Here is a 72,089-nt window from a genome sequence, read left to right on the forward strand (position 1 = left end):
TTTGAAGGTACGAGCATAATTTAGGGTTACCATACAGTATATTTATCCCTCGTTGACATTTTGAACCCTCAGATTCACATACTTTCTATGTTTGTCAACTTTAGTCCTTGTTTAGCATGTATTACCACGTGTAGACCTATGACACGTGTCAAAACATTATTGGACGCAAAATTTCGAGGTGTTACAATTAATTAAAAGTTTGAAACCATACATAAGGTATGAAGAATAGGAATGAATAGGCCTGTAAACGAACCGAACGTTCATGGACTGTTCATGAACTTGTTCGGCGGGAAGTTCGTTTATGTTCGTTTATTTAATAAGCGAACGGACACGAACAAAAAAATTTGTTACATGAACACATCTTGTGTTCGTTCATTTATGTTCATGAACGTTCGTTTATGTTCGTTCATTATGTTCATGAACATTCGTTCAAATTTTAGTAAATACATAAATACTTAGATTTATATAAATAGTAGGTTTTCTAACTACTTATATTAATATAGTATATTTATGAACTCTAATTTAGATGTGTTTTCAAATAAATTGTAATGTACTATAATATATTAGACTTGTTTGTTCAGTCATGTTAATTTATGTTTATTCGTTTAGTTAATTTTTTTTGTTTATGTTCGTTTGTGTTCATTAATGTTCGTGAACTGTTCGTTTAGTCTTTAAATGAACGAACATGAACGAACACGAACATGCCCGATTTCTTAATGAACGAACACGAACAAAAAAATGTGTTCGATTATATATTCGTGTTCGTGTTCGTATTAGGTTAAAGTTAAATAAACGAACACGAACATGCCTATGTTCGTGTTCGTTCGATTCGTTTACATGCCTAAGAATGAATGTTATAATTATAAATGTACCATGGGATGTCTTTCATTATCCAATCGTATGTATGTTCACTAAAGCATTTTATGTTTTTGCAACAGGAGCTCAAGATAGCTAGTGAAGATAGTTAACCCCTCATAGCTGTAAATGCATTCATAATGTTCCAATCATATTTTTTATTTTCGCCAAAATGGTGAATACAATACCTCATCAATTGCCATCCCAGCCACAACCATACTTGAAAATCCCAACCGAATGAATTGGTGAAGACGGTGTCACCGGATGACGTGGGGGCAGAAGGATGGCAATGGGTCGGGTTTGGGACGGGTTTAGGTAATCCCAAACCCAAACCCGATTAGATAAACCTATCCCAAATCTCCCAAAACCCGTCGGGTTTCTATCGGGTATCTGGTATACCCACGGGTTTCGGGTAAACCCATTAATCTAAAAAATTACCCGTTTGGTATACACGACCCAAACCCGTCAGGTAACTACTAAAGCATTATCATTATGAAAATATATCAATTAATGGCGAAGTATATAAAATAAAATACCTCAATGTACACAAAAAAAATTCAAATTCATAGATGACAAAAATAGTGCGATGTTTCACGATTGTCAATACAAGAGGACAATGTTGATATTTCAAAAAAGTTGCACCAAATGATTACAAAAAAGAAAGTGTATGTCATTCGCCCATTCGTGAATACCATGTAGACGTGTAGTGATGTTTACACCCCCATTCCTTCAAATTGTTTTCCTATAGTTAAACAAATAAAAGAATACACCATCAAATAAATCATAACTAAAATAACATAATAAACACAATAAATTTGGAACATAAAATGTATACTTACCTCGTCACTATCGTCATAGTCATGCTCAATTGAGTTTCCATAATTACTAAAAAAGAATATGTATATTTATATAGAGGAAGGTTAACGTACATTACGACTTAACGTACGTCACGTACGACAGGTAATTACGCACGTTCATTTTAAATCACGCACGTAATAACTCAAAAATCCAAAATCACGCATGTTGAAACACAATAATCACGCATATTGAAAACATTAATCACGCATGTTATAGAACAAATCACGCACGTTGTTGTATGTGAAGTACGTTAAGCCGTAATGTACGATATACTTTTTCTATTTATATATATAAATATAGAAAGAATATGGGGTAAACGGGTATATTTATCGGGTAAATAGGTAAACTTTATTTGGTAATCGGGTCGGGTTAACAGGTATATCATCAAATCCCAAACTCGTCCCAAATCCGCGAAAAAAAAACTAATCTCATACCCGGTCCCAAACCCGATTACTAGACCTAAACCCGTCCGAAATGATTCGGGTTTCGGGTTACCCATCAGGTTCGGGTCCAATTGCCACTAAATGAATAACTAAGGATAAAATTTTACTAATTTAGCATAATAAGAATTACAAAGAAAAAAAAAACTTCAATAAAATTACAATAACTTTAAAATAAAAATAACATACAACATTTTATTATGATAACATAATTAAAGCTAGTGGTTTGATTGGTACAAATGCTTCAAGTGCTAATCAGGATCTAATCGAAGGCTATTGTGCCATTCCAGCTATAGCTGGGTGATAGAGGCTCTTGCCTCTTAGAGAAAAGACCAGGGTTCAAATCCTGGCATGGGGTGTAGTTTAGTATTTATTGGTGTAGTTTAGAAGTAGGAGTAATGTAACCTTTGTCACTCAAAAAAAATCAAAGGCTATCGTGGACTATCCATGATCGTAAATGTGTAAGAAACGTGCTCAACTGGTTTGTCACTTGGAGGATCCTTTACGTGTTCATAAGACATCGCCACACCATCCTTCTTCAAAACCATATTATGTAGGATTATACACACGTATATCATTTTTTAGAGGTTGTAGTTGCTTTGTGGGTTGATTTACTGATCGATGTCATAAGGTCGGTCAAAAAAATATAATTAAAGTGTCCTATTCACCTTTTACTAGTAAAGGGCAAGTAGGGTGTCGAATCCACGGGGAATCAGTGGAAAGTATAAAAGTTCGTTGTTTCAATTATCATCTACTTCTAACTAATTGCTTTTTGCAGTTGAGGATGATTGCGAAAACAAATGGAAATTAGAGTTGTAAACAATTATGAGAAAAGAGACCAATCTCTGGGTTTTCAGGTTATGTAGAAAATCAGGTTACTTAGTTACTACTAGTTGGAAATCACATAGACATGATTTGAAAACTTGTTTTGATAAATAATTAACGGATAATATATTTGATTGCAATGATCCACGATCGAAACCGAAAGATTGATGCAAATGAATAGTAACCCAATTATTACAAATTTTAGATTTCATAAACATAATCCAATTCAATGATTAAAGGTTTAAAACAATGACATCCTAGAGTTTAACCCCGGTTGTTGATGACAAACCAAATAATTGTTGAACAAGAATGAGTACGATAATCAAATATTGTTTAATCGAAACAAATAACAATAAGATAGACTAACCGAATGATTAGTTAAATCTCAATCCAAAAAGTTGTAAACATAAGCAAACCCAAAGTTCTAACACAAACCCTAGCCCCGGAGATGATCACGGGACGACTAGCCGCTCATGACGCTCGTACAATCCTCGATAACTTGAAAGAAAGATGAAACCATAAGTGATTCGGCGGTTGGGGGAAGGATCTTGATGTTCGAGGTGATGATTGAGAGCCTAAAAGAAAGTCTCGTGCTGCTAAAATTCGTAATGCCCCCTCTTAATCTTTCACGGTTGCCCCATATTTTCGTGATACTGGGCCCATGAATTAGGTTTCCTAAAAACCCTTTAATCATTTGCATAAGACAAGTCACGTGCACCCCTTGTAAACCGTAAGCTCCAACTCCACAACGTAAACCACATTTGCATGTCCCTTTCACCGTAGGCCCCATGTAGAACCCGTAAGCCATGAATACATGTTTCTGTTTATTTTTTATTTTCATTCACAAAGTCGGCGCATGTGAAGTATGTATGGTATGATATATCAAAAGTCCAAATCCCATGTGAATATGGCTGCCAACCGTATGCAAATGTATATGTTGATTATTATATTTAGAGATGATGTAACAAAACAAATCACCTCCAAAGTCACGTGAAAGAATCTGCCACAAACTATGATGATGTTTGATAAATTAGTATTCCCCATGAAAGTTGTTGCTTCCTTTCACCTCTAAAATCACATGATGATAATTTGATGTTGTCTGACTTTGTTTGGTGCCTCTCTTATGTCGCTGCACGTTTCGCTTTCTCTTTAACTTTAGTAATTTCATCAAATTACGCGTTTAACCTGAAAAAACACAAACACTCGCAATAAACATATTCCAATCATATAATCACATAAAACAAGCTAAACCACACAAAATCAACACATAAACATCCATGTTTCACACTCTACATCATTTACCCAAAAACTCGTTCAACATTCTTTTGTGCCCCTTTCTTGAAGCGTTGTCATTTTAAGCTATTTCTCGGTAGGTATAAAGCGAGTTGTTGATGTCATTGTTTGATCGGGATGCTAGAGTAAAAAAAAAAAAAAAAAAACAGGTCAAAGCCACAAATTCCTTAAACAAACACCACTTCAAGCATTATCGTTGGCTACTTATCCCCCCTTGTGTATCGACCTTGCCATTCACGTGGTCAATTCTTTCAATGCCAGTGCGTACAATCTATGCTTCCCAACATCCTCGGAAAACCATGTCGTTGCTCATGTGAACCATATATAAGCCGAACGCCATTTTAAGCTGGTATGGGAAGATTTCTTTTGAATACAAACTGATAACACTATCACGGAAGTATCGTAAGCTTTCACGTGATGTTCTCTCAAACATGTAAACATATTCATAAAGCGAGTCAGGAACATCTCGTATTTTAACTAACGTGCACTTTTGTAGTAACGTAAAAACTCTGATAGTCCCTTGCATCAAAATTAGTTTAAAAGTACTCAAAGTTTCTCTCCAAATCACCGACAATTAGTAATAATAGATATTTATCTGTTTGAAACCTTCTTTGAAACATCTCGGGGGTGAAGGTTCGATTTTCATCAGCGAAGTATTGTGCCATTAGTCCTTTATGTGACTCTTCACAACCGTCTCTATACAAAAACCTAATTAATATAATGGCACAATACTTGTCTCTATACAAAAACCTAAGTAATATAGTAAAAGTAAAAAAAAATACAATGACTTAAAAATAAAATAAAATACAACATTTTAATAAAATAAAAAAATAAAGACCTTGTTGACGATGAAGCGGAGTCTTGAACTTCGCCTAACGATAAAGAGACCACAATAGTAAATAAATCAAAGTTATGCCTACTTGTAAGTTGTCTCAATATTTTCTTCATCAAAACTTGACGACTCGTATGAAAATGGTGGAAGTTGAAATTGACATATAACTAGTAGGATTCTCCCGCGCCACGCGACGGGAATTCGATCGGTATCGGTTCCGTGTGTTACAGTATCGGCACTCGCTATAGCAATCAAAAGAGAAAACATATAATAAAAAGTAAAGTCGTGGCGTGTCCATAGAGGCTTTGAAATATGTTTTACGTCGATCGAACACAACGAAAAAGAATAGCGTACCGATGTTGTTCGGTCGGAATCATTTTAGTTCGTTACGACATTGAAACATAACCAGTAAAAAAATTACCATTCGTCATTGGTTTTGGTTTGGTTTGGTATGACAGCAAGACATTATCCATTTTCAATCAAATTTATATCGTACTTTTGAAAAAAATAAGCCCAACTCTGGAGTTAGATTTGTTTATTATGTTAACGTACACAAGTTAAAACAGTTCATTACGACATCAATATGTCACCGGTTAAAACTAATAAATTACCATTCATCATTGGTTTCGGTCCAATAATGTATTGACACGTGTCATAAGTTTGCACGTGGTAATAAATACTAAATAAGGACTAAAGTTGACAAACATTGAAAGTATGTGAATCCGAGGGTTCAAAATGTCAACAAGGGATAAATATACTGTACAGTAACCCTAAATGATGCTCGTACCTTCAAACGAATAAATCATGGATCGTACGGAACGAAATGTGGAAGAAAGCGAGAGATTACAAAATACAGGGGTTAAATGTGTCAACATGTTTAAGTTATACCTCTGAGTGACCCTTTAACGAACCCGATACTTTGTAACAGTAAATTACGCTCACTAGAATGTACGATATAAATTTCGCGAAGTCCCGTTTTAAAACGAGAAAGTTTTGATCAAATTTGTATGCGAGGGGCTAAAAGCGTCAACATTGAAAATTAGGACTTTTCGGGTAGTAATAAACTAACCGAGGACTTAACGGCGCGGGTAAAAGTCACGAGGCCCTTATACGTAAATAAAAGAGGCCCAAAGTGCAAAGTTACCCCTTCGAATCGCCAAAGGCCAACAATAATAATTGAAAAGATTTGAAAATCTTGAAAACAGGTCTCAGGCGGGCCGCGTAAAAGTAGCAAAGGACTTTACGCGGGCCGCGCTGACAGGAAAGATATGGGCTCTGACATTAGGATCCAGGCGGGCCGCGTAAAAGTAGAGTGATCTTGGACGCGGGCCGCGTCAATGCCCCAGATGCAGAAAGCGTGGACAGAAGCACTGTTTGGTGTTTTAACCGACATATGAGCCATTATGAGCAGCATGGGCACCCCCTAAACGTCCCCTATCACTCAGGGACACTTGGTGATCATCCAAGAACACTTGTAGGCATTGTTGTCAATAATCTAAGGTGTGTAGTTCACTATAAAAGGCCATGATGTTGCAACAATGTTCTTCACACCTTCTTCAACATTTCTGATCACTACTGGAGCTCAAGAACTCTCTCTTAGCATCTCTGGTCGTGTACTTAACTTTTGTAAGTGTGCTTAACCCTTTATAGTTTAGTTTTTGCTTAGATATAGCTTAAAAGTCAATCCGTCGTAATTAACGATTGACTTAACGATTAATCACAAATGGTCCAGTGATTAATCGAAACAAAGGTAGTTACATGTTGGTAATCATGTGGGCATTAAACCCTTAATAGGGCACCCTCTAATTCCCACTCTAACTAGTCCAAATGTCGGATCAAAGTTTCTTAGAAAAAGTCAACAGAATGCTAACTTTCGATTTTATGCATAATCAGTAATGTAAATGGTGTGTAACCTGTTTTGACACTCATATAACATAATAATAAGTATTATAACTAGTCTAATCTTGTTTGATCCGACCATTTACTGTTTTGACCCGGTTCGGAACCGAAAGTCGCAAAAGTTTGACTTTTGCTTTGACTTCAATTCTGACCCGTTATGGTATGTTTTAGATATGCCTTAGGACTCTCTTAGGACCAGGTTACATGATGGTATGACCCTCTGTGACCGGTTCGTTGTTTGTCCTAGTCGTTTGCACAATTCCGTTATATGCTTAAATGTTGACCATAACGTCCTTTTAACTTTAAAACGATAATTTTGGACATGTGAAAGGACAATAACCTTAGTTACTGATTTCTAAACATGTCCCTAAAATTTCATGTCAATCCGAGGTCTAGAATAGGAGTTATGCTAAATAGCGCAATTACAGAAACTTTAGTAATTAAACGACGCAATTAGCATAAAACCTATCTAAACCCAAATTTCGATACCAAATGTCACGGCCCCCGACCCACCCTGGACGGAATCGGGTGCCGTGAGCAGTCCCGTGGTACCGGTGGTTATTTTTGAAAAACATTGCAGCGGAAATTTCATCAGGACCGTGAGTTAGGAAAAATATCAGAGTTTAGAAAACACCGGATTTTATTTAAATAGATGGAATAAATTCCATGTTTTACAAAGGTAGCTTTTAATAAAAACAATATTTCTTAAGTTGATTTAATTAATAGAATAAGCCACTTCTTGATGCCTTCGGTGCCGGATCCAACCCTTACTCCAACATACTCTGATTACCTGAAACGCGTTTTAAAAAGGTTTTGTCAGCGGGAAATACTGAGTGAGTTCATTCAGGTTTTATAAAACGATCCTTAGTTATAAATTACAGCATAAGAGCGATTACTATGGCAGTATCTTATTTAATATCTGGTCTTGCCACCCGTGTGATGATGGTCATACCACTATTGGGTCCAGTCACCCAATTAGTGACGTTTTGTCACTGTTAGGTCTTATTAGCCTAACCCATGTTAGGGCTTATTGCCTAACCGTGAGAAATTAGTAATGTGCACAATACCCCACTAACCAGCGATCAAGATAACCACGACTTAATCCCTGTAATTATAACACTTTGAAAATAATTTGGAGTATTGTAAAACAGTTTGATAAAAAGAAGAATGACTCACATTATAATCATGCAGTTTCATACGGCCAAAGTTTAGTCTACAGATAAGCCTTGATATATTGCAGATTTATACAGGCAGAGCTTAGCCTATTGATTTATCCTTGTAACCTAGTGCACACAACTAGGTAGGTAACTTAATAGCAGTTACGTCAATTCACGAGATTAAACCTTCACAGCGATTAATCAGTGCAATACTCGATAATTCAATCGGATTCACAACGAATAACAGAGCATAGTCCGAATTCGAACAGCACTCTAATATTCAAGTCGAAATCACGACGAATAATCAAAGTACAAGCTCAATTGAGCAGCACCTGGACTATCGTTGGATAGTTATAATCGATCGGACGTTGAATCGTAATAGCGATCGAGTTATTATCCTGATTGCGGCAGCGTTTCGATAATTGTGTGTGTGTGTGTTGGACTGTTTCTGTGATAACTTGATCTACGTAACTCGGATTTACGTCGTTCCAAAGACAGAATTCAAGTCCCAACCCCCTCTATTTATACCCGAAATTTGACACCGTCGCGTAGCGCGAGGGGTACCCCCTATAGGTGTCGCGCTACGCGAGTGGTAACCTATGTTCATAGGGTAGCTACGTGTGTAACTAGGCTTGCTGTGTCGACAGTTTTTCAATTTTCGAATTTTACAAATAGTTATGAGGATAATCGTTGGCTAGGGTTTATCCCCCCCTGAGTTTTAGGGGCCCTGATCCTGATTCTGATTGTTCTGGAAATTTTAGGGTTAGTGCAGATTTACTTGGGTTTCTTAATTAGGGTTTCCTTAATAGCTAATTACCATCCTAATTATGGATTTTGGTGTCAGTTGTTACACCAAACCTTTTACACACTGATGTAATATAATATTTTGGGATTTTTAAAGATTTTTAATTATTTTTAACCTGCTCATAACCTGCGGTTATGGCATTGATTCGGTAAATACCGAATATACCCTTTTCGGACGTAAAACGAGTTCTACATGGTATTTTGACCCGAATCCAGTTGCTACTGATTTAAAATAATAAATAAAGTATTTTGAACTTTATAACCTGTTCAGAAAACTCAGATTTCCTGTAGAACTCGGAAACCTCTTTTAATAATCTTTAAAAAGACCGAAATACCCCTACGGGGCGTATATTGGGATTAAACTCGTCATGGGCATAATGGAAGGTATCCTACTGATACCACAACCTCTTTAAAGCATATTAACTTAGGAAACCTGTGTAGGATTCTTACGGTTACCCGTTACGCCATTTGCGCGCACGGTTCGGTTTATGTAATTAGTTTACATAAACTAGCCGAAACGGGTCAAACCTTATCGTTTTTACCTCAAACCCAGAATGTGGTTATATCACCCACATAAAAACAAGTCTTCAAACTTGTTGGGTCCAAACCACATTCCATTCCCGGTTTTCGCCTTTCAGGCGATTAAACCGTATTTATCCTTTGAAACTGACCGGTCTAAGCTAAGGCTAAATTAAAGACCCGTTAGGATTCTAATAGGTTGTTATAAACCTTCGTTCCAGAATAGGAGACCAGTAAAAGATACTTGCATTTGTTTATTGAGGATATTACTTGCTCAGGTAAATACTTTTAACTTATTTTCCGTTATACGGGCTTGGGTTACGGTATATAAAATACCGCTTGGTCGGGCAATTGACCCTAACTCATTAGTAGTTGGGTATTATCAATGTGACCCGTTTAAAAATTGGTTTGTTGGCTTTACGCCTTTGGGAGCTTAATGACCATGTCCCGGATATCCTTGGCAGCATTTTATGAAATGGCCACGACCTTGACACGCGGGTGTAGGCGTACACCCGACAATGTGTCTATATTTATAAAGGCATAACCGTTGGTTTTCCCGCCACGGCTTTATGCTATGTGGCGTGTCTATTAACCTTAAACCCGGCAGGACCCGGGCGACTGAACGCATAGTGAACATGTAATTATTTTACAAGATTTGATCGATAAATTATCCCAAGTTATAAAGAGTTTGTGCCTTGTGCATTCAAATCAATTTTATTAAACCTTTTACAAAAGTGTCGGTTGAATGTATTTACCAGTGTAAACTGACGTATTTTCCCCAAAAAGATTAAATGCAGGTTCTACACGAAATAGGCTGGCCACTCCTTAGCATCGTTAGAGTCTCGCAAGCTTGGGATGCCACTATCTGTTGAACATTATATTTCCTATTTTATTTTGATCCCCTGTGGATTATTTCGACTACTTGTGATACTTGGATATTACATTTGATGGTTGAAATATATATATCTTTATGCTTCCGCTGTGCATTTAAATATTGTGTGGTTTGACTATATTGTTGCCAACTACGTCACGGTAATCCCCCACCGGGCCAACTGGTGAAACGTGTGGAAATCGGGGTGTGACAGGTTGGTATCAGAGCTAACGTTGAGTGAATTAAACACTATCCTTATTTGTTTAATCTCAATGACACAATTGCACATACTCGAGTCTAGACAAGAACATAGGACAAATTCGAATTGTGGTTCTAGTTTGTCTTTTATCGTTTGTTTTTGATTTAAAATTGTTTAAGCAGGGAATATGCCACCAACAATTAGAAGAGGAGGAAGAGGCAAAGGGCCGATCACTACCCACAATGATCACGAGGCCGGACCTTCCAACATGCGAGCTCCTTCCAGCACAAGGAGTGAAGAACCCCAGAGGCGTAGAAGGAACCTCTTTGAGCCCGCTAGACGGTCTACCTCACACAGTTCGACGCCTTCATACCGTCACTCTTTTGGGCCGAACTCAGAAAACGAGCCCAGTAACCCTCGACCTTCGTTCATACCTCTCCAGCGTTCTGTTTCGCACCGTTGTTATGGCGATCCCACTCCTTTCTTCCAAGGCCAGTTCAACCCAGCAGACTATGTCCAAGAACCAGTAGGTTTTAACTCGCTAGGACTAGAGGACCATTTTTTCGAGGACAATGCGATGGTTATGGATGAGGACACGGATCCCATCGAACCTGCAAGAGGTACTCTCAACCATCCTATTGAGATCTCTGATGGGTCATCCTTCCACGGAACACCCTATCAGGGTCCAGACAGTTACCAGGCGAGGTTTAACCAGTGCGAGTGGTACTTTACACCCTCTCACCATTCATCACCTCACCAGCAGCAGCAGCAGGATCCTTCTGAGGATTCGCGTTTCGTGGCAGTTACGCCACCACCGCCTCCACCGCCACCAGTTCATCAAGCACCTCTAGATCCGCCAAGGTGTAGGAGATCAGGCGCGCGGATGTCCACACGAGGAGGGGAATTTCACTTTAGCACCCCTCGCCACTCGAGTGCAAGTCATTTTCCGCCATTGCCTGAAGACCCACAAATGGGTGAACCTTCGAGTCACCCTGCAGAGGTGAATTCTGCACCAGTTGCACCACCTCCGCCACCATTCGGCTATGATAACCCGATACCTGCGTACGCCGGTTCCACCGCGTACAACCCATTTGAGTTGCCGACTCACACTCACTATAATTATGCTGACGCCGACCCATACTTGGTAGCGGCCAATTACAACGCCCTCCATCCCGAAGGACCTTATGGAAATCCTTGGGGATTAGGATACGCAGCTCATGGGTATCCAGCACCTGCTAGGCCTCCGGTTCAGCAACCGTCGCAGCAGCCACGTTTTTCCCCACTAGAGCAGGAAGAAATCCTCCACCGTTTAAATAGGGTAGAACGAGACTTTGAGCAAGAACGTAAGAACAATCGTGGATTCCTTAAAGGCCTAGCAAACTTGTTAAAAGGGAAGAAGAAGCGAGATCATTAGTCTCTAGATGTACTATTGTAATTCCTATTTTAATCAAGTCCCTGTGTGGACATTTATTTGTTTTAGTCCCTGCGTGGACTTATCTTTTTGTCCCTGTGCGGACATCTATCCTTGTATTTGGTCCCTGCGTGGACTTGTTTTCTGTAAACCTCTGCGTAGGTATTTGTCTATGAAAGTCCCGTTTAGGGCAGTGCGTAATCATTATTATGATTAATGGAATGTTAAGTTTATAAATTTCATTTTTGCCATTTTAATACATTATTATATGAATAAATTAAAAATCATTCCTTTTAAATAAGTCAGCCTAAATAAAGAATCTTAAATAGTGAGACCTAGCCTGGTGTCATTATAAGACCCGGCCAAGATGGTGAGACCTGAGTAAAAGATTCAGATTCCTGTTAACCTCTGTAAACATGTTAACATTCTTGGTAGATGTGATTCGATAAAAATCACACGCGTCATTCTTATATAAGAATCCTTCAGAGGATTCTAAGACCCAAATTAATGATTTATAAATCATGGATTTAAATCATCAATTAAGATGATCACTTACCAAACAGCCATTAGTGATGTAGTGCCTACGGGCCATACTTATTGTCATATAAGACAAAAGACAGTTGTAGCCTATAACTCCCTGTCAGAAAAGGTAAAAGAACTATGGTTCAAACCTTCATGCCTTGATTCTCTGAAATCCCGACTGATAACATATAAAACGTCCATGTGACTAGGCTTTTGTGCCACTAAGAATATGGTTTGTAATTAGGATAAGTTATATTCAAATCCTAAATAAAAGTGAGTAACAAATTAACCAAATATGGTCTATGTTTACCATGGTTAATGAATTGCCATAAAAGACAATTCCATATTAAACTCCTAAATAAAAATTCTGTCGTATTCCTTGTAGCAGATCAAGATCTCAATGGCTGACCCAAATGGAGTTAATAGTCAATCAAAGGAGGATGACAATGATAACGCCCAAATTAATATAACGGGCGCTGAATTGAAAGCTTTAGTAGACGACGCTGTTAAGACGGCCTTAGATCGACAATATGAAGAGTATAGCGAGTCTCGAAGCAGGACCCGATCTGCACCACACTCTAAACCAAGAACCCATTCTAAACATCACAGCAAACCACCCTCGACCCAGTCTAAGCCTAAGAAGGACGACGATCGGCACTCATCAAACAAGAATAGTGTTCGTCCTAAGAATAAAGTGTTCGATGATGCACCTCGCGCCAAGGGTTGCACGTATAAGTATTTTGTTTCCTGCAAGCCCCGAGATTTTACTTAGGAGAAAGGCGCGGTGGATTGCATGACCTGGCTGGACGAAATGGACACAGTTTTGGACATTAGTGGTTGTGCTGAGAGGGATGTGGTGAAGTTTGTATCCCAGTCATTCAAGGGTGAAGCCCTAGCGTGGTGGAGATCATTGGTTCAAGCCTCTGGGAAGGTTGCTTTGTATAGCATGTCATGGGAGGAATTTATTGCTCTCATCAAAGAAAACTACTGCCCTCAGCACGAGGTTGAGAAGATAGAGTCTGATTTCCTACTAAAATTGCCTGTTAAAGCCTTGAATATGAATTTTGAGGTAGAGTTAGCTGATGGGACTATGGAAACAGTCTCAACTGTATTAGATGGATGTGTCATATCCATTAGGAACCACTCATTTCCTTTATCCCTGTTACCCTTTAAACTAACTCGCTGGTTTCGACGTAGTATTGGGTATGGATTGGTTATCGCATAACCAAGCCCAAATTGTGTGCAACAAGAAACAAGTGGTAATCAAGACCCCGTCTGGAGAACCACTTACCATTCAAGGAGATACTCGGCATGGATTGCCTGCGCAAGTGTCCATGCTAAAGGCATCCAGATGTTTGAAGAAGGGATGTGTCATTTATATGGCACATGTGACTATTAGTGAGGAGAAACCCAAGATCGAAGACATCCTAATCATCTCTGACTATCCTGAAGTTTTCCCGGAAGAACTGCCTGGTTTGCCACCAGATAGGCAAGTGGAATTCAGTATCGACGTCATTCTAGGAGGCAGGAGCAGTGCCTATTGCAAGAGCACCTTATAGATTGGCACCCACGGAAATGAAAGAATTGAGGACGCAGCTAGATGATCTGCTAGCCAAAGGTTTTGTTAGACCAAGTTCATATCCTTGGGGAGCACCAATCCTGTTCGTCAAGAAGAAAGATGGTTCGATGCGTCTATGCATCGATTACCATGAGCTGAATAAAGTTACAATCAAGAATAGGTATCCTTTGCCCAGGATCGACGATCTGTTCGATCAGTTGCAAGGAGCAAACTATTTTTCCAAGATTGATCTAAGGTCAGGCTACCATCAATTGAAGGTCAAGGACGAAGATGTGCACAAGACTGCATTTAGGACTCGTTATGGTCATTTCGAGTTCCTAGTGATGCCTTTTGGGCTCACTAATGCACCTGCCGCATTCATGGATCTCATGAATCGCGTCTACAAGCCGTATTTGGATAAATTTGTCATTGTCTTCATCGATGACATCCTCATATACTCAAAAAAGTCAAGCTGACCACGAGAAGCATCTTCGATGTATCCTTAAACTGCTTCATCAAGAAAAGCTGTACGCCAAATTCTCTAAATGTGAATTTTGGCTACGAGAAGTTCAATTCCTTGGACACGTAGTCAGTGAGCGTGGTATCCAAGTGGATCCCGCCAAAGTTGAAGCCGTCATGAATTGGCAGGAGCCGAAGACGCCTACGGAGATTCGCAGTTTCCTAGGTTTAGCAGGATACTACAGACGCTTTATCGAAAAATTCTCAAGGATTGCTGCACCCCTAACTTCTTTAACTAGAAAGAATATAAAGTTTAATTGGGGCCCTAAGCAGCAAGAAGCTTTTGATATCCTTAAACAGAAGCTAAGCAATGCTCCTGTGTTGACATTACCAGAAGGAATGGAAGAATTTGTAGTGTATTGTGACGCATCGCACACCGGGATGGGTTGTGTGCTTATGCAGAAGGGCAAGGTGATTGCCTATGCTTCACGACAATTAAAGCTGCACGAAAAGAATTACACCACCCATGACTTGGAGTTGGTGCCGTTGTATTTGTACTAAAACTATGGAGGCATTACTTGTATGGCATTAAATTTGTGATCTATTCTGATCATAAAAGCCTTCAGCATCTGTTCAATCAGAAAGATTTGAATATGAGGCAGTGACGTTGGATGGAAACTCTGAACGATTATGACTGTGAAATAAGATACCATCCAGGCAAGGCCAACATAGTCGCAGATGCCTTGAGCAGAAAAGAAAGAGTGAAACCAATAAGGATCAATGCCAAGAGCATTGAAATCAAGAACAGTCTGAATGAGAGATTGTTAGCTGCACAGAAAGAAGCTGTGTCAGAAGCTAACTATCCTAACGAAAAGCTAGGAGTAACTGAAGAGCATTTATCCTATGGCAAAGACGGAATTCTGAGATTAAATGGAAGGATATGGGTTCCTGTTTATGGAGGTCTTCGTGACGTTATCCTTCAGGAAGCCCACAGTTCCCGATATTCCGTTCATCCTGGAGCTGATAAAATGTACCAGGACTTGAATGCAAACTTTTGGTGGATAGGCTTGAAGAAGTCTATAGCCACCTATGTAGCAAAGTGTTTGACTTGTGCGCAAGTAAAAGCTGAACATCAAAAGCCGTCAAGCTTGCTACAACAACCCGAACTTCCCGAGTGGAAGTGGGAAATGGTGACGATGGATTTCATCACCAAGTTGCCAAAGACAAAGAAGGGAAACGATACAATATGGGTAATAGTTGATAGACTGACCAAGTCAGCACATTTCCTACCCAGTTGTTTGTAGATAAGATTGTAGCCCTTCATGGCGTGCCTGTGTCTATTATCTCTGACAGAGATACTAGATACACGTCACACTTTTGGAAAAGTTTCCAACAATCTTTGGGCACACGTTTGAACTTCAGTACGGCTTACCACCCTCAGACGGATGGACAGAGTGAGCGTACGATCCAAATGTTGGAAGACATGCTTCGTGCATGTGCGATCGACTTAGGCGGTAGTTGGGATAACCACCTACCATTGGTCGAGTTCTCCTATAACAACAGCTACCATACGAGCATTAAGGCTGCACCTTTTGAAGCCCTATATGGTAGAAAGTGTAGAACGGCCGTTTGTTGGGCAGAAGTTGGAGATGTCCAGATGACAGGACCTGATATAATATTCGAAACAACGGACAAGATTGTCCAAATTCGCGATCAGTTGAAAGCTGCCCGAGATAGGCAGAAAGCTACGCAGATTTGAAGTGTAAGCCTTTCAATTTCGAAGTAGGCGACAAAGTATTGCTTAAGGTATCGCCCTGGAAGGGGGTGATGCGATTCGGTAAGAAAGGCAAGTTAAGCCCGAGATATATTGGACCCTTCGAGGTAATCGAACGTGTCGAATCGGTTGCCTACAAATTAAACTTACCAGGAGAGCTCAGTGGTATCCACAATGTGTTCCACATCTGTAATCTGAAAAAGTGTTTTGCTGATGAATCACTGGTTATACCGCATACAGATGTACACATCGATGAGAGCTTAAAGTTCGTTGAAAAACCTGTGTCGATCGAGGATCGACAGGTTAAGAAGCTTCGGAGGAAGTATATACCGATTGTGAAGGTAAAGTGGGATGCCCGTAGAGGTCCCGAGTACACGTGGGAAGTAGAATCCACGATGAAAGAAAAGTATCCTCATTTATTTCAATAAATCTCGAGGTAGAGATTTCTTTTAAGGGGGTGAGGATGTAACACCTCGAAATTTTGCGTCCAATAATGTATTGACACGTGTCATAAGTTTGCACGTGGTAATAAATACTAAATAAGGACTAAAGTTGACAAACATTGAAAGTATGTGAATCCGAGGGTTCAAAATGTCAACAAGGGATAAATATACTGTACAGTAACCCTAAATGATGCTCGTACCTTCAAACGAATAAATCATGGATCGTACGGAACGAAATGTGGAAGAAAGCGAGAGATTACAAAATACAGGGGTTAAATGTGTCAACATGTTTAAGTTATACCTCTGAGTGACCCTTTAACGAACCCGATACTTTGTAACAGTAAATTACGCTCACTAGAATGTACGATATAAATTTCGCGAAGTTCCGTTTTAAAACGAGAAAGTTTTGATCAAATTTGTATGCGAGGGGCTAAAAGCGTCAACATTGAAAGTTAGGACTTTTCGGGTAGTAATAAACTAACCGAGGACTTAACGGCGCGGGTAAAAGTCACGAGGCCCTTATACGTAAATAAAAGAGGCCCAAAGTGCAAAGTTACCCCTTCGAATCGCCAAAGGCCAACAATAATAATTGAAAAGATTTGAAAATCTTGAAAACAGGTCTCAGGCGGGCCGCGTAAAAGTAGCAAAGGACTTTACGCGGGCCGCGCTGACAGGAAAGATATGGGCTCTGACATTAGGATCCAGGCGGGCCGCGTAAAAGTAGAGTGATCTTGGACGCGGGCCGCGTCAATGCCCCATATGCAGAAAGCGTGGACAGAAGCACTGTTTGGTGTTTTAACTGACATATAAGCCATTATGAGCAGCATGGGCGCCCCCTAAACGTCCCCTAGCACTCAGGGACACTTGGTGATCATCCAAGAACACTTGTAGGCATTGTTGTCAATAATCTAAGGTGTGTAGTTCACTATAAAAGGCCATGATGTTGCAACAATGTTCTTCACACCTTCTTCAACATTTCTGATCACTTCTATAGCTCAAGAACTCTCTCTTAGCATCTCTGGTCGTGTACTTAACTTCTGTAAGCGTGCTTAACCCTTTATAGTTTAGTTTTTGCTTAGATATAGCTTAAAAGTCAATCCGTCGTAATTAACGATTGACTTAACGATTAATCACAAATGGTCCAGTGATTAATTGAAACAAAGGTAGTTATATGTTGGTAATCATGTGGGCATTAAACCGTTAATAGGGCACCCTCTGATTCCCACTCTAACTAGTCCAAATGTCGGGTCAAAGTTGCTTAGAAAAAGTCAACAGAATGCTAACTTTCGATTTTATGCATAATCAGTAATGTAAATGGCGTGTAACCTGTTTTGACACTCATATAACATAATAATAAGTATTATAACTAGTCTAAGCTTGTTTGATCCGACCATTTACTGTTTTGACCCGGTTCGGAACCGAAAGTCGCAAAACTTTGACTTTTGCTTTGACTTCAGTTATGACCCGTTATGGTATGTTTTAGATATGCCTTAGGACTCTCTTAGGACTAGGTTACATGATGGTATGACCCTCTGTGACCGGTTCGTTGTTTGTCCGAGTCGTTTGCACAATTCCGTTATATGCTTAAATGTTGACCATAACGCCCTTTTAACTTTAAAACGAGAATTTTGGACATGTGAAAGGACAATAACCTTAGTTACTGATTTCTAAACATGTCCCTAAAATTTCATGTCAATCCGAGGTCTAGAATAGGAGTTATGCTAAATAGCGCAATTACGGAAACTTTAGTAATTAAACGGCGCAATTAGCATAAAACCTATCTAAACCCAAATTTCGATACCAAACCTTTTACACACTGATGTAATATAATATTTTGGGATTTTTAAAGATTTTTAATTATTTTTAACCTGCTCATAACCTGCGGTTATGGCATTGATTCGGTAAATACCGAATATACCCTTTTCGGACGTAAAACGAGTTCTACATGGTATTTTGACCCGAATCCAGTTGCTACTGATTTCAAATAATAAATAAAGTATTTTGAACTTTATAACCTATTCGGAAAACTCAGATTTCTTGTAGAACTCGGAAACCTCTTTTATAATCTTTAAAAAGACCGAAATACCCCTACGGGGCGTATATTGAGATTAAACTCGTCATGGGCATAATGGAAGGTATCCTACTGATACCACAACCTCTTTAAAGCATATTAACTTAGGAAACCTGTGTAGGATTCTTACGGTTACCCGTTACGCCATTTGCGCGCACGGTTCGGTTTATGTAATTAGTTTACATAAACTAGCCGAAACGGGTCAAACCTTATCGTTTTTACCTCAAACCCAGAATGTGGTTATATCACCCACATAAAAACAAGTCTTCAAACTTGTTGGGTCTAAACCACATTCCATTCCCGGTTTTCGCCTTTCACGCGATTAAGCCGTATTTATCCTTTGAAACTGACCGGTCTAAGCTAAGGCTGAATTAAAGACCCGTTAGGATTCTAATAGGTTGTTATAAACCTTCGTTCCAGAATAGGAGACCAGTAAAAGATACTTGCATTTGTTTATTGAGGATATTACTTGCTCAGGTAAATACTTTTAACTTATTTTCCGTTATATGGGCTTGGGTTACGGTATATAAAATACCGCTTGGTCGGGCAATTGAACCTAACTCATTAGTAGTTGGGTATTATCAACGTTACCCGTTTAAAAATTGGTTTGTTGGCTTTACGCCTTTGGGAGCTTAATAACCATGTCCCGGATATCCTTGGCAGCATTTTACGAAATGGCCACGACCTTGACACGCGGGTGTAGGCGTACACCCGACAATGTGTCTATATTTATAAAGGCATAACCGTTGGTTTTCCCGCCACGACTTTATGCTATGTGGCGTGTCTATTAACCTTAAACCCGGCACGACCCGGGCGACTGAACGCATAGTGAACATGTAATTCTTTTACAAGATTTGATCGATAAATTATCCCAAGTTATAAATAGTTTGTGCCTTGTGCATTCAAATCAATTTTATTAAACCTTTTACAAAAGTGTCGGTTGAATGTATTTACCAGTGTAAACTGATGTATTTTCCCCAGAAAGATTAAATGCAGATTCTACACGAAATAGGCTGGCCACTCCTTAGCATCGTTAGAGTCTCGCAAGCTTGGGATGCCACTATTTGTTGAACATTATATTTCCTATTTTATTTTGATCCCCTGTGGATTATTTCGACTACTTGTGATACTTGGATATTACATTTGATGGTTGAAATATATCTATCTTTATGCTTCCGTTGTGCATTTAAATATTGTGTGGTTTGACTATATTGTTGCCAACTACGTCACGGTAATCCCCCACCGGACCCACCGGTGAAACGTGTGGAAATCGGGGTGTGACAAAAACTATCAAACTAAAACAGTAAAGCGAACACCTAAAGTATTATTATCCTAAAAAATTATAATCACCGTTCAAATTAAATATTATATAATAAATATTTTTTTGTTAAAAAACCTAAATCAAATACCTAAGAAACGTTGTCAGTGTTCATCAGGAGTTTAAAATCATACGTATAATATAATATAATAGGTGAGAAAATTAATTTTTTGGATGAAAATGATTGAAATACATAGTTAGTTTCTTAGTGAGTTTTTTTTAAATGGTCAAAAACTATTTTTAATGGTCACATGACCATTGTGAGCTTTGGTGGTAAAAGGGAAATACTCCTCGATTGTGAATTGGAAAAAAGTCCTGAAATAGGGGATGGTGTTACCGGTTGCGGAATTTTTTCACGGGTTCATGGTGTTTTTCCCCCACACTCCACTTCGTGCCCTCTTAACACATCTTTACATGCTATAACTACTTTTAAATTACACCATTTATTCATGATGAGACTTGAATCCTTATCACTTTGGGAGAGATAAACCATTTTAACATATTAGAATAATTGGGCTACATGCCCTTTGCTAATGGGACTTGAACTCTTATCCCTTTAGGAAAGATACACCATTTTAACACATTAGAATAAATGGGCTACACGCCTTTTGCTACTCTACATGGTAAAATCAGATGCATCAAACTTGGTGGTGAACATTTTAACTAGAGCACCTAAAGTTTTAGAAATGGTAGTATCAACCGGAGTAATGCGACAAACAATAAGATGGTGTATAGACGTCCCATCACACAATGTCTTAAACGGTGATTTGAAACCATAGCATGTTGTAAAGAATCTAACACCTCTTCGATGACGTTTTTGCTTTTTCAACCTCATCTGCAAGGCAAAGAGGATCCCAATGTTTACTATGGTGCATATCACGACCAGTGTTGTAAAAACCAGATTAAACATTGATTAAAATTCACCAGTTTGTGCAGGAAGATGAAGCGGCAAACATGGATATGGAGGAAGAAGAGTGTATAAAGATCAAGCGAGAGAGATCAACGATTGGTGGAATTAAAATCGAATACAAAAAGAGACGAACCTACTGGAGAGATCAGAGAATAATGGAATTGAAATTGATATGGAAAAGGAGACGAAAATCTGCCAATTCCACTTCAAACTTCCTTCTTGCCCCAACCCCGATCGTCAATCTACATTCAACCTCTTCAAACCCTAAAACAAGGGGTGGGTGGCAGTTGAATTGGTAGTTTATCCTCCTACTGCATATGCGAGGGAACAAGTTTACGACTTCGCGTGAATAAGTTTTTTTAACCGCCCAAATATATAAAATTGCAATTTAAAGAGGATATGTGGAGAACATGGTGGAAAATGTGGAGCTAACCATCAACTAAGGAAACCAATTAGAACCGCCTTGAATTGCCACCACAACGGTTAATTTTGTGAGTTTAAGTTGTTGGGATTTAATCTCAGCTGCATTCAACGGTGAGGGTTGATTTGTAAAGCAATTAGACTATGTAGGATGATAAAAATATATGTAATGTGTTCGTCTTTCACACTCGCCGCGAAGTGTATGAATAAAGATACAAAATAGAGTTACATGTCATTTTAGTTCCCGTGGTTTGGGTCATTTTGTCAGTTTAGTCCAAATGTTTGAAACGGTGCCATTTTAGTCCAAATAATTTTAAACGTTGCCATTTTAGTCCACTAAGTTGACTCCATCCCTTCATTTTGTTAACTAGAATGACATTTCGGTTATTCTAAATGTAATTATGTTAATCAGAAGGGCAATTCGATCATATAAAATGATCGAATTACCCTTCCAGCTAACAACAAAAATGGACGAAGTTAACCCAGTGGACTAAAATGACAACACTTGAAACTATTTGGACTAAAATGACAACGTTTCAAACATTTGGACTAAACTAGCAAAATAACCCAAATCACAGGACTAAAATCAAATTTAACTCATACAAAATAAATAAACAATAAGATTGCTTTTAACCTATTTTAGGTGACAAATTGACTTATAACCTGATTAATAGCACTGTTATCATTCACGCCGAGACAAGCTAAAAAAACATAAATGAGTAAACTTCCCTTTTGCTTCCTGTGGTTTGGTCACTTTAACGGTTTTGCCCCAAACCTTTAAAAAAAGCCATTTTCCTCTAATAGTTTGCTATGGTTTTTCCATTTTGCTCCTCGCCTCTAACTCCATCCAAATTGTCTATTTTTTCATTTTGCTGCGGGGAGCAAAATGGAAAAACCATAGCAAACTATTGGAGAAAAATGACTATTTTTAAAGGTTTGGGATAAAACCGTTAAAATGACCAAACCACAGGGAGCAAAACGGAAGTTTACTCAACATAAATTAATGTAACCCAAAACCCGGTTTAACCAGCAAACCCGGTTCAGTAACCATCACATAGCCTGAGCGAGCGGTCGTAGGGCTTGTAATCAATCAGTCGAACAAAACCCTTTGTATCACTCTTCTTCCGTACGCTCTCTGCATATTCATTCGTTCGTTCGTGTGTTCCAATATGAGCAGCAGTTGGAGAACCCTAATTCTAAGAATCGGCGAGAAATCCCCTGAATACGGTGGAGTTATCGATTTCAAAGACCACATTGTAACTCATCCCCCATTCAATTTCTAAAACCCTAGTCATTTTCCCCCTTTTTCCATAAACCCTAATTTTCTTCTTTGTTTCAGGATGCCTGCTTCGGTGCTGTTCGTCGTGAATTAGATCATTCTCATGACGATATCTTAACTGTAATTCACTATTTCATACTCATTATTTCATGATTTTTGTTTTTTTTAATTATATTTCAATTTGACCTAATTTATTACATGTGTTTTGACAGTTTCTTCTACAATGTTCAGAGCAACTGCCTCACAAGATTCCTTTGTATGGAACATTGGTAGGTTATGTTTATTATTCTTTACTCTTTTTTTTTTAAACTTTTTTGGTTATAACTTATAAGGTGTTGATGTGTTTTTTTATATGTGTTTAGATTGGGCTGTTGAATTTGGAGGACGAGGATTTTGTTAAGAAAGTGTTGGAGAGTACTCAAAATAGTTTGCAGGTGAGTAAGAACTTTTGTGTTTTTTAGATTGTTGCACTGAAGTTGTTGTGCAGTAGGTGAGCTTGTTGTGATGATTTGTTTTTGACTTTTTGCAGGATGCATTGGACTCCGGGGATTGCAACAAGATTCGTGTAACAATGCGGTTTTTAACTGTTTTGGTATGTTATTCTTTTAGAGAATTCGGCATTCACATCCCATTATTCGTTTGTCGACCCGGACTTATAACTTGAGGAAATATTTTAGGTTTTTAATAAATAGGGATGAAATTTAGGGGTGCAAGAAAGAGACAAAGTAATTAAAAAAGTATTTTTTAGTTGGATAGAGATAGAAATGGGGAATGGTATGCGGGGGGGGGGGGTTAAATTAGGTTAACAAATTTTTAGAGAGAAAGATGAATTTTAGCTAAATTATAGAGATGAGGATGAGGAATCCAATGTCAGTGCTAACATGCTATGTTGAGACTTTAGAGGAAAAACTGTATCAGTATCAGCTGAAGTTAACGTCTTTGAGTTGTAATTGGAAATACAATTTGGCTTACGTCACTCTTTCAATTTGCATATTAGTGGTGCAACATGTACAATATCACCCTAGCATCACATCTTTCTTATTTGCCGATATGTATTGTGATATTTTTTTGTGCACGTATGTTATGTAGATGTGTAGCAAAGTGATCCAACCTAGCTCACTAGTGGTGATATTCGAAACATTATTATCATCCGCTGCAACCATTGTGGACGATGAAAAAGGGAACCCTTCATGGCAAGCGCGTGCTGATTTCTACATTACCTGTATTCTTTCCTGCCTTCCTTGGGGTGGTGCTGAACTTGTTGAGGTGCATTTTCTACATTCGTTTCTTTTAAGTTTTAGCAAACACAAGTTTTTTGGTCACTCTGTTTGATGATGGAACACTTGATCTTTGCAGCAAATTCCCGAAGAAGTTGAAAGAGTTATGGTTGGGATAGAAGCCTATTTAAGTATCAGAAGACGTGTTTCTGATGTCGGTCTATCTGTGTTTGAGGATATCAACAAAAGCAACAAACTTCTTGTTGAACAGGTATTTTTTATGTTTGTTTAATTATGTTCGTTTAAGCTTGTTTGTTTATGTTCGTTTACGTTCGTGAACTGCTCGTTTAGGTTTTAAACGAACACGATCAGGCTCATTTTCTTAATGAACACGAACAAAAAAATTGTTTGATTATATGTTCGTGTTCGGTTAAAGTTAAATGAACGAACACGAACATGCCTTTGTTCGTGTTCGTTTACAAGCCTAATAATAACTTCACCTGCTTTCGTCTTCTACTTACACATAACCTATGTTCTTTAGGATTTTGTGGAAGACTTATGGAGTCGAATTCAAGATCTCGCCAAGAACAGCTGGAAACTCGAGAGTGGTAATTTTGATAGACCCATTAAATTCACCGTTTTCGAGTTTTCTTTATAATTGATTTTTTTTTTTCTAACCGTCTGTTTACAGTTCCAAGGCCACATCTTCTCTATGAAGCACAACTAGTAGCAGGGAAATCTCATGATTTTGGACCAATCGTTTGTCAGGAGCAACCTGATAACCCTGTGGAACTTTCTAGAATCAATTTCGGTAGACAAAGACACGAGGCAGAATTGAAATATCCTCAGAGAATACGTAGGCTCAATATATTTTCCGCTAGCAAAATTGAGGTAATAAAACAAATAGAAGTTTCTTACACTTTTATTAGGTCATTTAACAGATAACGGTGTTGATTTCTCTTTTAAACTTTTTGTGTCAGGATTTACAACCTATAGACCGTTTTGTTGTGGAAGAGTATTTATTGGATGTGCTCTTTTATCTAAACGGATGGTTTGTACTTTGTAACTTATTTTAGTAGTTTTTGTTTAACAAGATTTATTTTTGTTTTCGCTTATTCTTATATTTGTTTGTTTGTGCAAAGCTAGTCGAAAGGAATGTGCTGCATGCATGGTTGGTCTACCTGTCCCTTTCAGATATGAATATCTCATGGCCGAAACCATTTTTTCTCAGGTAAAAAGCCAGTGATTCAAATAGTTTTGATGCATTAAAAAGATGCAACTTCTTTTAATTCTTGAATAACGTTGAATGTTTTTTGTCAGCTTCTTCTATTGCCTCAGCCACCGTTTAAGCCCATATATTACACGCTTGTCATAATAGACCTTTGTAAGGTATAATAGCCATCTTTTACTTATTACCTTTTTTGGGAGTTTGATAAATTTTAGAGTAAAATGCCATTTTCGTCCCCGAGGTTTGGCCAGTTTTCGACTTTCGTCCAAAGGTTTGTTTTTTCGCATATGGATCCAAAAGGTTTGAAATCTTGCCGTTTTCATCTGGCTTGTCAACTCCATCCATTTTTCTTCGTCAAGTCAGGGGTATTTCTGTCTTTTTTATTAACTTAAAGGGCAGTTCGGTCTTTTTCACTTTAATGTAAAAAGACAGGATACCCCTGAAAAAGACTAAATTGCCCTTTAAGTTAACAAAAAAGATGGAAATACCCCTGTCTTAACGGAGAAAAATGGATGGAGTTAACGAACTGGATAGAAATAGCAAGATTTCAAACCTTTTGGATCCAGATGAGGAAAACCAAACCTCAGGGACAAAAATGGCATTTTACTCTAAATTTTTTATAGAAAATTATCGTTTTTTTTGTAGTCTCTTCCAGGTGCTTTTCCTGCAGTTGTAGCTGGGGCTGTGCGGGCCCTATTTGATAGGATAAGTGAGTTAGACATGGATTGTAGGACCCGTCTCATTCTTTGGTTCTCACATCACTTGTAAGTTTTTTTACTTATTTATTTAACATTGATTTCTTTTCTAATAACTTTTTTGTAACTTATACATGCATAATGACGTTGCAGATCAAACTTTCAATTCATCTGGCCATGGGAAGAATGGGCTTATGTCTTGGATCTTCCAAAATGGGCCCCACAACGTGTGTTTGTTCAGGAGGTTCTTGATAGGGAAGTCCGTTTATCATACTGGGACAAAGTGAAGCAGGTAATTTAGAAGCATTTATGACATCATTTCTGATTGTTTTTTTTTTCTTTTTTTCATTTATCGTATCTTTTAGCCATTGGGAAAAAGCGTTTTTTTTCCTAGATGTGGTAGAATACTAAAATGTGCTGTTAGAGTAACGGGTCAAAATGGGCAATTTTAGTAAATGTTTTGTTAGATTGACACTTGACCGAAATTTTATTTGTTGAAAACTATTGAGCTTTCTACAAAAGTTGTATCATTTCAGACTTTCAGTAGTATTCTCACTCTTTTTGAACAAAAAGACAATAGGCTTTATACACGTGGTTGAAAAAATCTCGCCTAGCCTCTGATTAGTTGCCGATTAATCATCGCTAGTCGGAGGTTAACTGGTAATTTTCATCTAATCGGCCAATTAATCGCTAGGCGGTCAACGTTGGTCAAATACGGTCCTCATCGGCCAAAACTCGGTGGCAGTCTAAGGATTCCGCCTAAATTCCGGCCAGTTTCCGGCAGTTAATCCTTTTTTACTTCAAAATATGGGTCGAAGGTGTTAAAACATGTCCACTTAAAAAAATTACATATAAAAATGTGTGTGTATACATATAAAACTGAAAATTACATATAAAAACCCAATCCAATTTATCCTGATTAAAATCGCTAGCCGGTAGTGTTCTTACAACACTGCTTATACATATACATAAGCTTCAAGAAATTTCTACTTATCTTACCTGTTCAAGGCAATTTATAATTTACTCGTTTAACCTGTAATGGATAATAAGAACATAACCACAGTTAACCCATTCCTAAGTAAATAGGTCAAAGATGCAAACTCTTATTTTTTTTTATTTTTGATTTTTGTTTATATATATATATATATTTGTGCAGAGCATTGAAAGTACTCCGGCTTTAGAGGAGTTACTTCCTCCGAAAGGTGGTCCCGACTTCCGATACATCTCAGACGATGGTGATAAAACCGAATACACACTTTCAAAAGAACTCAACAGTATGGTAAAAGGAAGAAAAACCGCACGCGAAATTATTATTTGGCTCGAAGAAACCGTAATCCCAGTCAACGGACTAGATGTTTGTCTAAGAGTCGTTGTGCAAACCCTTTTGGATATTGGATCAAAAAGCTTTACTCATTTGATTACTGTGTTAGAGAGATACGGACAAGTTATCGCCAAAATTTGTCCAAACGAAGAAACACAAATTATGCTAATATCCGAAGTCAGTTCGTTTTGGAAAAACGGTGCTCAAACAACCGCCATAACCATCGACAGAATGATGGGTTATCGGTTAATTTCTAATTTAGCTATTGTGAAATGGGTTTTTTCTCCGTCAAATATTGACCTATTTCACACCACCGATCGTTTGTGGGAGGTATTGCTAATAAGTAATAACATTGTTAATCATTTTATTTTGAGTAAAGTGCCATTTTCGTCCCTAAGGTTTGGCCAGTTTTGTGACTTTCCTCCAAAGGTTTGTTTTTCTGCATCTGGATCCAAAAGGTTTGAAATCTTGCCATTTCCATCTGGCTCGTTAAGTCCATCCATTTTCTTTGTTAAGTCAGGGGTATTTCCGTCTTTGCTGTTAACCTAAAGGGCAATTTCAGTTTATGTTAAAAAACCGAATACCATTGAAAAGGACCGAATTGCCCTTTAAGTTAACAAAAAACATGGAAATACCTTTGACTTAACGGAGAAAAATGGATGGAGTAAACGAGCTGGATGAAATAGCAAGATTTCAAACCTTTTGGATCCAGATGCGGAAAAACAAACCTTTCGATGAAAGTCGCAAAACTGGCCAAACCTCAGGGACGAATATGACATTTTACACTTTTATCTATATGAACATATAGTATTCTGTTTTTGTTGCTTACTTGCTCATTGTTTAAACAGATTCTCAGAAATGCTCTGAATAAGACGTATAATCGTATTTCTGATTTAAGAAAAGAGATGGCTAATTTGAAAAAGAGTGTTGTAAAAGCCGAGAAAATTGCAGCCATGGCTAAAGCTGAGCTGGATGGTGCTGAAAGTAAGCTTATGCTTGTGGATAATGAGCCTGTTGTTGGTGAACATCCAGCTAAGATGAAACGTTTGATTTCAAATGCTGAAAAGACAAAAGCGGATGAGGTGTCTGCTCGTGAATCTTTAGAGTCAAAGGAGGCTCTTTTTGCACGAGCTCTTGAAGAAAATGAGGTATTAGTTATATATTGACGTTACATTTAGTATGAATTTTTTTGTTTGTAAAGAATTCTTTTACATGCCTAACACGTCAGTCGAGATGGCAAAATGGACGGACTGAGAAAACTGGCATTTTTGTTACGGGTTGGTTCAAAATGATTTGAAAACATTTTTTTTTGTTCAGATTTGTTTTATTTTTTTATGTAATTAGTGTCGCACATGATTGCAGAAAATAAATTATTTCAGTAATAAATTATTTCACATGATTGTTAAAACGATCTAGTAGGTTTTATGCATATACAATATGTGTTTGACCACCCTTTCAAGTTATTTTTGCAAAAAAATATATATAACAAGACAAAACATAAATTAAAACGACCCATTCGATTTTATGTTGCATTTGGCACTTTTTGTCTATTTTTTCTTATATAAATAGCTAGTGTTAGATCATTTCAATAGTAATTTGTTTTTAAATAAGACGATTTAGAAGGTTCTATGCATTAGAAATACATATGGGACGACTTTTGACTTGCTCGACCTATAATCCATACGCGTTTGGTATAAAAACATAACTTAAGCTGACCCACACAAAAGCGAATGTGTCGTATAGCCGCCATAAATCAGACATTAACTATATGCTGTCTATGCAGGCCTTGTTTCTGTCGTTATACAAAAATTTCTCGACTGTTTTGATGGAACGTCTTCATGAAACATTTGGAGAGAAAACCTTGGACCACAAGGATGGTGATTCAGAAGCAATGGCCGTTGATGAAGATGACACTTCTGCAATGGAGACGGATAAAGAAAATGGAAATTCCAAGAGGTATTTAACTATCATAACTTCCACTAATTAGCGTGTGTCAAGATTTTGTAAATAATTGTTTTTTTTCATTGTAAATTGTGTAGAAACTCCGGATATATCATTGGGGAGAAAGAACAATGGTGTTTGTCAACTCTGGGCTATGTCAAGGCTTTTTCAAGGCAATATGCTTCTGAGGTGTGTTCCATGGTTTTTATTTTGATTAAAATGCCATTTTCGTCCCTGAGGTTTGGTCAGTTTTGCGACTTTTGTCCAAAGGTTTGTTTTTCCGCATCTGTATCCAAAAGGTTTAAAATCTTGCCACTTTCATCTGGCTCGTTAACTGCATCTATTTTTCTCCGTTAAGTCAAGCGTATTTCAGTCTTTTTTGATAATTTAAAGGGCAATTCGGTCCTTTTTAGGGGTATTAGGTCTTTTTTACATAAAGTGAGAAGGACCGAATTGCCCTCTAAGCTAGCAAAAAAGACGATAATACCCCTGACTTAATTGAGAAAATTGGATAGAGTTAACAAGCCGGATAAAAATGGCAAGGTTTTAAACTTTTTTGATCCAGATACGAAAAAACAAACCTTTGGACGAAAGTCACAAAATTGCCCAAACCTCAGGGACGAAAATGACATTTTACTCTTTTGTTTTCGTTTTCTTTAACGATCTCAGTTTTGCATCTTAAAGTCTAATTGCAAGCTGAGATTCATATCTGTAATTTAGAAAGGGGTTTTCTTTTAGTGGTTAAACTCTTATTATTCAAAAATATGTATTTTGGGCAACAATTAAAATCAAATTAGAAAGCACAAAATGATAATATTTCTAAACTAAATATTTAAAATGTTATTCAAGTAATGGAAGTATTGTTGTGTTGAACAGATATGGCCACACATGGATAAGTTAGAGGAGGAAGTAGTAACCGAAAGCGTTCATCCTCTGTTCAGAAAAGCAGTTTATTCTGGCTTGCGCCTGCAAGTCGATCAATGATTCAAAGTATTTTTTTTTTGTTGTTTTTGCATAAAGTTATTAAATTGTGGACATGAGTTGCAAATTCTGTAGTGAGGTTGGTTGGTTGGTTGTACCAAATGTATGAGTAGGGTGCAATTTATTTTACATGTGGAATGGTTGCTGCAACAACTGTGTTGGTAGGGTACAAGTGCATGGATATTGTCAAGTTTTTAAGGAACCTTTGATATGATAGATGATGCTATTTTCTGACTTTATTATACGCACAGATTTTTTAATACAATTTAGAATAAACCCTATGTTTTTTTAGGCATATACTATGTATCTAAAAATCTGGTTATAACCAGTGGTATTTTTGGCATAACTGTTGTGTAGTGATAACCAGTGGTAGTTTACAACATAATTTATAACCTCATAATAATTTAATGCCAAAAATACCCCTGATTATAACTTGGTTTTTAGACTAAGTTAGGTAATTTGATCAAAATGGCAAGAAAAAGAAAAAGTCAAGAATCCAGAGGAGAAAAAAAGGACTAAAATGGCAATTTAGACAAAAACTTAGGGACTAAAATGACAATTTATTCTTACCATATTTGTATTGGGGTTTCCATTTCCATCTCTATAATTTAGCTAAAAGTTAGATTATTTTAAATTTTTTCATGTTTTGAACCAGACTTAACTGACCAAACTTAGTTAAATTGGTCGATTTGGCTTGGGTTAGAAGCAATGTGATTCGATTTATGGTTTGAAAAACCGTATCATGTTTTGGTTTATGGTTTAGAACTGGCAAGTAAACCGAACTGTCCAAGATATTTTAACAAAAAGTAAAAGAAATCTGAGTATGTCTAATTTTAATAAAAAGTAAAAAAGTAAAACAAGTTTATTTCATGTATATCAATATCACAATTATAATATACAGATAAGTATTTTATTAAAATAAGTTTATATGTTAATCTAATCAATTTTGTTTTCTTAAGTTTTTCTCCGGTGTTTTCGTAAACATTTGATACTTAAAAGGTAAAATGTCTGGTCTCTTCATTTAAACATACCATTTGCTGAATTTTGTAGGATCATGAAAAACAATGAAATTGTACGTCTAAATTGTCAAACCATCAAAACCGAACCCTTTTGACCGGTTTAGTCTACACACCCGGTTATGTTAAGTTATCTAAAGGCCACACATTTGCTAACCCACTCACAAAATGGGAAGCGAATATAGAGATCAAATAGCGAATCTCTAAAAATGAGAAATGAGTGGTAAGTCCTAAAATTTCATCCATATTTTAGATAATAATATGTAGTGTCAAATTATGAGCATGTGACAGGGAATGAGATGTGAATGGTGCAAGTATATTATTTTGAATGGGTTTCATAGGTCATATTTGATAAAGAAAAATACATTGCATTTTTAATCGGTCAACTCACGTATCGTTAATCCTACTTTTAAATCTACACTTTTGTTCTATCCTAGGATTATAGTACATACACACCTTGATGCCTGTAGGCTACAATGCATTATTCTTATAGTTTGGATAATTTTCTAAAGTCTTATCAATTTTTATAAAAAAATCTAATTATGTCCCTCAACTTTTTTTTTTAAATTTTTTTTTTTTTGTGATTATTCAGTTTTTCAAGGTGATAAATATACCATTGCATTATCACAACTTTAAATAAATAATAATAAAAAATCGTACAATAATTTGCACATAACAATAACAAGATTTAACAGGCCATAGAAAAATATACCATTGCATTATCACCTTTTATGTATCATAAAAAAACAATAAATATAAATATTTATAAATAAAAAAATAAAAAAGAGGTATCTTTTCCAAATATACCATTATTTTTGTGCGATAAATCCAATACACTTCATTGTTGGTGTACCAGCTGAGCTGATGGTGCTGGAAACTCTAGAGGTGTTGGCATAGCACCATTGTTGCTGTAACCAATAACCATAAACCCTACAATTAGAAAAATGTTTATTATTATTATTTATTGATTTGTTTTTTAGAGTAAGCATTGGCCACCTAATAGTTATAGTGTCTCATTGTTTGTTGGCCGACCCACCAAATGATATGACTTTATTACAAACACCACAAGTCTCTTTCAAAGACACATTTAGGGTATCTTCCATACCTCTTTTTTATTGGCCATTAGAGTGTGCATATTCTAGGATATCTGAACCCAACACGAAGGTTGAGTTTTTCTAAAATAAATTTAGATAAGTTTTGGGTAGAACCAAAAAATACATTTACTGAAACTGCTTGTTTTGCGGGTCTATATGACATGTTCACGAGTTGACTTGTTTATGTTCAAAATTATTTGCGTAATTTATGGTAATTAAAAAAAGTAAAAAAAAAAATTAAGCATCAGCTTCTACAGTTTAGACGTGACTAATATACCTACAAAAAATTATTACACCTACAATTAGTGTTGTAGTAGTAAGATTTTAATGGGATGGGATCAAATAGGAAATATAGTTTGGTTAGGAATGATAGGAAGTAATAAGGGTTGTGACATAAGCAAAATTGAAAAATAAAGGGGAAGACTATTTTAGTCAATCTTATCTTCTCCCTTCATCTTTTCCAGCAACTTCAAAACTCATTATTTTCAAAAACTCACAATCTTCAATCACTTTCTATTCAATAATCACTACATCATAGTACAATTTTAGTCACCAATCAGTGACTCAAAGACTCAATCAACGTGTTCTTTAACTTTTTTGAAGAAACCCAGTTTAATTTCATACCATTTCTCATTTTTCTCCTGATTTTGAAGTGAATCAATCGATTCATTCATTTCGATCGTTGATAAGTGTTTCTAACATTCAAATTTCGTCAATCGTTGAAGATATTCGAAGAAATCGGCTTCGATCTGTGTAAGAAATTTTCGAATTGCGTTTTACTATTTGAGTTTTTGAATTAAGTCATTGTGTTTTACAAAAGAATGATATATATATATATATATATATATATATATTTGTGTTTTTAGTCTATTGCGTTTTCGAAACAACACATTTCTTTGTTTTTAGTCCATTGCGTTTTAGGAAAAAAAAACATTTCTTTGTGTTTTTAGCTTATTGTGTTTTAGAAAAAAAAAAGGATATTTCTTTGTGATTTTAGTCTATTGCATCTTAGAAACAAAACATTTCTTTGTGTTTTTAGTAGATTGCGTTTTATGACACAATAAAAAATAAATTTGTTTTATGTTTTTAATTCATTGTGTTTTATACTTTACTCGTTTTAAAGATAAAAAACGCTCATTTATATGATGCAATCTTTATAAAAAAATAATGTCGTATGAAAGAGTTATTAACATTTAAAAACGGGGGGAATTGGAGGAGAGAGAAACTATTGCTTCAATTTCACTCGTTTAATTTTGAGTTAAATGTCATTTTAGTCCCTGTGGTTTGGGCCATTTTGACAGTTTAGTCCAAAGGTTTCATTTTTCGCATTTGGGTCCAAAAAGGTTTCATCGTTGCCATTTTAGTCCACTGGGTTAACTTCATCCATTTTTTTGTTCATGAGAAGGGCAATTCAGTCCACTGGGCCATTTTGACAATTTAGTCCAAATGTTTCATTTTTCGTCTGTGGGTCCAAAAAGGTTTCATCTTTGCCATTTTAGTCCACTGGGTTAACTTCATTCATTTTTCTGTTAACGAGAAGGGCAATTCGGTCATTGTACATAGTCGAATTGCCCTTCTGGTTATCAGAATTACATATAAAATGACTGAATTGCCCTTCTTGTGAACAAAAAAATGGATGAAGTTAACCCAGTGGACTAAAATGGCAACGATGAAACCTTTTTGGACCCACATACGAAAAATGAAACCTTTGGACTATACTGACAACATGACCCAAACCACAGGGACTAAAATGGCATATAACTCTTTATTTTTATCCTAACCCAGATTTTAATATGTAAGTTTAAGTTTTTTTCATGTCTGTCTTCGATTCAACCTGTGAAAAATCCTCTTCATGTGTATCAACTTAGACCGTGGGGTATGGTGGGGCTTGGGTTGGGGTATGGGTTGGGTATTTGGTGACACGTGTAAAGGGAGCCAGCCCACTGCCAGGTTACGTGTCCGCGGGGCATGGCGGGGCGTGGGTTGGGCTTGGGTTGGGTGCACCACGTGGCATAAATGTTTTTAAAAAAAAATACAAAAAATTTATAAAAAATCACACAACATTTATAAAAAAACCTACAACTTCATTAAAATTTTAAAAATTACATAATCCTAAAAATTACATAATTTCTAAAAATTACAAAATAAAAAAACCTAGAGCGTTAAAAAAATTTCAAAAAGGTCGATCTTGTCGAACGCCTTGTTTTCCTTGCCTCGAAACTCTATGTTCGCCACCGCCACCCGGTCCTCGTGGCTTAACTCGCCACCGGGAACGGCTTCGTAGTAAGCCTTGAAACGCTCGAGTTTGGGTCGTAGCTCGCGCCATTTATGTTGGCACGCGTTGAGGTTGTGGCGGTCGTTACCGACGTTATGTCGGTAGGCCGCGAATGCTTCCGCCCAATATTTTGTTTGGCCCGGTGGCCGCCCCTTCATAGCGTCGACGACGCTAGTTACGAGTGTCATTTCTTCTTGACGGGTCCAGGATGCCATAGTGGTTTGTGGGATGGGGGGGACCAACGGGGTAGCGGGTTCAAGACAGTGGGTAGCCGGTGGGGTTTTGGTTCGTGGGATGGGGGGACCAGTGGGGTTGGGGTTGCAATATATAGGCCTTTGGGGGACCCGGGTGGCGGTTATAGAAGATGAGGGGATGGGGGGACCGGTTTGAATTTTAAAATTCAAAATTTTAAAACAACCGCCTGACGTGGCGGGTGACCCAATGAGAATCAGCCAGCTCGCTTCGCCATACCGCCCCACGCCCGCCTTAAAAGCCAAGCCCCAAGGGGCCACGCCACAACCCAAGCCCACCCGGGGTGATGGCTTGGGCGTTTTCCCCCAGCCCACGCCCAAACTCCCGCCATGGGGCCTTACCTCAAATGTTACCGTATATTCTGCCAACAAATTTACTCTCATTCAATTGGACAAAAATGATACCCACGGGATGAAAATATCAAACGGCCTAAAACAAATATGTGCACGACAGTTTTAACTAATTTAACAATCACAAACACATCAATTTACATTTAAAGAATAAACTTTTTTTTTGAACGGCCAACGAATCCTCCAAATGGGCTACTGGCGAAATTCACCACATCGGGATACACCCATCTCCGAACTGGGGAAAACCCTCACTTAGGGCAGAAGCCCGTGAACACTCGCCCAAAGGCACGACAGTGCGGTGAGATAAAACCCATTCAGTTCAAGGATCGAACTAGCGATCGCCGCCTACTCGCCTAGTCTCCAATCATCACCATGTGCCGCTGAAAACTAATGGGGAGAAGCAGGAATTGAACTTGAGTCTCTTAGAAACACAAGTCTCTCCCTTACCACTCCACCACAAGCTCATTGGCTTAAAGAATAAACTTTTAAGGTGCTTTTGGTTCACCAAATTCATTAAAATTAAGATCTAAATTTCATTACCTAATTTTTTGGTGCTTTCTGATTACCATTTCTAGCAACATAAAAGTGTTAACCTTAACCTTAGCTAGCTTACCTTTATGTGGGGCCTGCATGCCACCTGCCTGCAGATTTTCATCAATATATAACACTAATTCATTGTCTCACTTTCTTGTTCCATTGCATAAACTTCCAAACTTTCCATTTAAATTAAACCTCATAACTACCCTCAAAAGTCTTGAATTCAAGCTTTAAGTTCGTTATTTCACAACCAAACCCAAAGAAGAAAATATCTTTATGGACCCAATTAACCATTTTGGGTTCTCCTACAACTCTCATCAACACTTACCAATTCGCAAGTTTTCACAGGCAGCCCGTGTTGAACACCACCAGTTCCAGTCAGATGATCCTTTATCATGGGACACCCCGCATCATCATCTCGATGATGATAATGTGTATCCTTATGATATAACCGCTTCTGCAGATTCCATAGAGCATCAATTTGTGGATACATTCTTTAACAATGATCATTACCATGATGTTGACTTTGACCTTGACCTTGACACTTTCTTGATGCCTGACGACAACACAGATGTTCCTATGATGATCCAAGGGTCAGAACATGATCATGATCAGGATCAAATGAGGGTGAATGGTGTAAATGATGGGCTGCAATTGGTGCATTTGTTACTGGCGTGTGCGGAGGCTGTGGGTTGCAGGGACACCCGATTAGCCGAATCGATTCTTTCCAAAATCTGGTGTTCAGCAAACCCTCTAGGCGATTCGTTACAACGGGTATCGTATTATTTCGCCACAGGTTTGAAATCAAGATTATCTCTTCTGCAAACCAACATCAATCCAAACGGTACCGTTTCCAGAGGAGTAACCCTTCCTCCAGAGGTCACTCGAGAAGAAAGAATCGAAGCTTTTGAATTACTTCACCAAACCACACCATACATTGAGTTCGGATTCATGGCTGCAAATGAGGCCATCATACAAGCGACTGACCCATCGGTCCGTTTGCACATTATTGATCTGGGAATGGATCACATATTGCAGTGGCGGTCCCTGATAAGAACCCTAGCCTCATGTTCAAGTTCAAGTTCAGCCATGTGTCAAGAAGTCTCACCAAAACTCATCCGGATCACTGGTGTTTTAGGAGATCGGGGTGATATAATGGAGTTGGAAACCAAAACGGAGGCGTTGGTGGCGGAAGCGAATACTCTCGGGATTGAACTAGAGTTCCGCCTGATAGCCGGACCGGCCACCTCGGAAATGCTAACAAGGGAAAATTTAAGTTTGAAAGAAGGTGAACCATTGTTTGTGAACAGCATGCTTCACATGCATACATACGTGAAGGAAAGTAGAGGATCACTGAAAACGATACTTCAATCGATCAAGAAGTTAGGGCCCACATTGTTAACGGTGGTGGAACAGGACGCAAACCATAATGGGCCGTTCTTTTTGGGCCGGTTTCTAGAATCATTGCATTATTACTCAGCTATATTTGACTCATTGGAGGCTAGCATGGGGAGAAACAGTATTGAAAGGATGAAGATAGAGAGGAACCACTTTGCTGAGGAGATAAGGAACATAGTGGCGTATGAGGGAACCGAGAGGGTGGAGCGGCATGAGAGGGCGGATCAGTGGCGGCGACAGCTAGCGAGAGCAGGGTTTCAGTTGGTGACCGGAATGAAGGATCACCATGCAACTGTGATGAAGAGTTTAAAGAGTGGTGAGGGGTATACAGTCGGGAATGATCAGAAAGGGTATGTGTTGCTTGGTTGGAAAGGGCGACCGATAATGCTTGCCGCTGCATGGCAACCAAGCTCGCCACTCTCTTGATAACCCGTCGCATCCTTTTCAATTTCTTTTGATGAACACATTACTCATTTTTTATGTGTTAAAGATTAATTAATTACTTAAAACAGACATGGAGGATGTTTAATCCAATAAGTTGATGGTTCTAAGGGTTAGAATGAAATATCGTGTCACTGAATAAACAGTCATTTATCATTCAGGTCGAAATCCATATAGGATCGATCACTCGGGCATTTTATTCATTCAAGCACTGTTATATCATTTTTCCTGTGCAGATAACTTGAATGACTTTGGTTCTGATTTTGAATTTTGAGTCTTTACTCACTTTGAAGCTGTATTGTGTTCTTGTTGTGACTTGTGACCGACTTTTGAGATTTTGATCGAGTGTTAGGGTAGTCATGTTTCATGGAAAAAAAAAGTAACAAAAAGTTGTCAGTCCTATAATAGGATCATGGCTCAAACTACTTCTGAACTCACTTGGATATGAAATCAACTCGGTGAAATTCGATTTCCCCAAACTAAAACTATGAACTTATGTGCGATAACGAGGCAGCTATTCACACTGCAAACAATATATTTCTTATTGAGCTTAAGTGTTAAATATTACGCAAGGCACTTAATCTAAATAACCCGCAAGATGCTCAATGGGCTCTAGGGTTGAGTTTAGTTAGGAGTGTTCGATATTAATTAGGACTCTTAAGTTGAATAACCCACTGAGGTACCCAATGCCCTCCCTAGGGTTTAGTTAAGTTTGTGAATTACCTCTTCTATACATTCCCTTGTACATTCTTGTTTATAATAATACATGTAACGAAAACCCCTTTATCTATAATCAGCTGTCAAATACTCATTATTATCATTTATTCAAAGGGAAACAACAATAATAATATAATAACAACAGAAATAACAACAAATATAATAACAATAATTATATTACTTATAATAATAATAACAATAATTTGGGTTTCAGCATGATAAAGCATAGTGTACGATGTTTATATATTTGACAGGTAAAGAAGCAATCTAAGACTGCTTGTGAGCATGGGGTTTATTTTGGTAGGCTGCAGACATTACCCGTAACTGATTTGTTATTTCAGTGAAGGATGGCCTGACCGCAGGATCTGGGGCCCAGCACTGCTCCATTAGCCTTCTCCAATCAGGGTCACAATCACTTGGAATCGTGGGTCGGAGCGTGTTATTCACAATGCCCCCTGTAATTAAAAGAAATTATTCAACCATAAAGCATTAGTGCCACACAAGAAATTCATTCCTATAACTAAAGATGTATAGATACTAAAAAACAAAAGAAATCATACGATGCCCACCTATGATTGCACCATAGTGCATGTTAGCATACGGCTCCTCACGAGTAAGAATCTCCCATAAGACGATCCCAAATGAGAAAACATCAACCTGTTACATTCCAACATAAAACAAACAGACAACATTAAAAACCAAGAGAACTGAGTGTTCACATTAAATACACAAATAAGGCCGTAGAGGGGTATTTTTGCCTTTTCGGAAACTTTATTGCTGCCACCGTTCAGCAGCTCCGGAGCCATCCATGGAAGCGTTCCCCTAACTCCACCCGAAACCAAAGTGTTCCTCTTGATTTTCGACAGCCCAAAATCACCCACCTGCGTAAGCATGGAGGTAAAATGTCATTCGACAACATCAAAAAATGTTAATACATATTTGTGTCCGTTACTGTGCAAATAGGCTAGATAGAGTGTGTGTTGTATATGTATATGTATATGTTAATGCATGAGTGATGTGGTTGTCATATAGACAGGCGTCGAGTGATATCAGCGTATGAATCATGCGTTGAAGCTCCCAACGTATGAGTAACAAGTATAAATAAGTTAGTCATGTATTGATATCACATGTTTTTAAAAGTTTTAGATTTGAGAGGAGATCAAACTGCGTGTTCTCTCCCTGAGCTTAAAGATGTAAACTCTTTTGGTATTAATAAAATCTGTGATGATGTCGTTATGCTGCCGAAATTTCTACCGAATTTGTTTACTACACTAAAACTTCCGTCTTGAACATTCTAAAACACTAATCGTTAGATTAATACATGATCCGTTTCACGTATTTTCAAAAGATGATCCAACTAAATACATAATTAAGCATATATTTCATGATATAACCTTGCATATAGGGCGTGTAGAATCCTTCATGTTGACAAGAAGATTGTCACATTTCAAATCAAAATGCACGATGTTCTTGGAGTGTAAATACTCCATTCCAAAGGCTGCATCCATTGCAATTATAAGCCTCTTGCGGTGATCAAGGTGCCTAAAAATTACATATACGTAGATGAAATTTGATAAAACTTACAGAACTTAAAAATGTAATGATAATAAATTAATAATTTTATCTTGGTAAGTATTACCTATCTTTACGAACTAAGACATGTCTTAGTGAGCCATCAACCATGAACTCTGTGACAGTAGCTAATGTTCCATCTGGCCCGTCTTGTACTACACCATAAAATGCCATTACGTTTGGATGATGAAGCTTTGAGAGAATTACAGCTTCCCGCCAGAACTCCACTGTCTAGAATTTAAAAAGAAAAGAAACTTTAATGCAAGATAAAAATTAGAATCATGTGATTGTAGAGAGAAATAAGTTTAAGGTTAATTAGCTAAAGTAGTTGGCTTGTAAATTATGACCGTTAAGCAGAGCTGCTATATCCAACTACCTTTAAAACAGACTGTAATCAGTGTTTGGTCATGCGATACATATAGGGATTTAAATGAGCCAAGCTGAACCGAGCCCGCTTGGGCTAGGGCTAGAAATTAAACGAGCTAGCTCGGCTCGCTCGTTTATCTTAACGAGCAGAAATGTTGGGGTCGAGCTCGTAGAAGCTCGAGCTAGCTCGTGGTTCATCGAGTCAACTATTTTTTTTTTCAATTTTTAATTTAAAGAAGAAGCCGGATCTGATCAAAGAAGCTGAGGTGGTTTGCGGTTTAGAGTGATGGTTACAAGATGAGCGGCAGTTTGCAGTAGCTGTGATGAACCTAGTGGTGGTTTGCGGTGGTAGATCAACAAATCGATGACGAGAAGCATATAGCTCAATGGTCGAGATGAAGACAAAGTTTTGCAGATCGACAGCTGTTGCAGGTAATGGGAATAATTTCTTCTTTCAAATAATGGGAAGAATTTGGGAATGATCATGAGTTTTACAGATGAACTAATGTGACAGAAACTTGAAATCGAAAGATAAAACTGATAGAATAATCCAATTTGAGAAGGATTAAATCTCCATGACAGAGGTATAAAAACCCTAATTGTATTCTTAAAACAATACCTATTCTGCCCTATTTAACAGAAAAGGGCAGCTCCAGATGGGTATTTGACCCATTTAATTATTAGCAGGAATTAGTTTGGGGGGAACAGTTCTGGGAGCAAGTAGTGGGCGGTTTTTAGCAGTTAATTACCTTCTTTTATTTTATGTTAAATAGGGTAGAATACGTATTGTTTTAAGATGTCGATGTTTTATGTTTTATTTCTTCTGGTTTTGTTGCAGTATTAGAAGAATTGCCATCTCGAATTGGCTAATTCGTATTCCAGTTTCAGTAATTTAATCAATCAGTTTTTAGTTCCTATCACAATGTTGCATACAAAAAAAAACTTTGAAAATAAAAAAAGGGTTGGAAAAGATTAAAAAGCCTTGAAAATGAAAAAGTGGTGTAAACAATCTAGTGAACTAGTAAGCCTAGTGAAAAGTGTCAAAGTCTAGTGAAACTGTGAAAGATTCAAAGAGAAGGCAGCCACAAATACAGAGTTACGGATTGTTTGAACATCAATAGCTAAGCAGTTAATTCAGTAAAATATCGGATATCGATCAAGGACCGACATTTAAGATATAGGTTACCGTGGTGGGATATCGGTGATTTAATACCATGCAGAACTTATATATATATATATATATATAGCAATTTAACACTAACAATTCCGTATACTCCCCTGCCATTAACAAATTAACCTTTTGCAACTTGCAAAACACTAACAATTGTAGCAAGTAGGAACTCATTAAGACTTAAAACACTAACAATTAACAATTAAGACTTAAAACGCTAATAGCAGCAATAAGAAGAAAGACAAATGGTAGAACTAAGAAGAAAGGTATTGATATTGGGAAAATCCGTGATATATCGGTCAATACTGCCGATAATATTGGTGCGTGAGCCTTTTGAACAGCCCTAGCTATGAAAGTGTTTATGTGTTTCTGTAACAGACTCGGACAATTAGTTGTGATAAAACGAGCTGGAGGATGTGCTTTTGCTTTCCGAAGTTGTAACAATCAGATAGTCAGTTGTGTTGAGTGTTTGATAAATTTTGAAAAGAAATTTGTAGAAAATAAGAAAACAAAAAATATTATGTGGTGTTTTTGATTAATGATCTAAATAGGTAATTTTAAAAACATAGGAAACCAGTCCCAGTTGTTATCTAAATCTTATTCTTTTGTAATCTAAGTTCATCTAGAATAATGTTTACATCGCAAAGGAAGGAACTATAACTTATATAACTAGAGGGAGGTTCAAATAAGAACCATTTAATAATTAGGAACCACTTTTTAGCCCTAGGATTATATTTCAATGGATGGTTAGAATATGTAATTATGTAATTGATGCTTACTAATCTTTCTTGCTCAGATGAGCGGCCACCAGCAAAGCAGCTTTTTTTAATGCGTTTAATCGCAACATCTGTTCCCCTCCATTTTCCATGGTACACAGTACCAAAGGTACCAGCACCAAGTTCCCTTAATTCTTCAAGATCTTCATTTCTTATAATCTGCAACAACCACCACATAAAACTACATTAAAATCTTTCATAGCCTTAAACTTTTTATATTACAACTGATGTCATTTTAATAACTTTGATGCAAGTTATACCTGTAAAGAACTAATATCAAGATCGCCTAAAGAGAGATCAATAGACGGTAGCCCATCATTCCTTGTTTCAGTCTAATCGCATCAAATTGATCAAAGGTTAGTTTCGTAAAACAGGTTCACTCTGCATTAGCAACTAAAGGTGGCATTTTTTACCTGTTTACTTGTGTACAGGTTCATTTGGCTTATTTTTTTAGATTAAAATGCAATTTTCGTCCCAAGGTTTGTTTTTCCGCATTTGGATCCAAAAAGTTTGAAATCTTGCCATTTTCATCCGGCTCGTTAACTCCATTCATTTTTCTTCGTTAAAAAGATGGTAATACCCCTGACTTAACGAAGAAAAATGGATGGAGTTAATGAGTCGGATGAAAATGGCAAGATTTCAACCCTTTTGGATCCAGATGCGAAAAACAAACATTCGGATGAAAGTCGCAAAACTGGCCAAACCTCCAGGACAAAAATGGCATTTTACTCTTTTTTTAATGTCTAATGGGTCAAATAAAAAAATAGCAATGATAAAGAAGTACCTTGTACTCTGAGTACGGCATTCTCAAGTTTTCTGGCAGATCATCAAGCTGCACATCCTCACTGTTTTCCATCTGTGATGGATTGTAATGTGGTTGCATACGTGTGGATTCTGAACCATGAGTTTCTTTTTCTTCACCTTCAACGAAAGTGCTACGGGAATCCACGTCATCAGGAAACTGTGAAACATTATATCCCACAGAGGCTTCTTCTTGAGCATTCTGAAATTTAGATAGAAACGCAAGATGGTCTTGGTCAATAAGAGAAACATCCTTATTTTGAAGCTCGTTTTGTGCTAATTTCTGAAAATACGACCAATGTTTCGGTTCGTGATTTGCAATGTTCATACTCAATCCCATACCATCTTGCGGTAGCGCACCGATTGGTCCAACTCCATGTGAATCTTCTGATATTGCTCTTGCAAATGCATCAGAAAGAAAATCACTAGGAAATTGGTCATTTCCGGTATCCGGAACCAAACCATTGTTTACGGTTGGTGCCTCGGTTGACTTTTCATAGTTGACCAGTCCACCATGGGTAACTTGAGGTTGTAAATCTTCAGTATGCAAACTTCCAACTGATTCCGATATTGGATCAACATCAGATTGTAAATGGGTGTTGTCTGACTTGGTCAACCTACTTTTCTCTGACTGTCCACGTGGCATTCTCTCAGACTGATAAACCCGTGAAGGCGATTCAAGGTAACTCAAATCAATAAGATCAGACCCCGAGTTGTCGGGACCCACAACACCGCCAGATGTATCAGAATCATTTTCATTAGATGCAGCAGCTTTTGCATGTATCAGGTCTTGAGGCCTGCCCTCGTTCATTTTCGGTTTTGGAGGAAGCTTTCCTTCGCCAGGTAGGACACCTGGTGATGCCAAGTCATCTCTCGAAGATCTAACATTCTCCGATGTCCCCTCCTTATGTAGAACAGAAGTTTCTAGATTGGTGACGTGTTCACTCGCAACATTTTGGTTATCAAGATCACTTAGATTATTAGCTGATGATGTCATCAATCCATGCATACCCGATTCCCGCCTTGAACCCATATCCATCCCGTTCACAGCAACCAAAAACTGAAACTCGTTATCACCGCCAGAACTACCGTGACTGAAATTACTTTCATCGAAATCACTTAATGAAAATAGAAATAATCTAAGTTTTTGTGATCCTTCTCCTATACCTAACACATTACATTCCTCTATCATATTCTGTAAATCCTCATCGCAAGAAACCGAAACTAAAGCATCAAGATCCTCACCGGGAAGCTGATATTTAATCGCGTAAGTGTCGATATAAATTTCCAATATTTTTTGGCGTAATTCTTGCCAAAATATATTTTTTCTTATGCGAATTATCCGTGTACTTCCTCCAACGTATCTAAGCTTTCCATCACCTGGGCGCGGTAATATTTTCCCGCCAAAACTACACAGGATTTTAATCTTTGATGAACTATCTGATCCATGTGTACTGTTAAACTCTGATGAAGCATTTGAACCTCGTTCTATAATATTAACCATAGATACACCCGACCCGTTTCCAGATCCGGTATGACGGATGCCTACGGTGCCCTTTAGTTCCAAGTAGCCAGATGTATGGCTAGGATCGCCTGCAGGATACGGGACGTATGGCATCCTAGGGTTGACGCGGTCCCGCATGAATTCTAGGGAAAATTCTTCACCGGTTCCGATGGAAAAATTCAACCCGGGTTTCACTGAAGCAGCTCTAGGGTTTGCATTTTGGAAGCTTTGAGATGACGGTATAGAGCTGAGATTCTCGGGTTGTATTGGATTGAACTGAATATGGTTATCAGATTTTGAGTGCTCCATTGCAGAACACCAGAACTTATCTATTTAGATGTCTCCAAATAGTCAAAAATGATTGCGACAAATCTTGACTTCAGAATACCATGGAAATTGAATGGAATCCTACATGAGGATAACTCACTCTTGAACCTATAAGATTATAGTAGAATGGGTTTCGCTATGGATAACCACAGCGTCAACTATCGCGTTTATAATCAAATAAACTCTGAGTCTGACCGCACAAATTTGATGAAGAACTTTAGGAAGCACTAATGAGCTTGGAACCTTCAAAAAGAGAATAACTCAATTTCAAATTAATAGCTCTGAGTACAAAGGTAGAAACATGAGTGAATAAGTACGATCAACAACGTTAAGCTTAATTATTCGTGTGCTTGCTAATTGCTCCTGCATCACACAATCCACATCTTGTATTTAACAATGGTGCGTGACGTGAACTTTAGGTCGAGCCATCAGAATTTGATGATATAGGACAAATTAGGGTATAAGATAAAGACCGAATGAAATTAAGTAAAATGACGACTTGCATAACTTGATAATCCATCATTAGAATTTGAATAACTTTAACAGATGCAAACTTGACCGAATCTTTTTAAACAAATTCGGTATGTTGGTTCTAAGAGACAAATCTTAACTCTTAAGGACATTATCACACATGAATTTGTCACAAAATGCTTCCAAATTATATGTTACACCCTAAATAGAATAACTCATCCCAAAAGGGTAGGTGAGGGAGCTCATTTGGTCTATAAACCCCACATTTCATACCATACAATGGTTTCGGTCCGTACGCAAACACAAATTATGAGAAAATATCTATCTACCACACACACACGCGCCTAACATGAGTATTAGTACACAGCAAACAGACATGATTACCAATACCCTAAATTCCATAGTTTAAGAGGTGAAATCATGCAACAAAGTAGCCATAAATCGAAGGTTGATAAACAAAAATAGGATACGAGAATGCAAGCGGAGTTAAAATCATGGAACCCTAACTTATCGATTTTATCAAAACTCAGATCCGTAACTGTCGGCAAATTGAAATAATCGATAGTAAATTGAATTGAAGGATAGATCGTAGTATACATACCGATTAATTCATTCAACGAAGGAACATCTGATTGTGATCTGCAGTGAGTCTCAGTGTACCCTAGAGGTTAATTTGGGAGTTTTTTGGTGGGATTTTTGAGTCAAACGATCAAGCCTGCTACAATATCGTTCTCTTTCATTCATTCATTCATTTATATAGATATAGATTGAAAGTCATGTTTATATTATATAATAATAATAATATTAAAAAAAAATATTAAAAAACTTCACTTGCACTGTTTTAGTCATATCTAATCTAATTGATTATTTAATATGCAACTTAGAGGATGTAAATGGGATGCCAAATGTCTTCGTGCTAGTGTTTTGGACCTTGGAGGTTTTATACTTTTATGGTAGATATTTGTGACTATGAACGTATGCTAACGATGATTGACGTAGACAGGGAGAGGCTGATTGGAAGTTTGCTAATAATGAGTGACATAGACAGGGAGAGACCGATTGGAGAGAGATAGAGATGGATGAAGACATCTATGTTTTTTTTTATAACATGGGTGATTTCTGTGAATTTTTTCTTTTGCGGACGGTCTTAATCATTAATATTACCTACGGATATAGGACTATTTATAGTGTTAGTTTATAACTCACGGTTTGGGTGGGTATGGTATCAGGTGATACCCATCTAACTATCAAAACTATATATGTTAAGGATATTATATAATCTTACAAAATATAATAAACATTATGTTATATTTAGTATATTAAGTTAGAATTCTTAATGAGTAATTTTAACTACATAACATCACCCATTATGCCCATCCTTGATCCCAGACTGTCAGTCGTCAGCGCCACATCACCATCTCCTCACATTCATGACCAAGGGGTGAGGCAGTGACCTCAGCACCCCGGGGCCTTCCCTAGGGTATACGGGATGGCCTAAGACCTAATTGGGTATATTCGATACCCGCGAACCAGGTGGATATTTGACAAGCATGAGACATTGTTATAAACGAATATGAGACCTATATTGGAAAATTACCAAAACTCGTCATGATACAATTCCTAAAACATGTCCTATTGTAAATTCTAAACACAATAATGACAGGTTCGGCCTAAAGGGCTTCAGACCCTAGGCCCAGGCCTAAGGCCACCCAAATTAAAAGGCTTCCAAAATTTGGTGTGCTTTCTTTATAATAGGCTCAATTATTATAAGATAATACACTGAATAACCCACTAAAAAGGCCTGCAATTGAAACAGCCCATTAGTCCATTACCCAAATTCAAAGGCCTACAATCATTAGCTATTATATCAATCGAAAAAGATTTTTAGAAGAACTTGATTACGATAATTTCATCAAACAATTTGCCTCAATTAAAGCTAGAAAAATAAATTTTATTTAAACATATGATATATCTGTAAAAAAATGTAACTTAATTTTTTAACTACGCCAATTATAAAATTTTTAGTTTTTAATTGCATGTCCCAAGCCCGGGTAAAGAATGAGGGTTTTGTTACTAAATATGTTGAAAATGATAATTTTGCCAAAAGGCCTCTACTTTATAGTTCGCTTAGGGCCTCCGAAAACGTAGTAACGACCCGGAACAATGAGAATGATGCAAGAGCATATATAGAGAAGTGAATATAACATGCATGGAAACGTTGGCTTTTCTCAAATTAAATAAAATACCTAGTAACTTGTGGGAAATTCAATAGTACAATCAATTTACAAAATAAACTAAAATGAATATTAAAACAAAGAAAACAACTTCAAACTAGCGTCTTCAACGAGATGTTCAGCTACTAATATCGAACTAGTAAAAGCGTTAGATTTTTTTTTTTTGCTAAACACAGAGTTTGAATTAGTAGTTAGAAATGGATGGCTTTCTCTGGGCGACTTGGGCGATTTTGGAGACATCAACTGAAACCCTAATCTGATCTTCTTCGTTCCTCTTCTCGATTGCATCTGGTTAGTTTTAATTTGATTCAATCGTTGGTAGGATTTCTGTGTATTAGGGTTTCGGCGATTAGACTTCTAGGCTGATTAGGGTTTGTGTTCTCAAACGAGTTTGGCTGCTTGTGCGATCGAACCTGTTTTGGGTTTGCTACAATCCTAATCACATAATCGGGTAAAGGCTGCTTCTTCTTAATACCTGTTCGGCGAGTTGGGTAATCTGGTCGCTTTTGTTTCGGCACTCTGATCCAAGTTCAGTCCGATTCTGTATTAGGGGTTCGGCAATTGTTGGTTTTCTTTCACCATGGATGATTCAGATGTAGATAACTCCAAGGTGTTTGCTACTAAAATTAAGAACATCGATGGTAAACTGTTTGAGCCAAAGAAAATATCACATATGCCTACGGTTTCAGAAGTGGGGAATAAGAAGGTAAGATTCATGTTACCGCTGAATGATACGGACTACGTTCTTGGCTGTTCTGACTCTCCAGATGAGGATTATGCAATGGTTTTTGACAAGCTAAAGGTAGCATTTGTGCTACCGCTAAATGATGTCAGTCCTGCCCGCCCTCGAAAACAGGAACAGTGCGATAATGCTCAAGTTCAACAACAATCTTATGCGGATGTGGTCGAGCAGGTAGGTATTCAGCAGGCTGTTATTTCTGATCAGCATCAGAATGTTGATGGAACAGATAGGAAGGCCAATGAGGCGGCGGATCAAGTTCCTAAAGTTAATTTTAGATCGCTAAAATCAGATGTCTCATTGGATGGTGTGGATGTAGTGCTGCCGATTGATTCTGTTCGCCAGGTTAATAACAGGTTAGCTAACACTCTTTATGGGTATTTTCTGGGGGATAGAATTGCATATCCAGTAGTTTTACTTTGTGAGAACAAATTGGAAGAAACATGGTCTTCAGAAAACTATGATGAATGCAAATGGGTTCTTTTTCTTCAAGTTTGAAGACAGAAAGGGTATGGATGTTGTTCTTGAAGGGGGACCTTGGATGATCCGTAACAAACCTATGTTTCTCAACATTTGGTCCCCTACAAACACCCTTAAAAAAGAAGAGCTTAAAAAGGTTGCAGTTTGGGTTAAATTGCACGACGTCCCTCTAGTGGCGTATTCTGCTGATGGTTTAAGCATGCTGGCATCCAAAATTGGGTCTTCTGTGTGCCTTGATTCGTATACAACTGATATGTGTAATGAGGCTTGGGGAAGAAGCAGTTATGCTAGGGCTCTGATTGAAATATCGGCTGATCAAGAGTTGAAAGGAACTCTAACCATGGCTATTCCTGAATTGGATGGAAACAAATATGTTACGGAGACTATTAGGGTGGAGTATGAATGGGAACCCCCGAGATGTGCTCAATGCTGTGTGTTTGGTCATGACTCTGAGGGTTGCCCTAAACGTATTGGCTCAACATCCAAACCTCCTACTAACAGGCCGAAAGTAGATGAGGATGGTTTCACTGAAGTTAAGGCTAAGAAAAGTGCAAAGAAGAATGGCTTTCAAGTCAATAACCAGAAGCCCAAATTTGAGTATAGACCGGCCGATAGGAAGAAAAAGGTCGTTGCAAATCAGCAGGGTACTACTTCTCCTAAAATTCAAACTCATAATCCGTTTTCTGCTCTTGCGTCTGTTGGAGGAAATGGTGTTTCAATCCAAGGGAGAAAGAAAGGGGATAGACATGTTCATGAGGATTCATATGAGGAAGAGGTTGAGGTTGTCTATGATGAAACCATTGACACTATATGACTTCGGGTACATATCCTTCGTCTTCAAGATCAGGGGCAAGCACCTCTTCTACAAAGTTCTCCAATGGATAGAGCGTTTTTTATTCGTGTTAAGGGGCTGCAGTTTCGTGGCAACTTCATTTTTTATGATGGAGGATGAGGATTTTTGGTTATGTATTGTTTTGTCTACTAGATATCTTTTCATGATGTATAGTATGCTAGGTTGTTGTGATGTTATAGGTACTTTTATGTTTGTTGGCTTACATATATGAGGCATGTCCTGTATATGAACTAGTGTGGAACTCATCCTCACTACTTGTACTTATTTGCGGTTGTTTATAATAGATTCACTGGGGTAAACCTTTACCCCAAAAAAGTTTGAATTAGTAGGTCATGTAACTATGAAATTACACACACAAATTCATCTGTAAGTATTCTTTATAATGGAACTAAGGGTGTGTTTGGTTCGAAGAATGTTATTTAACGGAATTGGAAATGGAACTCAAATTTGAATGGAATCCTTTGAAATTTCATGACTTGTTTGATTAGTAAATTTATCAGTGGAATTGGAATGTTAAAAACCTAAAAGACAAAAATAACCCCAAAGAAAAAGTCAACCTTGCGTTAGTAATCAATTTTAATGGTGGATGTGGGTTAAAATAACTAAATCAAATATTTTTAGGTTATATATATGAAGGTGGAAACTGGGAAACCAAAATAAAGCATGTGAATTAATCTAGTAGATGTGTTTTTTATTTTATTCAACTACACATATGAATTTCATCTCACGATGAATGTAGGAGTGTAGCACCGATAAGGGAAATGAAAAAAAAAAAGGAAGGTCCTAAGTTTAACCATGAATGCATTGGATACTCCTTCATGAACCTAAGCAATACTCATTCATGAACCTAAGTAATAAAGAATGATTAAGATATTGGGGAGTCATGGGCCTCCCCTCTCTCTCCAAATCAGCTGTAACATTAGGACCACGGGAAATACTAGTTGCTTCTTTATAAAAACAGGTCATTATGTACTTTAAACCAATTAATTTAATAGTATATCATTAACCACTTTTCCTAAACATGACTAACATACTTTATGGTTCCTCTTTTGCTTATCCTTTTGGCAAAGGTTCTGAAGCTGCTATGTTGAGTAGAATGACAACAAGACCGAGAATTAAAAAAAAGTCAATAGTAGTTGTGGTGGAACATGGGTTGTCACTGGTTTTAATTCACCCCATCTCCTAGTCTTTTATTGTTCATTATCCTGCCCATTTTGAGAGCTTATGCCCATAGATAGCAACTTCTAAGTTGTTTCAGCTTGTATATGGTACAAATCACGAGGATATTTGGAAGGAAAACATAAAATCAAACTGCCTAAGTGTAAGTGAGTTGGTCTTGTGTTTTGAGTGACCTTTTAGTAGGGATTATAAGATGTGTTCTTGAAAATTTTCACAATGCATCTTGATATATACGAGTTTTAAATACCAGCACTTTCATGAGCCACACATTGTTTGGTGTGGATACTTTTAGAGTTTTAGAGTGGAGGGTGTCGTCCCAAATTTCCCCGTTTTCCTCTTGTGACACGTGAGCGTCACATCAGCCTTTTTCAGTTTTCCTCAGATTTTCCTAGAATGTACGGTGTCGTCCTAGATTTTCCAAGATTTCCCCAAAACTATACTATTTTAATTTAATTTTACTTTTAAAATACAAGATTTTAACTAAAATAAAGATTACATAATTAAAAGAGTAAACTGTAATTTTACCCCCTGGGGTTATACGAGATTGGCACTCTGACCCCCTCCCAGGGAAATTTCGCACTCTGACCCCCCCCCCCAACTAATGAGAAACCATGCAATATTACCCCCTGCGTCAAAGAACTTAACAGTTCTGTTAAATGGTATATATATGACTATATTACCCTTTCTTATTACCCCCTATGCTTTGTTCTACTCTGCAATATTACCCCCGGTGTAAAATGACTATATTACCCTTTCGTATTTTACCCCCCCCCCTATGGTTTTCTATGCTCTGCAATATTACCCCCCCCCCCACAATGTAAAATATTTCTTGCAAACATTACCCCCTGCAGGAAAAAAAACATTTCCCACCTAAAAACCTGCTGCAAAACACATATATCAAAACACATGGAACAAGGAAGAGCATCTAAAAACCTTGCTGCAAAATGACCAAAAATAGTCATTTTGACTTTAGAAATAAGCAAAATGGTACATGCAAATAACCAAAATGCTACAATACAAAGTAACCTGCTGCAAATTATTGCAATAATCCAATTATCCAAACATGCTACAATACAAGCTAACCTGTTGCAAATTGATGCAATAATCCAATTATACTAACCTGCTGTAAATTGATGCAATAATCCAATTATCCATTATACCATTATACCAAACATGCAAATGATCCAATTATCCAGTTTATGTAGGTTGCAAATGATCAAATTATCTAGTTCTGTAGGCTGCAAATTGATACACATTATACCATTATACCAAACATGCAAATGATCCAATTATCCAATTTATGTAGGTTGCAAATGATCAAATTATCGAGTTCTGTAGGCTGCAAATTGATACACATTATACCATTATACCAAACATGCAAATGATCTAATTATCCAATTTATGTAGGCTGTAAATGATCCAATTATCCAGTTTTGTAGACTGTAAATTGATACACATTATACCATTATACCGGTTGGAAGGAAGGTCGCCTGAGCTTGAGCTGAGATCGTCGGTGGTGGTGGAAGGTTTTGGGAATGGGGGTAATGCTTAGGGGGTAAGATGTTTAATTAACTTATTATATAGGGTGTTTTATTGAGTAAGCTATCAAAACCAAGTGGAAATGACAATAATACCCTTTGACCGTTTATAAGTTAGCTTGACTTTAAACAATTTTTAACAGCAGGGGGTAATATTGCATGGTTTCTCATTAATTGGGGGGTCAGAGTGCGAAATTTCCCTAGGAAGGGGTCAGAGTGCCAATCTCATATAATCCCATAGGGTAAAATTGCAGTTCACTCTAATTAAAATAAATATATTTTATAGTTTATAATTAATTATAAAACAAAGAAAAGCTTTTTAAAATTAATTATAAAATATTAGTTTACACACACAAAATATCTAAACCTATTCCATTAACTTATATTAATAAACTATAACCCACCCAGTAGCTTATATTAATAAAAAAAAAAACCTTCAAGACATTTTTCCTCTAGTTCTTCCTCACACACACCCCCATTTTTTCTTTTCAATATACACTCAAAGAAAAGAAAAAAAAGCTCCCAACTTTTCCCGCTAATCGGTGAGGACCCCCGCTCACCGGGGTCATTTTTTTCATCGGGTCAAGGGGTTAGTGTTCCGGACAGGGCCGGGCTTCACCGGGCCTTCCCCCGAGTCCACACCGTGCACCCTTAGAGGGATGTTTTCAAGGTTCTATTTATCCACTTAAGGGTGTTTGGCTACCAAAGGTTGCAGATCTAAACCCCTTTGTGGTTGTTTTTAGTCTTATTGTAAATGGATCCTTGGTAGGATGTTTTAAAAATGATTTCAAATTGTTGAATATCAAAGTATTTCGCTACCAGAATTTTCAAAAACCGACAAACAAAATCCCGAACTTGCTTGTTAAATGAGCTTCAATTTAGGTTTCTGGCTCAAGCCCATTCAAGCTTAACTTGATTTGAGTTTCTAATGAGTGGTGTAGCTTACAAGCTGATAATTAAGTAATAGAAAAAAAAGTACAAGTGGTTTAAAAAAAATGCTATAATCTTACTATATAATAAAATATATAGTAAAAGAAACCAATAGGATGACACATGTCATTCATTGAAGCCATCTATTTTTTATAGATAATTAGTATCAATTAGAAGATAATTATAAAATTAAATTTAATATAAATTTAAACAATTCGTATATAACATAATATAATATTTTAAAATATTATGTAAATGATTTATTTATTTTATTAAACTAAAGTAGTTAAGGGTAGAACCTATTTCAAAAATGCTTACAAGGGGTAAACAAAAATATTAATCGATGTTTATTGGTTCTATACTTTTATTTTCGTGTTCAATCTCAACTCAAATACGGTAATCACCATGTTTACGTGACATTTATAAGAATCATCACCGCAATCGCCCCATCCATCGTGTATCGAGTATATCCGTTAGTTTTTTTAAAGATATAAATTTTTATTAATTTCATTCAAACCGTGTAATAAACGAAGTTTTTTATAGATATAACATTTTTATTTTTTACTATAAAAAATTACATTTATGCAACTCGTGTAATACACTTAGTTTTTAAAAATATAATTTTTTTATTATGCAGTATATAAAATTAGATTTATTCAATCCATATAATACATAGGGTTTATAAATATATGACTTTTTATTGTTTGATATATAATATTACATGTGCTCAACCCGTATAACACAGGAGGTTCTTAAAAATGTATTTTTTTTCATTATTTAATATATAAAATTAAATTTACTTAACTCGTACAATACATGAGGTTTTTAAAAATACAAATTTTTTTATTATTTAATATATAAAATTAAATTTATTCAACCCATGTAATAAACAAGAGTTTTAAATATATATTGTTTTATTATTTGGTATATAAAACTATATTTATTCAACCCGTCTAAAACGAGATTTTAAATATATATTTTTTATTATTTGGTATATAAAACTACATTTATTCAACTCGTGTAATACATGGGGTTCTAACCTAGTCTATACATATAATAAAAGAAACCAATTGATGGACACGGGCTATTTTTTAGTTTTCTTGCCATATATTTATGTTTATTTGTATCTTAAAAATTACAAGTTTTAAAATAATTTATCAAGTTATCCTATATTTTAAGTCGACGCTTATCTATAACTATATCTCTATATTTAGGTTTAATATAATCTTTATACTTATCTTTAGTTTATTATTTTGCGAGTAAATTGCATAAGACGTCCTTTATGTTTCCTCAAACTTGCAGGTTCCAGCCTTAATGTTTAAAACTTGCTAAAAACATCCTGTAAGTTTATTTTTGTTGTCGGTTTAATCATTTATGATTAACCAAGTTAATTATCTCAGTTTATTTCCCTTACATGCCTAACATGTGAGGATCCCACTATCGTTTGATGACCGACATCAACTGACTCGCAAAATGGAATGGGGATGTTGTGCAAACGCAACTGCCTGAAACCCAAGCAAAATTGCTTCTGTTTTCACCGAAGATGTAGTCCAAACACAATTGGATCTCTTAAATTTATGGGGCCATTCACATGGAGCAAGCCCCTTTTCATTCTGAGTTATCAACATCCACTCGGAGGAGAGATCCAGCCCGCGTTTCGCTGACTAAATGCCAAACAACCCATATTTGCAGGTTGATAGCCTCATGTTAGTTCTGTATGTGAATTCAAATTGAAAAGTGCATATCATTTTTTGTAATTGTTTTCCTCTTTAGTTTTGATTACTTGATTGAGATTACATGTATCAAGTAGGGAAGAATAAAAACTAATATTTAGGTACAAAGCAATGGGTCATGAATGGGGAAAGAAGAAATAAGTGGATTTAATGGACTTTTGTAATACACAAGTTTATAACCTAATAATAGAAAAAAAAAACAAAGTAAAATGTTCTAATATGTAAATAGTATATCAAAGTTCTTTTTACCAAAAACGTATTTTGACGACTGTGTGTGTTAACTGATTACATTATATTTATTCAAACCGTGTAGTACAATGCTTATTCAACTCATGTTATACAAGGGTAATTAAAGATGTAACTTTTTTATTATATAAAAATACATTTAATCAACCCGTGTAATACACGGGGTTCTAACATTGTTATATATATTATATTTTATATATTAAAAATAGAAGCTAATGAATAGTAATTTTAATATTATAATAATATATAGTTTTATTATTTTAATATTATAATAATAGTTATTTTCTTTACTTTTTTAACTTTAACCCATTTTTTTAATATCACGGGTTCAGATAAGTTTGGTGTCAATCGGTATCGAGCCAGTACTGGTATCGAAAATATCGGTACGGTCCTGTTCTGTGTCGCACATGAAGGTAAAAACGACACTAATACAGAAAACACCAAAAGTTGGTGCCGAATTGATATTGGAAATCTTTGGTTCGGGAAATTTAGTGCTGCTAACCGGTACTATTTGCTCATCCCTGATCATGAGTACTGTACGAACAACAACTGTATCGCACAACTTTTTTTTGTTGATTTTCTTCAACTTTTATTTTTTTTCTTTTTTTAGTTTCAGGGGTAGGGATGAGCTCGGTGCCAACTAATACAGAAAATACCAGTTACGGTACCGGTATATGAAAGCAAAATTCGGTACCGAATTGGTACTTAAGATCTTTCGGTTCGGCAAATTTGGTACCAGTACCCAGAACCATTTGCTCATCTCTGACCACGGGTTTCATACGAACAACATCGTTACCATACAACTTTTTTGGTTGATTTTCTTTCGGTTATCTTTTAGTGTTTTTTTCTACATTTTCTTTTTATTCTTGTCAGTAGTTCTGTTCGTAATGTGCTCGTAGTGATTTCAAAACACATGTAAACACAGACTAAATAACAAAAGAAATTCGCCGCAACACGACGAACTTCTTTAAACCTAGTTGTTATTAATAAATATAAAAAAACAAAAAGATATTATTATTTAAAATTATTAAAATAGACATAGTTTTAAAGCACATGTCATGTTCTTATATATTTTTAAAATCAATCTACTTATATTTTGGGTTTTACAAATGATTAAAAGATAAAAGATATACATTATTTATTATATTTTACGATCACATGGTAAACACTAAATAGTTACAACACAATAGTTTGTGTATGCTTTACAGCTGCTCTTATCAAATCCATTAAATTAGCGGAACTTGTCAGAACACGTTTATAATAATTCTCCCAAAATCCACCCTATACGTCCTAAAATACACCCCGTATACGAAAAATAACCCTAAAATACCTTTATATTAATAAAAATCAAATAAAACAAAACTTTTAAGTCGCTCGCGGGGCGCGACAAGGGTAAGGCAGGCCGTCGCGGGCCGCGACCCAGTGACACCAGGCCGCACCCGGTGCTGCCACGTATCCACATACGTGCGAGATCTAGGCCGTTGATTCATCAAGCCTAGGACCTACCCTAGGTCTCTCGCGGGCCGTGTAAAGGTTAGAACAGGCGCTCGCGGGCCGCGAGCCGCCCTATGTCCAGCCTATATAAGGAGGCCGATGCCTCAGTTGAATTCGTTCAAAATCTTTTCTTTCTCTCTCAATATATAATAGCTAAAACTCTCGGGAATTATACCCCTAAAATGCGAAGCTCTGCCTCGTTGTAAGTATTATAACCCCGGTTTACGTATTAGTTACTCTGGCCGATTGATCTAGAGCTCCGTAATGCATGTCAAGGCTCTGCCTGACTCAGCTATTGGAGTTCTATCTCGGGGGTATGGCTAATGTAAGTTGGGTTATCTTACTAACACGTGTGCATTGGTTATTTTAATAGGTTATAACCAGGAAATCACCAGAAAACAGTAGTATTATCTAAAATAGCAATGTGAGTCGTTCCCCTTTTTGTAAACTGTTTATATAAAAACCTCAATTGTTTTCAATTGTAATTAACAGTGATTGAGTCTATGTGTTCTACAATTGTTGTCGGTATGTTGGGGTTTTGTATATATTACTTGTTACTACACTGTGAGTAGTAGCATGATCACAAGTCAGGATTGACAGTACCGTGGGTGGTAATTAGATAGATATAAACATTGTAATCGCTCTCAATACTGTAAAATATAAAAGCTTGTTTTGATTAAACTGGGATGTACTCGCCAGTATTTCTTGCTGATAAAACTTTTTAAAACGCGTTTCAGGTAACAAAATGTGAAAGCCAAATAGAAGCTAGCTGGAGAGCACTGAAGGGTTGGAAAAGTGGCTATAAAAGTTACCTAAACAAGAAAGAAGTTTTATTTCAAATAAATTAGGGTTTATCCCTGTAAACATATTGTAATGGAAACTTGGGTTTTCCCATGTATTTATTATTATAAAAGTTTGGTGTTTAACTCTGATAAACTATTTCCTAACTACAGTCCTGATGTAAATTTCTGCTGTCAAATTAATAAAAACCGATACCACTGATACTCTCCTCGCGGCCGCCCACTCCCGTGATAGGGGTCGGAGGTTACGACAGAGAGTGGTATCAGAGCTACAGCCACTGAAGTGTTCTGCTGACACCAAGATTTTATCAGTTGTTTTAGGAAATAATCTATGTGATTATGTGTATACATGTATATTATTGTTTTGTGTTATTTGACAATCTGTTAGTTTACAGTATGAGTGAGTAAGGTACGTCTGACGCCTATCGTCACCTAGCTAGTTCTCCCAAAAGTGAAGGAACTTCAACACAGCCTACTCCTTCGGGGTATTCTGCTGACACTGAAGAAGGAATCTTCATTTTAAGGCGCAATCCGAGGAACCATTCCCTTCGAAAAAGAGAGGATGGTTCAGTCGGGGAGCACATGAGAGGAGAAAGCGAATGAGAAAATTGCAACAAAAAAGAGCTTTAGTAGCAGCCGATAGGGAAGTAAATGCCCAGACCCAAGAGGCAGTTAATAGACGGTTGGCAAACTTTCATATACTAGCCACCACCGTAGCAGATCCAAACCTAGATCAGATAATGGCACCACAACCATTGCCATTATTCCCAACCCAACCAATGGAGATAGAACTTAACCAAGAAAACCAAATTCCCATACTAGCATTTGACCCTAATGAGATACCTAGAATCCTAGTGCCTAATCCTTTAATGTATGATCCATGGGAAGATGACCATAGGGATTACCAGGAACATTATCCACAGGGAGAACCGATACCAAACCTCATAGCACAGTATACCAACCTTAATCCTTTAGATCCATATTGGAATGCCGATCAGTACGTTCAGGAGATGTTAGACAACCCGTACCCATATGGAGAACCTATACCTCAATACCCTGACCCAATACCCGCACCACTGCCATCCATGAGTGAAGAGAATGTGCAGGAACTCCGCACATTTGGTGAAGAGTTAGTGCAAGAAGGATAGAGGATAAAACAAATAGGAGAAAAGCTCGTGTGGAAATACGACGAGCGAGAAATGCAATATTGGATGAACAACCCCTAGTGATAATATATATATGTGTGTGTGTGTGTGTGTGTGTGTAGTTTGAGAAAGAAAATATATTAAATCAACTAAAATAGATAACCTAATATCTATTGATGCATAACTAGTAGTGTGTTTAAATTTCAGTTGTAGATTGTAACAGATATGTATATATATATATATGTGTGTGTGTGTGTGTGAAAATAAGGAAAAGTCGCAATGCTCGACGATTTTGATCAAATTGTTTGCGTGGTTGTTTGCATTAAATCTTATTCTGTGATATTAATACATGATAAATGTTTATAATCCAGATGGGCAACGAAGTAAATCAGGAAAACCAGAATAATGATAATAATGGAAACCAAATAGATAACAGTGCCATCCAACACATAGTAGCACAAGGAATCACAAACGCTATGCCATATATTATCAAGACTGTTAAGGAAGCAGAAAATAATAAAACTAACAGTGGAAGTAAACGACCACCTACTGAACCCAGTCACAGCGTGAATAATGAACCGCTACTCCAATTGCCTGTTCCAAAAAGAAGAAGAACCATGTCATATGTTTGTTCTTACAAAGAATTATAGTCTTTCAAACCAATAGAATTCTCTGGTAATGAAGGAGCCATTGCAGTGTCACACCCCGACCACGATAAAACAACAAATCGTGGCGGAAACGTCGGGGAATGTTGTAACAGAATCATTGTTTCATAACACACGGATTGAAGTTCTGTTTTATTGAATTAAATATATTACATTACATTGGAAATTAGAAACAAAACATGAACAAATAGACTTTCATTGTTATTAAGTCACCAAGGCCTCGTCCATTCCTATGTGAGCATACACCAATATCATCATCAAACATCGTCAACTATTGTACATGAAACACACGTGAAAATACGTCAGCATAAAAATGCCGGCGAGTACATAGGTTTTATGCGAGTGTCTGATTCATGGCTCGTTTATGTTTTGAAAATATAACTTAAACACTTTTGCAAATTGATAATTGGAAAACCAAGTTTTGTATAATGTTTGTAACGTAAATTGAAATAACTAATTCAAAACAGATTTATTTTATAAAACCTCGATACCATGAATCTTAACTCCAAAACATTTGTTTATATAAACCAAATTGTAAATCGTTTTTGAAATAAAACTCGAATGTTATATATTGTTAGAAAAACCTTGTAATATAACTTTTGATTTGATAACCTTGCCCAAGTGATCTAGATAACGCAATGATATATAATGTATTAAAAGCACTTATATATAGGAAGTACAAGCGGCGTATCCACCATGCTTTTAACACATTACTCCCGCCCCGTTACCTAATCACTTCCCTAACCCAACGGTTCAAACAATACCAAATGGTTCACATAATCAAATAGTTACAAACTGTTCATATAAATCAAACGGTCACAAACGGTTCACACAAATCAAACGGTTACAAACGGTTCACACAAATCAAACGGTTATAAACGGTTCACACAAATCAAACGGTTACAAATGGTTCAAAATGTAAAACAATGTGCTTAGCATGTTAAGTGAACATACATAGCAAAACATAATGAAATCATGTACTATATATGTACTAATGAACATAACAAGCATATGATATAAAATCATGAAAAGCACGAAAGTAACAAGTAGGCACATGTGTTTCACCCCAAAACAGTTGAAAATAGTAAAAGAGGGGACTATGTACTCACTTGAGGATGCTTAGAAGTCTTGACTAACAACCAAGCAAAGCTAGAGGGATCACGGAAATCAAACGACACCTAATATAGGTAACTATGTTAATAAACGAACCTAAATCGGAGGATCGGATAAAATGAGGTTTCGTAAACCAAATGAGTGTAGGGACTCATGTAATATGGTTTAACAAAGCCTACATTCTAAAATGAAACCTATCCTAAGTGCTTACGACCCATTACGACTCGTTAAGGTAGCTTACGCCACTTTAACGCGTCGTTCGCGTAAAACGCGTTTGGACCGTCTAACTAGTCCTATGACAAGTATTATATGCCTTAACATGTCTAATAATGTTGCCTAATCAGTTTAGATGTCAAAATTTAAGTTACATATGCTTAAAATGAATTTAAGCGTAAAAAGGGCATTTTGGTCATTTTCCTAAGGCATATAAACTACTTATCATACAACTAACTAAACGAAGTGATCATAAGGTATAACCTCGGAAGGTTATTCCCTATACAACTATGGTCACAATAAATGCTTGGTCGGATCCTAATGATCGACCAAACGGGTCGGTGTAACACCTCGAAAATTTGTGTTCAATAAATAAACGACACGTGTCACTTACGACAAAAAATATTGTAAACCCGGATTTGGTTAAGGATGTATGGTAGGATTTTGAGCATGTCGACATGTTAATTTATACCTCTGAGCGACTTGATTATAAATCCCAAGACCCTAAGCATGATTAATAAACATCTAGTATACCTTTAATCCGGTGATTACTAAAGTGATGGATGCCAAATTTGCAAGAATGGATCCTAAGAAAAATATTGCAATTTAAACCTTCATTCATAAATCCCATCTTTGTGCAAACCAATGATTCTACATGATAGGGTAGATAACTGTTCAAGCATGGGTTAAAGGCATTATACTGAAAATTCATGACCAGAAATCATGCACTACAAGTTGTCTGTTCAATGCATGAAAGGTTATTTTTTTTTTGCTTCTGACAAGGGCTTACGGACCGCAAGGGTCCTGCCTTACGGTCCGTAAGGTGCGAAAGGTTAAAAATTTTTCTCTGTCAAAGGCTTACGGACCGCAAGGGCTTTGCCTTACGATCCGTAAGGGATGCCCAGCGACAGCAGCTTGGCTGTTGGCTGTTATAAACGCCAAACCGACATAGAGAGATATTTACAGCAACATGGGCGACCCCTAACCTGTCCTAGACATTAGGAAACACTTGTAAATGACCTGGATCACCCTATAGACTTAGTTGTCACCATCTTGGAGGATTTAGAACACTATAAAAGGCCACTAAGTTGCAACAAGTTATTCACACCTTCCATCTGCACATTGGAGCATTTCTGGAGCTAAAGACTTCTCTCTAAGCTTCACAAATCGTGCATAGGACTTCTGTAAGTGTGCCTAACCCTTCTTAGTTGAGTTTTGCTTAGTTATTGCTTAAAAGTAAATCCGTCGTAATTAACGATTGACTTAACGGTTAATCACAAATGGTCCAGTGATTAGTTGAATCAAAGGTAGTTACATGTTGGTAATTATGTGGGTATTAAACCCCTAAAAGGGCACCCTCTGATTCCCACTCTAGCTAGTCCAAATGTCGGGTCAAAGTTGCTTAGAAAAAGTCAAGAGAATGCTAATTTTTTATTTAACGCATAATTAAAGACCCGTTAGGATTCTAATAGGTTATTATAAACCTTCGTTCCAGAATAGGAGACCAGTAAAAGATACTTGCATTTGCTTGTTGTGGTTATTACTTGCTCAGGTAAATACTTTTAACTTATTTTCCCTTATACGGGCTTGGGGTACGGTATATAAAATACCGCTTGGTCGGGCAATTGACCTTAACTCATTAGCAGTTGAGTATTATCAATGTGACCCGTTTAAAAATTTGGTTTTGTTGTTTTACGCCTTTGGGAGTTTAATGACCATGTCCCGGATATCCTTGGCATCCTTTTACGAAATGGCCACGACTTTGACACGCGGGTGTAGGCGTACACTCGACAATGTGTCCATAATTATAAAGGTATAACCGTTGGTTTTCCCACCGCGGTTTTATACTATGTGGTGTGTTAATTAACCTTAAACCCGGCACGAACCGGGCGACTGAACGCATAGCGAACATGTAATTCTTTTACAAGATTAAATTTGATTAATTATCCCAAGTTATAAAAGTTTGTGCCTCGTGCATTAAAATCAATTTTTATTAAACTTTTAAAAAGTGTCGGTTGAATGTATTTACCAGTGTAAACTGACGTATTTTCCCCAAAAAGATTAAATGCAGGTTCTACACGAAATAGGCTGGCCACTCCTTAGCATCGTTAGAGTCTCGCAAGCCTGGATGCCACTATCTGTTGAACATTATATTCCTATTTTTATTTTGATCCCCTGTGGATTATTTCGACTACTTGTGATACTTGGATATTACATTTGATGGTTGAAATATATCTATCTTTATGCTTCCGCTGTGCATTTAAATATTGTGTGGTTTGACTATATTGTTGCCAACTACGTCACGGTAATCCCCCACCGGGCCCACCGGTGAAACGTGTGGAAATCGGGGTGTGACAGGTTGGTATCAGAGCCAACGTTGAGTGAATTAAACACTATCCTTATGTGTTTAATCTCAATGACATAATTGCACATACTCGAGTCTAGACAAGAACATAGGACAAATTCGAATTGTGGTTCTAGTTTGTCTTTTATTGTTGTTGTTGAATTAATATTTGTTAAGCAGGAAATATGCCACCAGCAATCAGAAGAGGAGGAAGAGGCAAAGGGCCGATCACTACCCACAATGATCATGAGGCCGGACCTTCACACATGCGAGCTCCTTCCAGCACAAGGAGTGAAGAACCTCAGAGGCGTAGGAGGAACCTCTTTGAGCCCGCTAGACGGTCTACCTCACACAGTTCGACACCTTCATACCGTCACTCTTTTGGGCCGAACTCGGAAAACGAGCCCAGTAACCCTCAACCTTCGTTCATACCTCTCCAGCGTTCTGTTTTGCATCGTTCTTATGGCGATCCCACTCCTTTCTTCCAAGGCCAGTTCAACCCGGCAGACTATGTCCAAGAACCAGTAGGTTTTAACCCTCTAGGACCAGAGGACCATTTCTCTGAAGACAATGCGATGGATATGGACGAGGACACGGATCCCATCGAACCTGCAAGAGGTACCCCCAACCATCCTATCGAGATCTCTGATGGGTCATCCTTCCATGGGACACCCTATCAGGGTCCAGACAGTTATCAGGCGAGGTTCAACCAGTGCGAGTGGTACTTTACACCCTCTCACCATTCTTCACCTCACCAGCAACAACAACAGCAACAGGATCCTTCCGAGGATTCGCGTTTCGTGGCAGTCACGCCACCACCTCCGCCGCCACCAGTTCAACAAGCACCTCCAGATCCGCCAAGGCGTAGGAGATCAGGCGCGCGGATATCCGCACGAAGAGGGGATTTTCATTTCAGCACCCCTCGACACTCCAGTGGCAATCATTTTCCGCCACTGCCAGAAGACCCACAAATGGGTGGACCTCCGAGTCACCCTGCAGAGGTGAATTCTGCACCAGTTGCACCACCTCCGCCACCATTCGGCTATGATAACCCGATACCTGCGTACGCCGGTTCCACCGCGTACAACCCATTTGAGCAGCCAACTCACACCCACTACAACTATATGGGTGGTGACCCATACATAGAAGCGGCGGCTAACTATCACGCCCTTCACCCAGAAGTACCTTATGAAACACCTTGGGGAATGGGATACTCAACTCATGGGTACCCAATATCCGCTAGAACTCCGGCTCAGCACTTATCGCAGCAGCCGCGTTTTTCCCCACCAGAGCAGGAAGAAATCCTCCACCGTTTGAACAGAGTGGAACGAGACTTCGAGCAAGAGCGTAAGAACAATCGTGGATTCCTCAAGGGCTTAGCAAACCTGTTAAAAGAGAAGAAGAAGCGAGATCATTAGTCTCTATATGTACTATGGTATTTCCTATCTAAATCAAGTCCATGTGTGGACATTTATTGTGTATTTAGTCCCTGCGTGGACTTGCCTTTCATTCCCTGCGTGGACATGTCTTTCGGTCCCTGCGTGGACATCTATCCTAGTATTTGGTCCCTGCGAGGACTTGTTTTCTGTATAACCTCTACGTAGGTATTTCGTCTTTTAAAAGTCCCGTTTAGGGCAGTGTGTAATCTTTATATGTATTGGAATGTGAAGTTTATAAATTTCATCTCTGTCATTATATGCATAATTATATGAAATAAATAAATCAAAAATCATTCCTTTTAAATTAATCTGCCTACTAGTTGTTAAATAAAGAATCTTAATGGTGAAACCTAGCCTGGTGTCGTTATAAGACCCGGCCAAGATGGTAAGACCTGATTAAAAGATTCAGATTCTGGTTAACCTCTGTAAACATGTTAACCCTCCTAGCAGACGTGATTCGTTAAAATCACACGTGTCGTCTTACACAAGGATCCTTCTAAGGATTCCAAAACCTAAGTTAATGATTTATAAATCATGGGTTTACATCATCAGGTAGATGATTACTTATCAAACATCCATTAGTGATGTAGTTCCTACGGGCTATACTCATTGTCATACAAGACAAAAGACAGTTGTAGTCTATGACTCCCCATCGGAAAGGTAAGGAACTATGTTCAAACCTGCATGCCTTGATTCTCTAAATCTGGCTTATAATATAAAAAATGTCCCTGTGACTAGGCTTCTGTGCCACTAACAATATTATTTGTAATTAGGATAAGTTATATTAAAATCCTAGATAAATGTGAGTAACAAATTAACCAGATATGGTCTATGTTTACCATGGTTGATGAATTACCCAATAAGGGTAATTCCATAATAAACTCCCAAATAAGACTTCTGTTATTATCTTTTGTAGCAGATCAAGATTTCAATGGCTGACTTAGACGAAAATAACAGCCATCCAAACGAGAATGAGAATGATAATGCCTAAGTTAATATAACGGGTGCTGAGTTGAAGGCGTTAATAGACAACGCTGTTAAAGAGGCCTTAGAGCGACAGTATGAAGAATATAGCGAGTCTCGAAGTAGGACCCGATCTGCACCACACTCTAAACCAAGAACCCATTCTGAATCTCATAGCAAACCACCCTCTAAACCTAAGAAGGATGACGATCGTCATTCATCAAATGAGAATAGTGCCCGTCCTAAGAAGATAGTGTTTGATAATGCACCTCGCGCCAAGGGTTGCACATATAAGTATTTTGTTTCCTGCAAGCCCCGAGATTTTACTGGGGAAAAAGGCGCTGTGGATTGCATGACCTGGCTGGACGAAATGGACACTGTTGTGGACATTAGTGGTTGTGCTGAGAGGGATGTGGTGAAGTTTGTATCCCAGTCATTTAAGGGTGAAGCCCTAGCGTGGTGGAGGTCATTGGTTCAAGCCTCAGGAAAGGCTGTTTTGTACAGCATGACATGGGAGCAATTTGTTGCTCTCATCAAAGAAAACTACTGCCCTCAACACGAGGTCGAGAAGATAAAATCTGATTTCCTATCTCTGGTCATGAAGAACTTGGATTGCCAGGCGTATCTTACAAGTTTCAACACCCTGTCCAGATTGGTTCCGTACCTTGTGACCCCGGAACCCAAACGGATCGCACGTTTCATTAGGGGTCTGGCCCCAGAAATCAAAGCTAGCGTGAAGGCCTCTCGGCCCGCTACATTTAGATCCGTGGCAGATATATCTCTGTCTCTCACACTGGATGCAGTGAGACAGAGATCATTGAGGAATGCTGACACTGAGAAGAGGAAACGTGAAGATGATAATTCACGTAGGTCAAGCAAGAAGCATCGGGGAACCGTGACCACAAGAAGGGATCTGAAACCAAGAAGAATGACCAACAGTCAGGCGATAAGCCCAAGTGCAAGGTTTGCAACAAGCACCATTTCGGGAGGTGCAGGTATGAACAGAAATCCCAGCCGAAGGCGTGTGGGATTTGCAAGTCCTCTGAGCATAGGACTCTTGAGTGCAAGAAACTAAAGGATGCAACTTGTTATAGTTGCAATGAAAAAGGGCACATCAAGACTAACTGCCCAAAGCTAGTGAAGAAGGCTGAAGAAGGGAAAAAGACCAATGCCAGGGTCTTTCAGATGAATGTTCAAGAGGCTATCCAGAATGACAACGTTATTACCGGTACGTTTCCCATTAATGATGTATTCGCAAGAGTATTATTTGATTCTGGAGCAGATAAATCCTTTGTGGATAGTAAGTTTTGTGAGTTGTTAAAATTGCCTGTTAAAGCCTTGAGTGTGAATTATGAGGTAGAGTTAGCAGATGGGACTATGGAAACAGTCTCAACTGTATTAGATGGATGTGTCATATCCATTAGGAACCACTCAGTTCCTTTATCCTTGTTACCCTTTAAGCTAGCTGGTTTCGACATAGTATTGGGTATGGATTGGTTATCGCATAACCAAGCTCAAATTATGTGCAACAAGAAACAAGTGGTGATCAAGACTCCGTCTGGAGAGCCACTTACCATTCAGGGAGATACTCGGCATGGACTGCCTGCGCACGTGTCTATGCTAAAGGCATCCAGATGTTTGAAGAAGGGATGTGTTATTTATATGGCACAGGTGACCATTGGTAAGGAGAAACCCAAGATTGAAGACATCCCAGTCATCTCTGACTACCCGGAAGTTTTCCCGGAGGAACTACCTGGTTTGCCACCAGATAGGCAAGTGGAATTCAGTATCGACATCATTCCAGGAGCAGCGCCTATTGCAAGGGCACCTTATAGATTGGCACCAACAGAAATGAAAGAATTGAGAACGCAGCTAGATGATCTGCTAGCCAAAGGTTTTGTTAGACCTAGTTCATCCCCATGGGGAGCGCTAATCTTGTTCGTCAAAAAGAAAGATGGTTCGATGCGTCTATGCATCGATTACCGTGAGCTTAATAAGGTTACTATCAAGAATAGGTATCCTTTGCCCAGGATCGACGATCTATTCGATCAGTTGCAAGGAGCAAGCTACTTTTCCAAGATTGATCTAAGGTCAAGCTACCATCAATTAAAGGTCAAGGACGAAGATGTGCACAAGACTGTATTTAGGACTCGTTATGGTCATTTCGAGTTCCTAGTGATGCCTTTTGGGCTCACTAATGCACCTGCCGCATTCATGGATCTCATGAATCGCGTTTGTAAGCCTTATTTGGATAAATTTGTCATTGTCTTCATCAATGACATCCTCATATACTCAAAAAGTCAAGCTGACCACGAGAAACATCTTCGATGTATTCTTAAACTGCTTCATCAAGAAAAGCTTTATGCTAAATTCTCTAAATGTGAGTTTTGGCTACGAGAAGTCCAGTTCCTTAGACATGTAGTCAGTGAGCGTGGTATCCAAGTGGATCCCGCCAAGGTTGAAGCCGTCATGAATTGGCAGGAGCCGAAGACGCCTACGGAGATTCGCAGTTTCCTAGGTCTAGCAGGATACTACAGGCGCTTCATCGAAAATTTCTCAAGAATTGCAGCACCCCTAACTTTACTGACTCGCAAGAATAGCAAGTTTAATTGGGGCCCTAAGCAACAAGAAGCTTTTGATATACTTAAGCAGAAGCTAAGCAATGCTCCTGTGTTGACATTGCCGGACGGAATGGAAGAATTTGTAGTATACTGTGATGCATCACACACCGGGATGGGATGTGTGCTTATGCAGAAAGGCAAGGTCATTGCCTATGCTTCATGTCAGTTGAAAGTGCATGAAAAGAATTACACCACCCATGACTTGGAGTTGGGTGTCGTTGTATTTGCACTAAAGCTATGGAGGCATTATTTGTATGGCATTAAATTTGTGATCTATTCTGATCACAAAAGCCTTCAGCACCTGTTCAATCAGAAAGATTTGAATATGAGGCAGCGACGTTGGATGGAAACTCTGAACGATTATGACTGTGAAATAAGATACCATCCAGGCAAAGCCAACGTAGTCGCAGATGCCTTGAGCAGAAAAGAAAGAGTGAAACCAATAAGGATCAATTGCAAGAGCATTGAAATCAAGAACAGTCTGAATGAAAGATTGTTAGCTGCACAGAAGGAAGCTGTGTCAGAAGCTAACTATCCTAACAAAAAGCTAGGAGTGACTGAAGAGCAGTTATCCTATGACAAAGACGGAATTCTGAGATTAAATGGAAGGATATGGGTTCCTGTTTATGGAGGTCTTCGGGACATTATCCTTCAGGAAGCCCACAGTTCCCGATATTCCGTTCATCCTGGAGCAGGCAAAATGTACCAGGATTTGAAGGCAAACTTTTGGTGGATAGGCTTGAAGAAGTCTATAGCCACCTATGTAGCAAAGTGTTTGACTTGTGCTCAAGTAAAAGCCGAACATCAAAAGCCGTCAGGCTTGCTGCAACAGCCTGAACTTCCCGAGTGGAAGTGGGAAATGGTGACGATGGATTTCATCACCAAGTTGCCAAAGACAAGGAAGGGAAACGATACGATATGGGTAATAGTTGATAGACTGACTAAGTCAGCACATTTCCTACCCATTAAGGAAACTCATAGCTCTGATGTGTTAGCCCAGTTATTCGTAGATAAGATTGTATCCCTTCATGGCGTGCCTGTGTCTATTATCTCTGACAGAAATACCAGGTACACGTCACACTTTTGGAAAAGTTTCCAACAATCTTTGGGCACGCGCTTAAACTTCAGTACGGCTTACCACCCTCAGACGGACGGACAGAGTGAGCGTACAATACAAACGTTGGAAGACATGCTTCGTACATGTGTGATTAATTTAGGTGGTAATTGGGATAACCACCTACCATTAGTCGAGTTCTCATATAACAATAGCTACCATACGAGCATTAAGGCTGCTCCTTTCGAAGCCTTGTATGGTAGAAAGTGTAGAACGCCCGTTTATTGGGCAGAAGTTGGAGATGTCCAGATGACAGGACCTGAAATAATTTTTGAAACGACGGACAAGATTGTCCAGATTCGTGACCGATTGAAAGCTGCCCGAGATAGGCAGAAAAGCTACGCAGATTTGAAGCGTAAACCTTTTAACTTCGAAGTAGGTGACAAGGTATTGCTTAAAGTATCACCCTGGAAGGGGGTGATGCGATTCGGAAAGAAAGGCAAATTGAGCCCAAGATACATTGGACCCTTCGAAGTAATCGAACGTGTCGGGTCGGTTGCCTATAAGTTAAACTTACCAGAAGAGCTCAGTGGTATTCATAATGTTTTCCACATCTGCAATCTGAAGAAGTGTTTCGCTGATGAATCACTAGTTATATCGCATACAGATGTACACATCGATGAGAGCTTGAAGTTTGTTGAAAAACCTGTGTCGATCGAGGATCGACAGGTTAAGAAGCTTCGAAGGAAGTATATACCGATCGTGAAAGTTAAATGGGATGCCCGTAGAGGTCCCGAGTACACATGGGAGGTAGAGTCCACAATGAAAGAAAAGTACCCTCATTTATTTCAATAGATCTCAAGGTTGAGATTTCTTTTAAGGGGGTGAGGATGTAACACCTCGAAAATTTGTGTCCAATAAATAAACGACACGTGTCACTTACGACAAAAAATATTGTAAACCCGGATTTGGTTAAAGATGTATGGTAGGATTTTGAGCATGTCGACATGTTAATTTATACCTCTGAGCGACTTCATTATAAATCCCAAGACCCTAAGCATGATTAATAAACATCTAGTATACCTTTAATCCGGTGATTACTAAAGTGATGGATGCCAAATTTGCAAGAATGGATCCTAAGAAAAATATTGCAATTTAAACCTTCGTTCATAAATCCCATCTTTGTGCAAACCAATGATTCTACATGATAGGGTAGATAACTGTTCAAGCATGGGTTAAAGGCATTATACTGAAAATTCATGACCAGAAATCATGCACTACAAGTTGTCTGTTCAATGCATGAAAGGTTATTTTTTTTTGCTTCTGACAAGGGCTTACGGACCGCAAGGGTCCTGCCTTACAGTCCGTAAGGTGCGAAAGGTTAAAAATTTTTCTCTGTCAAAGGCTTACGGACCGCAAGGGATTTGCCTTACGGTTCGTAAGGGATGCCCAGCGACAGCAGCTTGGCTGTTGGTTGTTATAAACGTCAAACCGACATAGAGAGATATTTACAGCAACATGGGCGACCCCTAACCTGTCCTAGACATTAGGAAACACTTGTAAATGACCTGGATCACCCTATAGACTTAGTTGTCACCATCTTGGAGGATTTAGAACACTATAAAAGGCCACTAAGTTGCAACAAGTTATTCACACCTTCCATCTGCACATTGGAGCATTTCCGGAGCTAAAGACTTCTCTCTAAGCTTCACAAATCGTGCATAGGACTTCTGTAAGTGTGCCTAACCCTTCTTAGTTGAGTTTTGCTTAGTTATTGCTTAAAAGTCAATCCGTCGTAATTAACGATTGACTTAACGGTTAATCACAAATGGTCCAGTGATTAGTCGAATCAAAGGTAGTTATATGTTGGTATTAAACCCCTAAAAGGGCACCCTCTGATTCCCACTCTAGCTAGTCCAAATGTCGGGTCAAAGTTGCTTAGAAAAAGTCAAGAGAATGCTAATTTTCGATTTAACGCATAATTAAAGACCCGTTAGGATTCTAATAGGTTATTATAAACCTTCGTTCCAGAATAGGAGACCAGTAAAAGATACTTGCATTTGCTTGTTGTGGTTATTACTTGCTCAGGTAAATACTTTTAACTTATTTTTCCTTATACGGGCTTGGGGTACGGTATATAAAATACCGCTTGGTCGGGCAATTGACCTTAACTCATTAGCAGTTGAGTATTATCAATGTGACCCGTTTAAAAATTTGGTTTTGTTGTTTTACGCCTTTGGGAGTTTAATGACCATGTCCCGAATATCCTTGGCATCATTTTACGAAATGGCCACGACTTTGACACGCGGGTGTAGGCGTACACCCGACAATGTGTCCATAATTATAAAGGTATAACCGTTGGTTTTCCCACCGCGGTTTTATACTATGTGGTGTGTTAATTAACCTTAAACCCAGCACGAACCGGGCGACTGAACGCATAGCGAACATGTAATTCTTTTACAAGATTAAATTTGATTAATTATCCCAAGTTATAAAAGTTTGTGCCTCGTGCATTCAAATCAATTTTTATTAAACTTTTAAAAAGTGTCGGTTGAATGTATTTACCAGTGTAAACTGACGTATTTTCCCCAAAAAGATTAAATGCAGGTTCTACACGAAATAGGCTGGCCACTCCTTAGCATCGTTAGAGTCTCGCAAGCCTGGATGCCACTATCTGTTGAACATTATATTCCTATTGTTATTTTGATCCCCTGTGGATTATTTCGACTACTTGTGATACTTGGATATTACATTTGATGGTTGAAATATATCTATCTTTATGCTTCCGCTGTGCATTTAAATATTGTGTGGTTTGACTATATTGTTGCCAACTACGTCACGGTAATCCCCCACCGAGCCCACCGGTGAAACGTGTGGAAATCAGGGTGTGACAGTCGGGTTCGAAAATCTATGCGGTTGTTTAGACCGCTTATCTTACGACCCTATACATGCACTAAACCTAAAGTGACGAGCTAAACATGTTAAAACATGTTTAACGAAGTTTAAAAACAAGTTTGATATCAAGACAAAGGGTCTTGATACCCAAGAATAGTTTGGTTGCAAAATACGCAAGAATGCGCATTTTGACCGAAACTATGACTCGTCACTACGCCTAAATAACGTGGTAATCAGTAGGTA

At 37.8% G+C, this 72,089-nt stretch overlaps 3 protein-coding genes across 3 annotated transcripts; 2 read left to right on the forward strand and 1 right to left on the reverse strand.

The window, feature by feature from the left end:
- Nucleotides 1-22,525: 22,525 nt before the first annotated feature.
- Nucleotides 22,526-30,339, forward strand: LOC110890163 (nuclear cap-binding protein subunit 1). Its single transcript, XM_022137731.2, has 19 exons — nt 22,526-22,694; nt 22,778-22,837; nt 22,930-22,986; nt 23,080-23,151; nt 23,247-23,309; nt 23,807-23,983; nt 24,074-24,205; nt 24,476-24,542; nt 24,626-24,825; nt 24,915-24,985; nt 25,081-25,165; nt 25,255-25,323; nt 25,808-25,926; nt 26,011-26,149; nt 27,014-27,508; nt 28,027-28,326; nt 28,962-29,134; nt 29,218-29,308; nt 29,996-30,339. The coding sequence occupies exons 1-19, from the start codon at nt 22,608-22,610 to the stop codon at nt 30,101-30,103; spliced, it is 2,565 nt and encodes an 854-aa protein (XP_021993423.1). The 5' UTR covers nt 22,526-22,607; the 3' UTR covers nt 30,104-30,339.
- A 5,318-nt stretch (nt 30,340-35,657) lies between these two features.
- On the forward strand, nt 35,658-37,731 carry LOC110890164 (GRAS family protein RAD1). The gene has a single exon (XM_022137733.2). It carries the CDS (start codon nt 35,901-35,903, stop codon nt 37,446-37,448), a length of 1,548 nt encoding a protein of 515 aa, XP_021993425.1. The 5' UTR covers nt 35,658-35,900; the 3' UTR covers nt 37,449-37,731.
- Nucleotides 37,732-38,328: 597 nt separating this feature from the next.
- Nucleotides 38,329-46,006, reverse strand: LOC110890165 (dual specificity protein kinase splA). Its single transcript, XM_022137734.2, has 9 exons — nt 45,770-46,006; nt 42,850-44,940; nt 42,326-42,397; nt 42,069-42,224; nt 39,820-39,983; nt 39,575-39,722; nt 38,939-39,061; nt 38,750-38,837; nt 38,329-38,635 (listed from the first exon to the last, which is right to left on the reverse strand). The coding sequence occupies exons 2-9, from the start codon at nt 44,677-44,679 to the stop codon at nt 38,448-38,450; spliced, it is 2,769 nt and encodes a 922-aa protein (XP_021993426.1). The 5' UTR covers nt 44,680-44,940; nt 45,770-46,006; the 3' UTR covers nt 38,329-38,447.
- Nucleotides 46,007-72,089: the final 26,083 nt, after the last annotated feature.

This window comes from Helianthus annuus, chromosome 11, assembly GCF_002127325.2.
Source record: "Helianthus annuus cultivar XRQ/B chromosome 11, HanXRQr2.0-SUNRISE, whole genome shotgun sequence".
In the NCBI taxonomy this organism is placed as follows: Eukaryota; Viridiplantae; Streptophyta; class Magnoliopsida; order Asterales; family Asteraceae; genus Helianthus; species Helianthus annuus.

Excerpts from the sequence above, each read along its gene's own strand:
- LOC110890163 (XM_022137731.2), top strand. The coding sequence starts at position 22,608 with ATGAGCAGCAGTTGGAGAACCCTAATTCTAAGAATCGGCGAGAAATCC. Across the intron at positions 23,984-24,073 it reads GTGGTGCTGAACTTGTTGAG|CAAATTCCCGAAGAAGTTGA; the intron begins GTGCATTTTCTA and ends TGATCTTTGCAG. Across the intron at positions 29,135-29,217 it reads GAAAATGGAAATTCCAAGAG|AAACTCCGGATATATCATTG; the intron begins GTATTTAACTAT and ends TAAATTGTGTAG.
- LOC110890165 (XM_022137734.2), bottom strand. The coding sequence starts at position 44,679 with ATGGAGCACTCAAAATCTGATAACCATATTCAGTTCAATCCAATACAA. Across the intron at positions 42,398-42,849 it reads TGCCGTACTCAGAGTACAAG|ACTGAAACAAGGAATGATGG; the intron begins GTACTTCTTTAT and ends TGATGCGATTAG. Across the intron at positions 39,723-39,819 it reads GTCTTAGTTCGTAAAGATAG|GCACCTTGATCACCGCAAGA; the intron begins GTAATACTTACC and ends TGTAATTTTTAG.
- LOC110890164 (XM_022137733.2), top strand. The coding sequence starts at position 35,901 with ATGGACCCAATTAACCATTTTGGGTTCTCCTACAACTCTCATCAACAC.